The sequence below is a fragment of the Acanthochromis polyacanthus genome, chromosome 1 (genome assembly GCF_021347895.1).
Source record: "Acanthochromis polyacanthus isolate Apoly-LR-REF ecotype Palm Island chromosome 1, KAUST_Apoly_ChrSc, whole genome shotgun sequence".
Lineage (NCBI taxonomy): Eukaryota > Metazoa > Chordata > Actinopteri > Pomacentridae > Acanthochromis > Acanthochromis polyacanthus.
The window spans coordinates 54,046,053-54,118,141 of NC_067113.1; the positions used below are offsets into that span (position 1 = coordinate 54,046,053).

Here is a 72,089-nt window from a genome sequence, read left to right on the forward strand (position 1 = left end):
GCAGAGGTATTATTTACAGAATTCAGTTGTTATGTAAACATTCTTGCAAAGATGCATTTCCTATACTGAATATGGAACAGAACCACATGGTGTTTCTTGTAACCCAATATGAATTACAGTCCTTCCTTATTCTATATTAATCTTAGGTGAGGGTTATGTCTGCCAAGGTGACACAGAGGATCTGATTCCCTCTCTATATTTGTGTCCAGTTAAATGTGGGTCAATGACTCCTTTATGCACTGAAGCTATTCTGAGCACTTGATTCGGTCTTGTTTATCCTCCTTGCAGCATCAGAGAAGTGCCAGTCTGTACAATGGGCAGAAGGACCAGGTCAAGAATAGCACTGGCCAATTTAAGATAAGCCAATTTTCGTAGTGGTCACACCTGTTCGTAAACCACAAGTGACCTTCAAAGCATCAAAAAAATGAAGTGCGTCATTCAAGCAAAGAATTCGACCTCAGCATATTTGCAGACTGATCAGATGCCAGTATGTGTCCATCTGTAATCTTAGCCAACAGCATTAAATGAAGTAAACTGGCACAAAAGACACCTCTCCCTCCCTTTAGTTTCAGTTACACACCAGAAAGGTGCAAACAAAATAATTCAGCCACAACCATTAGCCCATGCTAGCATTGCCAAACGCACTCCATTTGTGTGTGTTTCACTCTTTATGTGTCTGCTTTCTCAGTCCATCGGACCAGAGAGGAGCTGTGTATGGAAACAGACACACAATGACCGGAGTGGAACAAACACAAGTGGAGAAAGGGACCTCAAGACAGCAACAGAGACTCTCATACTAAGCTGAAGTGAATCAAATGCACATAAATGAGGTAAATAATGTAAATAAAATGCTTCTTCAATGCATTATGGTTGCAGCAGATACTGTAAGCAGGGCTCCAGACAAAACACATCACTTGCTGACCATTTTTATATCGAAACACATGGCAATTCACCAATGTTCCCCAAATGCCCCACATTTCAGGTTGCAGTAGCTGCTGCTGGGTGGCTGTGGTGCTCAGACAGGTGTGTGACCAAAAGTGATTTTGAAAAAAGTTAAACTAGGGTGGTGTAATGCAGATTTGTTCCAGATGAAATCAAGTGATTTTTTTTCGACATGCAGTCTTTTCTATGAGCAGAGCATGTAGTTGCTCTCTGCATTTTACGAGAAGACCCCATTTTTCAATACCACAGTACACCGAAGTTATAAAAGTACTACTTTCCACCACTGTGATTAATGCAGTAGCTGTCTGTGCTGATTAGAGTGACACCGATACAGCTTAATGATCATCATGCCCCTGCACAGTGCAACCACTTGAAATTTTAACTTGCACACTCTAAAAAAAAGGTCACAAATGCAAGAATAGAACATTAAACTTCACATATCGGCTTGCATTATATGACAGAGCAACAATATTCTCAACTGCATCAACTGACACCGCAAGGAATATAGTCAATATTAAATGTTCCTGACATGCTGAAGGGTATCTAAAGACTTTGCAGTTAGAGTGAGGTGATTAGAAGCAATGCGAGTCGTGCAGACCAAGAGAGGCTGCTACAGAGTTAGCCTATGCTTCATATGTTGAGTTAGTTAAACCCCAAGCTAGTTTCTGAATTTTCCATGCATGTCTGCTCAGATTTTCCAGTTGCCATCATAATCTACTGCTTAGCTTAAAGCACAAATTTGCAATCTGCATATTTTTGCTCCTCAAGTACAAAAGAAAAAGACCATTCTAAAAAAAATGAAGTTGCTATCTGCCACCATTCTCCATAGGGCTAATAGAAAGACTCCACATTGGACACGCTCCAGCAAAGGAGCAACAGCTTCATATAGGGTATCAATGCGCATACTGCCAGTTAGACAGAAACAGGAGACCTTTAAAGTGCACATACAGAAACATACAGTCTTTACGCAGCAGTCAGTACATACACGTGCACATTCACATGACCTGACACTCTGTCACTATGCTGCCCTTGTCATCAAGCTGCTGGTGGCATAAATGCATGCAGACAAAAAATCCATGTTGCTTTCTCACAACTAAATATGGAACTGTCAGTATCTATTATCACCTTGTCTACAGCTTCATGGCTCAGAAAGGGAAGTCTTAAATCACAAGTTTAAACACCATACCTGAAATCACCACACCTAACTGCACTGTATAGCCTGTCATCTTGCAAGACATTGGAAAGGATATAACCTCACCTTTAGGCCTGCAAAGCATCACTTTAATGGACTTTCTAACTTTATGTAATTTTCAGCTTGTTAAGAATGTTGGTTATTGTTTTCAGTTTCTTTTATTTGCATTAGATTTACATGTCTACAGGGGCAGACAAACATTTTAAAAAGTAGGAGGTTTGCGAGAGGGAGTTGAGTAATCTCCCTGTGAAGCAAATATAAAATCAAAATTGATTCATTAGCACATCTAACTAGCAGGAAATGACTTCAGACATTTAATGTTTGTAAAGAAAAGTTTTCATATCATTTAACAAAACCAAACTCTCGTTAGTCCTGCATCTCTTTGAAAACAACACAAGTAGAGAGACCGTTTTGTGCAGTTTAAATGCAGCAAGTTATTTTACAAGAATTTCACAAAACTGGAATCCACATGCGTGGCATTACTGAGAAGTGCCCAGAGTTGTTACAAGTACTGGAAAAATACTTTACATACTATAGATACATACATTGTTAATTTGTTTCCATACTTGCTTCTTATCTGCTCTGTGTAAACACAACCTGCAGTTCAGACAAGTCAAGCTGAACAGCACTTGGTTTTTTGTCACAAAGCCTTTGATTGCAGAGGAGTTGTTTCTGGCTTTGTGCTTGAATGAAGGAACACGGAACTTTTTGTTTATAACAGAATCTGGTTAGAACAAACAATGCGATATTGGCAGATTTTAAAATGAGAATAAATGAATGTAGAATACAATGGTTTTGGATGACATATCAATATTTTAAGCATGGAATATGGTTAATTTTTTCTGCAAGTCAGATTATTAGTTCAAGGACGATCTGCAAAGTGAAAATCCAATAATTCTTCCTATTTATACAGTTTTACAATTACTATATTTAATATAATTATTTGCATTTTAGTCATAGTTTATAAAACACTGATGTTGATTCCATCCATAAAAACAGACACATCTTTGCACCAATCCAACCAAAGTATTGACAGACCTTCTAATAAAATGTGTGTTCAGTATCAGGCTGACTATCTGTTGTCTTATTATTCATATAAGTGATCAGTTCAGCTTCATATTAGCAGTTATGTCACTGATGCAAATATTATTGCAGTTAAGTAACAAAACTGTACTTCCTTCAAAACTCCCAGTCATAGCCCACTTAATATGCCAAAAAATTATTGTGATCCTCTCGAGGAAACTATATTTGGACTTTTATTAATAAAATGGATTCATCATGCATGACTGCTGTGTTCCCTGTCACAAACTGTGAATCTGTGAACAACAGCTCAGGTGTTTGCTGTGTAGAAGAGTATTTAGGTTGGCTGTGATCACAATGACAGATCAGAAGATGTATTTGAATTCATTTGAATTCATTTGTTGTCCCTTTCAACTGTGGCAGGCAGTATGGCAGCCACGAAAATGACAGAATAGCATGTTAATTTATTTTCCAACCAACAGGGTGTTGTTTACAGATCTAATATCTGAGTCATTTTTTATATTTTTATTATCAGCATTCTTGTAGATACATTTTCCAGATATTAAAGACAATAGAGTAACACCTGGTGTTCCCTGTAAGCTGATAAGAATCACAGTCCTCCTTTGTTCTATATTAACCTTAGGTAAGGGTTGCTAGATATGTCTGCCAAGGTGACTCAGGGGATCTGTTTCCCACTCTGTGGCTGCGTCCAGTTAAATGTGGGTCATTGTAGATATGGGTCAGTGATTCTTTTATGCACTTCAGCTATTCCGAGCACTTGGTTCAGTCTTGTTTACCTTCCTTTCAGTGTAGGTCTCACTGCTGCCTTGATGGTGCATCACAGAATTGTCAGGTTGTACAATGGGGAGAAGGGCCAGATTAAAAATAACACCTGTCAGCTTAAGACGAGACAACTTTAGTTGTGTCAGCACCTGCTTATAAGTCAAACGTATTATCAAGATAGCCTTCAAACTACCCAGAAAATTGATTTAACCTCAGGAGCATTGGCACATGGATTTCATGCTAGTGACTTTAAACTGACCCAGCATGAAGTTAATTTTCGTGTGTAACCTTAGAAAGCCACAGCCAGTGAAAACATGAGCCCACATCTTTTATTCTGACAATGAAAGTAATTATTCATAACAAGTAGGATATACAATCTTGTATTTTTCTGGATATACCGATAACACATTTTGGCTGACTGTTGATACCAATATATGTTCCTACTTTTCCGTCTAATTGCAAATAGCATTAAGTCTCTCCTTTCATGGAATTAACATGTCCTTATGTCTACTCTTATCATGATGGACACTGGCAGCTCCAGACATAAAATACTGAGTGTTTCAAATGTACATATTCAGTGAGAAAAGGAGAAACTTTTTCAGCTTTTTTTTTCAGCGTGTAAAGCACATTCTATAGATATTTTTTATGTAACATTTTCAAACAAAACTAACATTTTGTAGCCTGAAAGGTGTTATTTACTTGAGAATGTGATATTGATTTTGTAGCCTTCACTGGTTGAAGTAATGATGCTGATATCATGCATCCCGAGTGAAAAATCATTCAAATTTTGCTTTTGCACTTATTTTTTTAGAACAAATGCTAATAATTTATTTAAAATTCTAAAAAAAAAAAAAAGCTCTTAGAAGGCTATTGTTGCTGTTAAACAATTAATTCTGACATATTTGCAATAACAAACAACCACAAAAAGCTTTTATGTTGGGTTTTATGACAGCATTTTAAAGTGAAATTATATTTATTGTCACCATGTTGATGTTTAATTTACACGTATAAGTATTTCAATTCCCATACTCTTTCCCAGTAACTCACCTCTCTCGGCCTAGACCGGCCTGGATGAGTGTGGCGCTGTACCGCTGGGCTGCAGTTTCATGTCCGTGGCCGTGTGAGGTTTGCCGGACATAATGCTCTACTTCCCGGGATGAAACACTGCTGCGTGAGGGTTGAGCGTCCCCCACAAGTTTTCGATAGTCCACCTGCTGGCTCTGCCTCGCTCCTTCTCCAAAGTGCTCATACCCGAATCCCTCCATTATCTGTCCAAGGTCAGACTCTGAATGCTCTTTAGTTTGGTTGTGCAGCCAGTGACAGCAACAGTTTCACAAAGCCAGACAAGATATCCAGCAGTTGTGGGTTACATTTGGGCCAAAACAGGGTTAGCTGAATTCTTGAAAGCCTGCATTAAGATGAACGTCATCACCCCAGTTGAGTGAAAGCTATGGAGTTACAATTTGCAAAACAAATTCTTCATTTCTCGAGCCATGAAGCTGCATCGGTGTAGGAAAAAAAAACGAAAAACCGGTGTGTGGCTGCTCCGTCTGCCGGTGCACAGGATGCACCTGCCTACAAAAAGGCACCAGCCACCTCTGGGCGTGTCAACAGAGGGCGTCACCTAGGAGATTCTCCCACTGAGAGGGTGTCACCGTGGAAATGATGCCAGCAGCAGAGCGTTGTTGTGGAGAGGCTGGTGTCTCTTTGAAATCTTGCAGGTTTTCTGTCAGGGCCATGGAGAGGGTGGAGGAGCACAGCACAGCTCTGTACTTTACTTACATGTGGGATAAAGTGCTCATTGCCCTGAGCGTTGAATACAAGTTGAATGGAGTGAGCGGTACTGTCCCGCTGAGTGCTCCATGAAGCTCTCTTTATGCCCTGCTTGCTCTCTGTGTATGGTTAATCCTGCTTTCTATCAGTGGCACCACGTCACTTTCACAAAGAGGATTTCAGAATTAGAATGAACAGCACTAGAGAGATCGGCGAAGAGAGCAAGATCATCGCTGCGGTGTGTTATTTGTCTCAGAGGGCTCGACTGAAACCAAACACACGCAGAAAACATAATATTTATGCAAGCATGAGACACAGGGGAGTGTTTTTTTATGCTTAAATTTAGCTCCTCACTTCAGGGTTTCTGGGTGTGCTTTTTACTGCAGACCTCACACAAGATGTTGGTTTTCATTCCAGAGTATAAAAACAACTCTGGTGTAAGAGAGAGGCCGATGTCAGACCGACAATCTAACACAACATGTATTTGTAGCCAGACGCTGCTGAGTAAAGATTGCACCAAAGTGTGAGTGTTACATAATCGCTGTGAAACGCATTTTGTTTCCAGCTGAATGTCCCACATGGCCGCAAGTATGTTAGTCAAGTCATACTGGATCCCTCTGACATACTGAAACCCATACCTGCGATGGGATGTGCATTTAAAATGTAAATGTCAACTTGTTGGCATTTTGTGTGTGTGTGTTTGTGTGTGCAGTTCAAAGGATTCCCCTCCACAGACACACACTCAGGCAGTGTCTTGTCTCTCAGGGATCACCTCCAGGTGACTGACTGTTAGTGACAGTTGCTGAGACCTTAAGATGGAAAATCTTCTTAGCCTTTGAAGCTCCAGTAAGATCTCCACTTACAGCTCGCCTCCTTCTTTAACACATGCTAACAGCAGCCACAAAAACCCACATGAACACTAAAGTAGTGATGATGCTATCTTCTCTGTTGTAGTGCTTTAGACTCCTGCGATCTGTGGAATTAAAAGTTTAGTGTCACCTCCAGTAGAACCTAACTCTTAAGTTCACGTGTCCTCAGGTTGTCCCTCCTCATTCAGTTACATTTATCATAATGAACATCATGTGCACAGCGTGGACAGTCATTGGCTGGCTGAGACAAATCAGAGTCATAAGATTTAACACGAGTAACTATTCTCAACAAAAGAGTGCTCCTTGTGTGGGTAAGAATGTGTGAGTAAGAGAGAGACTGGCTACTGAGGACATCTTCTCTCAGAAGATCAGAATTAATTTCACATTACGCAGCTGTGATAGAGCATAGACCTACAGCCTTCTTTTTCATTATTTTCTGCTTTAAAAAACAGATCTGTCCTCCAAAATGTTATATTCTGTAAGTTATGTAGTTTACTATGCGGTTATCACTTGAAATAAACACAATGTCGCACTATTTTGAATTGCTGACCTCATTTGAATGAACAGATTTATTATTTATTTAGGCTAAAATGTGATTTTTGCCTCAGAGGAAAATATTATACAAAGTAAAAAGTGCATTTGCATTGTGGTTTAAATTATGCATTTTTAAAAAATTATTCTCATTTAGCTTTCAGGTTTGGTGATTTTTATGAATTCTGTCAACTTAAAATTTCACATTGGCCCTCTTCTTTAGCATTATGTGTCTGACGTCTATGTTCTTTCTTTTTTTTTTCTGCTGCAACTCAGCTGTTGTTTTCTTTTGCTACGATTACACAGTAAAGAACAGGAAGCAATGACAAGTCTAATGAAAAAGAACGCTTCACATGAAAATGCTTAAGCTGGACAAACTGGAATTACAGAAATGCGAACTGTTCATAAGAGCGTTGACCATTTATGGCCACATCCTCGATCCACAAATAATTCTACAGTAAATCTTTTAATGAGAAGAAAGAAACCACAGAAGGAAGTCAGCTAAGAAACACATGATGGGTGCTGGACAGAAGACAAAAGTAGAAGTTGTAGATTTGTGAAGAAACTGAATGATGATATTTAGGTTAAAAAGATTTTAAGCATCATTATCAGCTCAAAAATCCTGTGGAGAATAACACCCGCTGTGGGAACAGTTGCATAATGTATTCTGTGACTGTGGTGAGAGTTTTCTAAAGTGGATGATTGTTACAAACTAGGGGTGTGGCGTTGGATGTGGTTTGTTTAATCGGAGAGGAAGGTCTAATGAAAAAAACCCTGACAAAACGCAGTTGCATAATGTTTTTGAAGTTTGATTCACACCTGAGGCTAAAAGTCAGCATAATGCAACTTCTATCACTTTGTCAAATCTGTCCTTCTAAAGTCCCACTATGTTGCGGGCCTGCAATACAAAATTACTAAAGACCCATAAAAGCATATACTGTAAATAAACACTCAGGCTTTACATCTTCGTTTCAAGAGTTTACATGAGTAGCGTCAGTGCAGGGATTTGAATCACAGGCTTCAGCTGTCAAAAAAGGCTGAACATTTTTACACTGTTAAGAGAAATCGCAATGTAAATCGGAGTACTGACTTAATTGTGGACTAGAAGAAGCCAAGAAAACAGATCTAACTGAACTGCAATAAAAGTGACTTGACAGACTTCAACAAAGACAAAACAGGTCTAAATTAAATTCTAAACCTGGTAACTACACTCTCAGTCTGTTTGCCTGTTCATTTTAAAGGTATGCTACACTGAGCGCCATTCCAAACCAAAGGGCAGCACCTGGGTTGTGTTAGAGTAGTTAAAAAAACACTTTTTTATTGACCTCAATGGAAAACATCATGAGGCCAAGAAAAGATGTAAAAATGAGATAACAAGGGCTAAGACAAATTGTGGTGCCAGGAGAGTCCGACTGTACTTACACTTGGTTACGTAATCATACAATGATGGATGCTGTTGATGTGGATCTCCAGTGAATGGTGTCAATATGATTGTTGCTAAAGCAGGGAATTGTGGGAAGTCGTCATCTCCTGCCTTTCATAAAGAATGGACCGGTGCGCCCTATGCCAAAGAAGAAAAAAAGCAAGCATTACGTTACTTTATCTTAGCACTCAGAGAATTGAAGCAGCGCTTATCACAGCTGCCACTTAGATACTCCTCAGTTATTAATCTTCTTAAGCAAAAATCTATTCAACCGCAACCCAGTTCTGCATCGATGCTCCCCGACCACACTCCTCACATGTGCAGCCCCAGTTCGGTATCTGTAATGGAGGAAACTCCACACAACCACATTAATAATTTCCACGTGGTTGTTTCAGAAAGTCGGCCTCCCTAATAAATACAATGAAACTGCATCAGTGAAAATGAAAAAATGAAATGAAAAAAGATATTTAAAGTGGTACATATTTAAAGGCAGGATCTGCAGAGTAATGTCTTGTTGCAATGAGTGCAAATAACCATAAATATGTATGTTTGGGTACAACAACACCTCCAAAATAAAGAGCCTGCAAGTCTTTTTACGTGCTTAGCGCAGCAAACTTGACAGAAAAACATTTTATCAAATAATCAAATAATGTGTTTCTGAAAGTAAGATAATGCATGTAAATACAAGTTACTTGACAGCATATAATAAAATATTTTTTGTTTAGTGACCTCATTTCAATTTTATTGCACTGTACTGTTGTGTTTTAATGCTCCCCTAAAGCATTTTGTACCTCTGTTTTTGAAAAAGCCCGCCAAAAGGCAAAGCAAATTCAGTATCCCTGACAGAGATCCATGTGACCACAGGATCACAAACACTGCTATAAACACCGAGAATTATGCCAAAATAGACTAAACCAACTTCAAACTTCATATACAAAACAAAAAAGCTCCTAATTTTCCGAACCCCGTGTCAGACAACTACAAATATCTCAAAGTGAATGTAAACCTGAATGAGTGTTAATGGCAAAATTAAAATGAAAGAAAGAATGCATGAAAAAGATGCCAGCAAATAACTGAGAGTGTTGATATTGTTGTGGGTGCAGTGCATCATTTCCCACTGAGAAATAAACCTCTTTCAGACATGTTTTTACATCGCAGAAAGACTAAAAGTGGAGCCATTATAATAAATGTTGGGCTTGACTTGGACTCTCAAATTGACACGACTAAATGAAATGCGGCCATACTTGCCATGAAGGGCATACTTTTACTCTTTGTGCTGTCACATATTGTAATCTGTATTATAATGCAGCATAACAGACAAAAACTAAAACATGATGCTGGCAGAATTCCATTCAGCTGCTTCAGTTTCAGTATTATGTATTATGTTGCTGTGTTTCTAAGGCTTACTGGGACACTTGATAAATGGAAATATCATTAATGTTATTGATGAAACTGCTGCTTTTCTGTCTCTGACAAGTCTGCTGTGAAAAGCTATATTGTGTTACAGTATAATACTATCAGACTAAATATGATACAATATAAACACTCTTCTGAGGCCTCATTGTTTAAAAGTAACGTGTTGAATTTCACCTCTTACTAAAATGCTGTAATGCAAGAATCCTGAAGCTGAAGCGTGTGCTTTTATGTCCTAACTGTCAAGCACTGCCATCTAGTGAACATGATGTCTTATTGCATCACTAGAATCCTCAGACTGAGGGATTTCCTAATGTGCTCAGTAGTATTGATTCTTTCCTGGCAGAAATTAAATCTGAATCTGTTTCCAGTCTGTGGCTGCCATCTGACACAAATGACTTTTGACATAGTGTTATTTCAGTAATCTGAGTTCATTTAAGTCACCTTTTTTTCTTCTTTAATGATGACCTGACAACAGCTGCATGGATTCTGTGTCCAATAACTAATGAGTTTCCACTAGTTCCCAGTCTGTTGCTTTCTCTTTGAATGTTTTACTACCACTGTCAGCCTTTCAGCCTACATACAGTGGCTAAAGTAGTTAAACCGAGAGTCATCTGTTTCAAATCTGCACACTGACATGAAAAGAAAAAGGACGTATTATGATTATATAGATGAGTCATGTGAAATATTTGTCGCCTTACAGTTACTGCTGAGTAACAAGAAGATTGTGGGATCAACTTCGAGTCTCACACACACTGTGGTTAACCAGTTTGAATGTGACCCAGATCTGGTCCAGTATATTTGTTTGATTTGGTCTTTTTTCCACATTACCATGTTGTTCTCTGTCCCAAACTAAAAACTCACAGCTATCTGTGAGCTGATATCATCAACTATGGCTGACGTATCACAGCTTTCATGTAAATCAAGCACAGAAGTCACAGAATTTTGTGCATTCAAAGTCACACTTTAACTTGCTATGTGGTAAACTCTGTCATGATAAGCATATTTTAATGAGTCAGCAAACAGTAATATAGAGAATAATGCAAACACTGGGTCAGAACAACCATGGGGTAAAAAAACTGACTCGGTGCTAATTTGTCCCTGATGCGTCTTACTTCTATGCCATAAATTTTAGAGTGCAGACTCTCCAAGCTCATTGCGCAACTCGAGGCTTTTTTTTAACCACAGGAAATCATGCGACTTGATTCTGTGCTCAGGCACCATCAGAAACAATCGACTCGCAGAGAGAATGACTTGCAATGTCTTTTGCCCCTAGTGGTCTTAGTCATTTAGTATTTTATATTCACTATATTTTAGCATTTGATCTTACAAGTTGTTATCCTGTTTTCCCTTATTTTTGTTTTTTTGCTAATTGATTTTACACGTTTCTGTCTTGATTTTTTGCATATAAATAGTTCTGCTATATAAAGAAACTTGATCTGATTTCATAATTTATGGACCTTGGTTTGAAAGAGACCATACAAAATTTTGAGCAAAGAAACTGTTATTGAAGCAGTATGGATGGTTCACAGCCCCTATTTAACTGATTCAATTGTGCCTCAGGAGACTTGAAATCATAACTGTCACATGAAAATAAAAGAATACTGCTGATATTATGCTCTGCTTATTCTTCTGGATGGGGAATTTTCAAGTGAAAAGTCTGGAATCTCCACTCTGGCATGTGAATAAACTGGAAATCCCACAAACTAACCGGTGAATGTGCAGTAAAAAAAAGCAACATGAATACAGTATCACTTACACTTAATCACTACTTTGCTGTGTGTCATTGGGAACATACAGCAAACATGTTGCATAATTGATTCCTTTTGGTCTCTGAGTGTTGGCCTAACGGCTAAAACCTCACCATTTAATGACCAGTTTAAATAAACAAGGAAGCGAAACCCTGTATTTCCTGACATATCATCTTACTCTTTATCGCCCTTGTTCTCTGCAGGACATACTCTTGCTCACAGACTACTTGAGACAAATACCAAATGGGTGTAACCACAACTGATTGGTGAGTTGGCTACTTAGCCTGCAGGGTAATGACAACTACATCCTTTCAGCAGGAAGGCGAGCTACCCAACAAACACGATCAGACATGACTTTCAGAGCTGGATGATACAAACAACACATTCATCGTTTGACTCTTCTTCGATGCAAATCCAAGGAGAGATTGTCAGATGGGATTAACAGGTACTTTTAGAGCAATTTTAAGAACTCTCCCCACAAAGTTTCACCACCACTGACATATTAAGTCATTTGTAACTTGGCAGTTTCACAACCACTTGCACCTCGAGGAATGTGAGTTCTGGTTGACGATATACGTATATCTGGGAATTCTAAAGAAGCCTCTTGGGTGAGAAGTGAACCAAAAAAGAGAAGTCCAGTTTCATTCGACTGAAGCTTCTAGCTGTTACCATGACCTGGATAACTGAGATTCTATATGGATATGTCACTGAATTCAAATTGGCCACTAAAAATTGTTGGTTACCTTGTAAAAACTAATCAGTTGCTCAATTTCAAGCATGTCATAAAAAATGTAGAGGTCTGGATGACTTATGATTTTCTTATTCTAATTTCAGACAGAACTCAAATTATGCTATTTGCCCCTGAACACCTAAAAAACACAATAACCACATAATTACTCTGGATGGCACAGCTTTTGCCTCTAGCACTACTGAGAGAAATCATGGAGGGATTTTTGTGTAACATTGTCAAATTGAGACAAATGCTACCTCAGAGTGATACCAAATTACTAGTACATATATTTCTAACCTCTAGACTAGACTATTGTAACTCCTGATTACCAGAAAGTCCCAAAAACTCTACGAAAAACCTCCAGCTGAACTAAAATTCTACAGCCAGAGTTCTGATAGGAAAAGAGATCATGTTAGCTTCTCTTCATTTGCTCTGTGTAAAATCCAGAATTGTGTTTAAAATCCTTCTTCTAACATACAAAACCCTTAATGGCCAAGCTCCATCTGATCTTAAAGACCTTATTGTACCATACTATCCCAACAAAGCTCTTCCTTTTCTTGTGGTTCCTGAAGTTTCCAAAGGCAAAACGGGAGGCCGAGCATTCACCTATCACATTGTTGTGCTGTTGAATCAGCTCCCAGTTTGGGTTCAGATGGAACTTTTAAACTGCTTTTAACGGTTGGACTTAAAACGTTCCTTTTTGATAAAGTTTATCATTAGTGTCAGCACAGGTGATCCTGAATCATCCCTTAGTTGCTGCTTTAAACCTAGACAGCTGGACAACTTCCTGTGGTACAATGAACACCTTCCTCTACCACTCAACATTACAGTGACAAAGGATTTTCCTCTGTCATCAATTAACATGGTAATTGTTTCCTTGCTAAGCATTAGAATTTCAGAAATTGCTCTCACTAAGACTTAGCTCCAGTTTAGCCATCTTATTAGATAATGAGCTTGGAAAACATTCCTTGTTAACTCCAAATTGTTAGTAAAACTGTCATTGAGAGTCTTTTAACATGCTAAACTACAATTTAGCCACTTCATTAGATATTAAACATAGTAAGCATCCCTTGCTAAGCAAAGGAATGTTAGAAAATGCTGTCACTGAGAACATGTTAGCGTGCTAACAGGCAACACTATAGCCTAGCCAAACTATCAGCTAGTTAGACATGGTAGACATTGCTTAAGTCCCAGAATGTTAGCTACCATTGCTACCTAGCTGTTGGCTACCATTTAGAACATGTTAGCATACTAAAATGTTAAACTGTAGTGGGTTTTACATAATTCACCCACGGAACGTTGGGAGTGGTGGTTGTGTGTGGACACGGACTGTTTATGTTGTTACTCTTCATGTTGATAAGTTACGCTCCACAAGTGCTGAGTTGTATTATTCTGTCGACTGATGTCAGTAAAGAGGTTAGCACCTGCTTTTGACACTCCGCCTCAGACTCCTGTTCTTCGGCACTACATTGGTGACCCCGACGTCAGTCCCGCTGAACTTTCAGAGACTGTACTGACTTTCGAACATATCGGCATGGCTAACCCCGCCATCCTGAGACTGCCGGAGTTTTGGGAGATGTCTGTAGCCACATGGTTCGCGCAGGCGGAGGCTCAGTTTGCCCTCCGGGGGATTACTGACGACGACTCACGCTACTACCACGTCGTGTCAGCGCTCGGGAGCTCCACTGCAGCCAGGGCGGTGAGTTTCATTACGGCTCCCCCCGCCCTAGAGAAATATGCTGGGCTGAAAGCTTACCTCCTGAGGCTTTTTGAACTGTCACGCTCGGAACGAGCACGACGTCTCCTAGCTATCCAGGGCCTGGGGGACCGAAAGCCTTCTGAGCACATGGAGATGATGCTGAACCTACTGGGCGCGGAGGAGCCGAATTTCCTTTTTATCAAACTGTTTTTGAGACACTTACCGCCGCACGTCCAGACGGCGCTTGCTAACACGACTATCACGGAGCCTCGCGCGCTGGCCGAAGAGGCGGACCGATTCTTCTTGGCAACCCAGCGCTTCGCCCCGGAGGTTCTGGCCCCGACGCGCAGCCACGCGCCGCCGGGCGCCAGCGCGCCCGCTGGTAGGAGCCGTGCCGCCACTGACTGCCGTGCAGGCACAGGGCTGTGCTACTTCCACGCACGTTTCGGCGCAAAGGCTAAGAGATGCCGTTCCCCTTGCAGCTACGGCACGGGGGGAAACGACAAGACCTGCACTCAGTAGTGGCCGTGAGTGCAGGTCCAACGAACCGGCTGCTTTTCATCAGAGACACTCTCTCCGGGCGCAAATTCCTCTGTGACACGGGCGCCCAGAGGAGCGTGATTCCTGCTTCGGCGGATGACGCGGCTGGCGGAACACACGGCCCGCCGTTAACATCTGCCAATGACGCCCCCATATGGACGTATGGCTTAAGGACTGTGGACTTGTGCTTCAACGGTCAACGTTTTACATGGGACTTCGTTACAGCGGTTGTTTCTTTTCCCCTACTCGGCGCTGATTTTTTGTGTGCCCACGGGTTGCTCGTGCACGTCAAGAACGAGCGCCTGGTGGACGCACTGACTTTCTCCTCCCTGGAGTGCGTCCGAGACGTGGGGACATACAACGGCCTTTCCGGCGCGCTCTCTGTGGGGGACAGTTACCAACGGCTGCTGAGTGAGTTCCCCGGCCTTACTCGGCCCATCTTTTCTGCCACAGCGACTGGACACGGAGTGGAACACCACATCGTCACCGAGGGACCCCCTATCTACGCCAGACCCAGGCGGCTCGACCCGGTGAGGTTGGCAGCGGCTAAGTCAGAGTTCGCCAACATGGAGCGCCTCGGGATCATCCGTCGTTCAGACAGCCCGTGGGCTTCGCCGCTCCACATGGTCCCGAAGTTGGATGGCGGTTGGCGCCCATGCGGTGATTACCGCCGTCTCAACGACGCCACCACACCCGAGCGCTACCCTGTCCCCCACGTTCAAGACTTCTGTGGACACCTGGCAGGGAAACAGGTGTTTTCCAAGGTGGACCTGGTACGAGGGTATCACCAGGTTCCTGTTCGCCCCGCGGATGTCCCGAAGACGGCGGTTGTGACACCTTTCGGTTTGTTTGAGTTCCTGAGGATGCCTTTTGGACTTAAGAACGCGGCCCAGTCGTTCCAGCGGCTGATGGACTCTGTGTTGAGGGACATGCCTTTTGTTTTCGTTTCCTTGGACGATATCCTCATCGCCAGCTCTTCTGAGGAGGAGCACTTGGCACATCTACGGACCCTTTTTACGAGACTGGACCAGCACGGCCTCATTATTAACTCGGCGAAGTGTGTTTTTGGGGTGCCGGCTATTCAGTTCCTCGGTCACCTCATCAATAGAGAAGGGGCCGCCCCCTTCCGTCGAAGGTGGAGGCCGTGTCGGGATTTCCCCGCCCACGTTCGGCCCGGGGACTTCGAGAGTTCCTCGGGATGGTCACATTCTATCATCGGTTCATCCGACGGGCCGCACATATCCTACGCCCACTGTACGAAGCCCTCAGGCACAAGAGCCCGAACCAGGACATTGACTGGACGTCCGAGAGGTTGAGGGCGTTCGAGGACATTAAGACTGCGCTGTGTCGGGCCGCTTTGCTTGCCCACCCATCTCCCGGCGCCCCGATCGCTCTCACCACCGATGCATCAGACTTTGCCGTTGGCGCTGTGCTGGAGCAGCAGGTCGGGGGTGCCTGGCAGCCGCTCGCCTTTTTCAGCCGGCAGTTGGTCCCGAGAGAGCGCAAATACAGCGCGTTTGACAGGGAGCTGCTCGGTGTCTGGCTGGCTGTTCGACACTTCCGGTTCCTTCTGGAGGGACGCGAGTTTACGGTTTTCGTCGACCACAAGCCCCTCACGTTCTCTATGTCCAAGTCTGCCGAACCTTGGTCCGCCCGCCAGCAGCGCCAGCTGTCTTTCATTTCCGAATACACCACGGACATCCGCCACATCTCTGGCAAGTCCAACGTGGTCGCGGACTGCCTCTCCAGGGCGTTCGTCAGCACAGTCCATTTGGGGCTGGACTACGCCCGCATGGGGGCGGAGCAGGCCTCTGACCACGAGATTCGAAGCCTTAAAAGCCTCGGACTCGGGGTTGCGCCTGAAGGAGGTCGCGGTCGGCGACTCGGGTGCCCGGTTGTGGTGTGACCTTTCCACCGACCAGCCCAGGCCGTTGGTTCCTGTTGGTTGGCGACGGGCTGTTTTCGAGGCTGTGCACGGCCTGTCTCATCCTGGCAGGAAGGCGTCTGTGCGACTGGTGGCTCAGAAGTTCGTCTGGAGGGGGCTGAAGAAGGATGTGCGATCATGGGTCGATTCGTGCGTGGCTTGCCAACGTGCCAAGGTGCATCGCCACACCAAAGCCCCGTTGGAGCCGTTTACCGTCCCTGCCAGGAGGTTCGACCATGTTAATGTCGACCTTGTGGGCCCTCTTCCCCCCTCCCACGGTTTCACCTACCTCCTTACCATGGTGGATAGGACGACCCGTTGGCCTGAAGCCGTGCCCCTCACTTCGACCTTGTCCACTGACGTGGCCCGTGCGTTCGTCGGGACGTGGGTCGCGCGCTTTGGGACCCCCTCCGACCTCTCCTCGGACCGGAGCGCGCAGTTCACCTCGGAGATCTGGAACGCGGTAGCTGACGGCCTGGGGGTCAAGCTGCACCGCATGACGGCCTATCACCCGCAGGCTAACGGGTTGTGTGAGCGGTTCCACTGATCTGTGAAGGCTGCCCTGCGTGCCAGTCTGACGGACGGCGGTTGGGTTGACAAACTTCCCTGGGTCATGCTTGGTCTCAGGACTGCCCCCAAGGAGGACCTGCAGGCCTCGTCGGCCGAGCTCGTCTGTGGACAGGTGCTTCGGGTCCCTGGGGACTTCATTCCGGAGGCCACGACTGCTTGGTCGGCGGCCAGGCAGCGGTCCTCCTGCTGGAGGCCGCCGAGGCTTTCGCTCCTGTCCCCACTTCGCAGCACGGCACTCCTGCCTCCTGTGTGCCTCCCGCCCTGCGTTCGGCGGGTTTCGTGTTTGTTCGCCATGATGCCCATCGGGGGCCTCTGCGCCCCCCCTACGATGGCCCGTTCAAGGTCCTGCGACACGGGGATAAGACTCTGGTTGTGGACGTTGGTGGACAGGCTGAGACTGTGTCTGTCGACAGGGTTAAGCCCGCCCATGTGGACGTTTCTGGGCCGTTGGAGTTGGCTCGGGCTCCGCGCAGGGGCCACCCCCCTCTTCCCCGCCCCGACCCGGTCCCCGTTTCCTCTTCGGGATCGTTGCCTCCCGGACCGGTGGATTGTTTTGTTCCGCCCGCCTCCCCCCTTTTTCCCTCCCTCCCTGCCTCTGCTGTGTGTACCCGTCGGGGTCGGGCCGTTGTCCCTCCTCGGCGTGCGGACTTTGACTATGGGTGAATTCTGGGGGGCTTGTGTAGTGGGTTTTACATAATTCACCCACGGAACGTTGGGAGTGGTGGTTGTGTGTTGACACGGACTGTTTATGTTGTTACTCTTCATGTTGATAAGTTACGCTCCACAAGTGCTGAGTTGTATTATTCTGTCGACTGATGTCAGTAAAGAGGTTAGCACCTGCTTTTGACACTCCGCCTCAGACTCCTGTTCTTCGGTACTACAAAACTACAATTTAGCCACTTCATTAGATATTAAACATGGCAAACAATCCTTGTTAAGCATTAGAATGTTAGAAAAAGCTGTCATTGAGAATATGTTAGCATGCTAACATGGTACACTACAACCTAGCCAAACTATCAGATGTCTGACATGGTAAACATTACAGAATGTTAGCTACCTTTGCTAACTAGCTGTTGGCTACTATTTAGAACATGTTAGCATACTAACATGTCAACATCAGCATTTGTCCAAAACACTGTGTGCTTCTCCTCAGAGCTGCTATGTTTTTTTTGTTTTGTTTTTAGCATATTCCACTCTTAATGTAAATTAGGAGGGTTTCAGTGTAGTTCTTTATTTAAAACTAAAACTATGGGTATTTTACTGCTAGCCTGATCATACCAAACATTAACTTCTTGCTTTTTTTATTGTGAGTTAATGATTGGAAACAGACTATGGGAAGTAGTCCTTAGCATTTTGTTTGTTGAAATAGTGAATTCATTAATTGAATGTGCAGAAATAAAACATTCAAACCGAATTCAATGTCGTTTGAACATAAATTAGCCCGTGCCCTCAAAAAAACCCCGTGGAAAACCCAGAAGCTCCCTCAGGCGCTCTTGTTTGGAGAGACAGGAAAGTGCTGCTGCTGCTGCTTGAGTGATGTCAGTGTTTCACATCGGTCTGTTCTCATACAGCAGCTCAGAGAGAGGAGGACGGCAGCTGTGCGGTTTGGATGAACACTTTCTCAGCGGTAAAAACAAGAGAAAGGAGAAAACCGTCGACACTCACCGACACACAGGAACATAAACACTTTCTTTTTGAAGCTGTCGTGTCTGTCGTGGGAAAGTACTCCAGCCTCCACTGCTACGAAACGAGAAACAACCCACAGCCACAGAGCAGCCGAGCCTCCGGTACGTTTTCCTACCAACAAAACTCGTATTGTATTTTTTGTTCCCAGCCTGCCGAGAAAACACGGAAAACCAACGAGTTAGACTTCTTCTTTCTGTGTGGTCTCGTGTTTTACCGAAAGCCATGTGCTCGGTCACAGTGTCCTGCCGTCAGCGGCGTCTGTTAGCATTTTATTCTCGGTGGGCTTTAGCACATTAAAAAGAGGAACAAAATCAGATCATGTTACATGTGTTGATTGCATTTGTGAGTAAAAGCTGCAGGGCTTAACATTTCCAGTCACGTTTGATGTGTTTTAGATGAGTTCTTCGCCGTAAACTGCGCATTTCCAGCAGCCTAAACGCACCTCAAACCTGCTATTTCTTCCTGTTACTGCAGGCTGCCTCAAGTCGGGTCATTTAATCTTCTGTTACACATCGTGATAAATCATTCAGCAGGTCTGATGATGAGCTATAGATTTTAAAGCTTGACCAAAATGCTGACCTTTTATCTGATGACTAAGGCTGGGAAAAACGTACATTGCGAATATTTTGTCAGATAATTGTAATATGAGTAACGATTTTACTGCAAATTACAGCTTTTCCACTGAAAAACGTACAGTAATGATGATGTGGGTTTTGCTTAAGTTTGTGTGGAACAAGCATGGTCCTTTATGTCTGGAGAATAGGATTTTTAGCACCAAAGTCCCTCACTTATAATCACATCTTGAAGTTTATGTAGCAATTAATAGTTAAATGTATTTAGCTATTATTTAAATTTTGAATCGTCCGTCTGCCTGTCTAAATTTGAGAAAAAATATCTGTTTTTGTGATTTTCATAAATTGAGTGCAACTGTTCATTTAATTTGTTTTTTCACTGAAAAGAAAAACAAATTTAATAATGATGTGATTTTTTTTTTTGCCACATTTTGTGCAAAACAAGCATCTTTACTTGCGTATTTGTAGGCCGATGCATCTGTTTAGCACCACAGTGCTTCATTTATTATCTATTTAAACAGCTCCAAGCTACTTTAATTAATTACTTGAATCGTTTTGTTGATTCTTTCTGCTGCAGGATGCTGTACTTTTCCACTGGAACCATGGTGTCAGCAGTCATTAAGATGTATCTGTTTGGATCGATGATTTCTGTCCTGGCGGTGTTTTATGCGATAGTGGACTCCTTCGGCGGCCTCATGTACGTCCAAGATCATCACTACAGCCGACCGGTGGATGTGAACCTTCAAAGTGAAAGGCAGCTCTCCTCAACCAGACACCGGAGAGAAGCGTCCGTGACCAGAAACATCGGCTCATGAGGAAGTTGTACTGCCTAACTTGTTGGACAAGCTCTGCACTTTGAAAAGGCACGGACTGTTTGTTGATACGGACGCGCTGTCCCACAGGATGTCTCTGTTTGTTCTATTTTATACCATCAGCTGTCCAGAACTGCCGCAGATAATCTGTGTTGAATCAACTACAGATCTGACATTGTAACAGCACTACTGAACAATGACTTGCACTAAAACTTGAAAGTTTTGACTTTTTCTTTTTTCAATAAAATGAGTTAAACCATTTTTTAAAATTGATGTAATGATTACAAGTTGACTTCTGCCTCTTCTCAGGAACAGGAGTCATAGGTTGACTGTTCACTGGAAAAGTTGCATGTCTGTCTCAGTAAATACAATTTAAAAACACTGAAGACACTTTGGCAGTGATTCAGGCACTGAAAGTTGGCAAAATTGACAGGTTCTGACAAAGTCTGATTGCTCTGGAAGAAAAGAAAAGCCGATACATTACACAATATGTGGGAAAAGGAACATGAAAAACCTTTGGCAACTCAAAGAGATCCTTCCTTTGTTGGGTGTGTTTCGCAACAGCAGCCCCCAAAGTACAGACAGAGCCTCATTTGCCAATGTTCTGTGTGAAAGCATTCGCTCATAAGATAAACCCTCAGGGAAGATTTGGCTGTGTGCAGCTTTTTTTTTTAAATCTAATAACTTTGTTTTTAATGGTTTAGTGTCATTGCTGTTGTCAGGCATATGACTTTCTCATGAGCTTGAGGATATAAGTGGAGAAAATTAGAAAGGGAAATTGAAGCACTTTTTTATCAAACAGTACATGTATAAACAATTTTTTTTTTTACATCCGAGTCATCAATGTTACTGAAACCACTCAAAGGACTCGCTGACCTACTGAAGCAGCCATGATGTTGCAGCTTACGGGATGCTGTTTTATTACTCATACAGACAATGTAACTGGGGGCACAAGGGGGAATTTACACCCTTTAAATTGCAATTGCATTAAGTCAACGCTTGTCTCTTCATGTAGTGTATCATTCTGTGCTAAAAGTGTTTTCATTATCAGAGGGGATGGTAGTACGATTCCCAGATGCTTACACACCAGAAAAGACTGTGACTCGGCGTTAGGCAATTCTGCGATGTCAAGAGATGACAAGGAGGCGGATACAGAGACACTCTGGAGACTCATGGCTTACGTTGAGAATAAGGTTTACTGGCATGAGGAGAAGTGATACAACACGCAACACAGTGACGTGAGCACTGACAGCATCAGTTCTGAGGATTCTCCTTAACCTTGGGTATATATTGAGTTGGGAGGGATGTCATATTAGATTGCGGGCCCTCGTGGAGACAACTTGTCCATAATGTCAGATTAAACAATATCCAGCCTTAACCAAGATCTCATGTGTAGATTCATTCACAGGAGAGTCCGAATGAATGTTTAACACTGTTTATTAACATTAACATGGAGCTCACAGGGAGAACACGTTGATATATCCATTACTAGTGAATACACCGCGAGATCACATTATACCATCTCGTGAGATTTTACTCTTGAGTATTGCAACACCCAGTAACCAAAACAGTATCAGCTATGCAACTGTCCACATCATGTATCTTCTTTTGCAGCATCTGCCTTTCTCGGGGTCATATTAGGGACAGCGAGGTCCAGAAAAAGTTCCCAGCCTCAGTTTGGGAGAAATAAATGGGAACAGGGGTCAAAAGCTGTAGGAGAGCTAACAGTTGCGAGGAAGTACCTCAATAAGCAGAAAGAGAGTCATTTTTTTCCATCACTCAGTGTTTTTGATCATCAGCTGCTCACAAATTATCACTGTTCCACTTGATATGACCACTTCTTAGTTCTTAGTGGTTTCTCTTCCCTAAAATGGTAACACAAACACATGTTTTTATCTCTAATTGGAACCCATTATTCGAGCTTTTACACATGTTTGAGTCACACAAATAAATCCTAAGGTGAGGCTCTCCGGGGCTGTGGTGTCACCTTCATTCACTTCCTGAATATATAGCTCAAGTAGCAGAACAGAACAGTAAAAGTGAGTCATAAAACCAACCTCACAAGAAGTTTATCCATTTTTCTAGGTAGGAAAAAGAAAGCTCGTCACGGGTGGGTTATCATGTCAAAACAACTGCGACTGCAGCTCCACTCTATGAATAACAACCGTCATCTCTTGTGCGTAAAAGCGCAGGACCTCCTGAGGCACTTTGGCACCTGAGCTCGATCGTTATCTATCTGCATACGTGAATACACGTCGACCTCTTGCGTTGACTTGTTCCTTCTGCTCCTACAAATCCTCTCTGTTGCTGTTTTCACGTCTCCTCCTACTTTGAAAACTCTCCAGATCTTCTCCATTTCAGACATTACGCATTTTTTTTCCTTTATCATTTTGTCACAACCTTTTAGAATTAGAATTAGTCACTGAGTCCTACATTTTCCTTTGTGTATATGTTGAAAGTGGTCATGAGATGCGTCTCCATCACCTTTTATTCTTCACTGTAATAGGACAATTTAAAAAAGTTTGTCATAGGTGGGTTCCAATGCCAAAACAACTGCAATTGCAGCTCTACTGTGTGAAGAATAACTGTCATTTCTTGTGCGTTAAAGCGCAAAACCACCTGAGGCACTTTGGCACCTGAGTGAGATGCTCATCCATCTGCACACGTGGATACACGCCGACCTCTGCTGATTTCACGTCTCCTTCTACTCTCAAAACTCTCAAAAATTTCTCAATTTTCAGCCATTGCGCTTTTTTTCCTAAATGATTTTGACATAATTTCTCACAATTAGTCACCCTTATTTTCCTTTGTGTATTTGTTGCAAGATGCGTTTCCATCACCTTTACTCTGGAAATGTTAATCCTCCCTGCAGCTAGGTCACCTGGATGCGGGCAGAAGCACCTGCTGACGGTGGCCGCGCCACTTCACACAGCACTTTTTATGTTAATGACCCGTCCAGCCACTTCCCACCCTCACTTGGCTTCAGAGCGCAACACTATTAACTCAGGCAGTATTAGCAGGCATCTGGGTTACTCTTATCTGTTTTATTTTTTTCACTGGGGTCTAACTGTTGTGATGTGGAGACTCGTGGTCCTCGGTGGGCTGTGCGTCCTTCTTCTGGGTGCTGAGAGCAGAAATTCCGGGGGGAGGTCGGTGACTTTCCGCCGGACTCAGCAGGATGAGATCCGGAGCCAAGTGCGCGCAAGACACACGAGGGACACCAGCAGCTCCTCTGGCATCTCCAACCCTTCTCACGGTCCTCCCTTCACCTCCTGCCAGCTTCCCCTTACCCCAGCCGAACACAAGGTTCTGGATGACAACACACATGAGGTGAGATGTATTTGAGTTGCGTGACATTGCTCTGAAGCTGAATACAGGTTGGGGCAAAGTCCATCCAAAAAGGCATTCAGTCTTTTGAGTCTTTCATGAGTTTCACTGAACATGCAAAAAAAACCAAACAAAAATATTATGTGTTTTTGCTTTGTTTCAGGCTAATCAAAGTTTTTTAAATGAATGAATTGTTTAAAATCAAGTTTAATTAATGACAATAGAGCAAATTGATCATCTAATTGAACTGTTAACCACTGAGTTTCTGTTTTAGCCTTTTCCTGTTCCTGTCACACTCATTTTGCAAGCAATATGATATTTGATCATCACACCAAGTAGAAACTGCACCAATGCCCAGTTTGTGTCTTTGTTTTTTTAACTTAAGATTTGATATAATCATATGTGTGAGCCTTTCTCCTCCCTCTTTCTCCTAGACAGGGTTTAATGGCGATGATGGCTCCTATGTAATTCTCACATGGGTGGGCGATGGCACAGGAGTGAGTATCTGCATAAAGTGTGACAGATCGTCCTCATGAACACCACATGTTGCCTGTTTTTCATTTTAGGAATACAGTTTAACTCTGAAACATGCACAATCTGATTCTGTACCATAGTAATGTGCAGATACGCCACTTTAGGTTTGCATTATTATGTAAAATATTACTACTATTTTTTAATTTAGCAGTTTGCATTTGAAAAATTTGTCCCTGAAGCTTAAATACATAAACTGAAATGCTAACTCAAATTAAATGGGAATGGATCTTCTTAAATTTAAGAATTTTACTCATTTTTTCACTATCATCATAAAGTTTTAACCACATTGCCACATTTGCTAGGTGATCCTCGTGTTGTCAACAATCAGTGCTCCACTTGATTCTTTCCTAGAAGGAGGCTCCTCTCGACTTTACAGAAGGTGAGCCACCATCACATCGGCACATCCGTCCTATTCTGTGAAAATTCGGTCAAAACTATCTTTCCTCTCTCATCAGCACGGATTATGGCAAGTCCTTCCATGACATCTCCCACCGCATCAACCACACCTTCATAAGGGAGGAATTTGGAGTCAGTGTTGGACCAGGAAGCTCTGTAAGCTTACAGTTTAGCATTCCTTAATGAAATGAGGCGGCAGGCTCTTTTTTTATGACTTTGTGAAGTGAAAGAGAATGTCAGTTATTGTATTGTGGCCTTGGAGAATTGGATATTGCATCACAATAACATTGTCTGATATTAGATCAAGTCAAGCCACATTTTCACTGTCAAAGCACTTTTACTTCTGACCTCACAATGTTGTGGCTTTGGCTGACATGTTGAAGGAGACAACCACAGAAAAGCACTGACATGTCGAGTGAGTTTTTGAATTTCAGTATCTTCACCGTTGTGTATTTTCCAGCTTTATAATTTATTCCTCATTATGAAATCAAATGTGCTATATTTGAGTGTAGCTCGGGATTCAACACAAACCTTCCTAAACTTAAAAAGTGAAAAAAATGGAACAAGATCTAAGTTTAATTTAGATATTAGTGTGCTGTTAACTTCCTTTACTTTATACTTCAATGTCCTGCCAACAAACTGGCTAACTTTTCGTCTTGATCTGTTTTCGATTGATTTCGCCTGACAGGTGATTCTCACCGCAGACACAACGGTGGTCGACAATCCAGGAGGGATCATCTTCACCTCCACAGATGCCGGTGCCACTTTTATGTTCATCCAGTTGCCCTTTCACCTGGCCCAGCCGGTCACGTATCACTTCTTCAACCCTGACTACCTCGTAGCTCTCAGCATTGATGTGAGTCATCAAGTGATCCTGAAGGTGTCACAGTGGTTTCCTTTGCTTTATTTAGTCACACGCTCAGTCATCAAGAACACACCTTAAAGTAAAGATAAACATTCCTCTGGTTCCTGACTTGCAGGGCAGTCTTTGGCTCTCACTGGACTTTGGCACCAAGTGGACAAAAGTTCATGATGGAGTGCATTCTTTCTCATGGTGAGAATAAACAGGAAACACAATCAGTCTCTGTATCCAAGTGTAGATCGCTATATGGGAGAAACTCACAATATTCAACTCTTGGCTTCAAATAAATTGATATAATCTGCAGTTTTGGAGAGTTCTGGAGAGAGAAATGATCCATTAAAGCAGTTGGTTGTGACATTTCTGGTGTTTGTGTAATGCTTCCTCTTTTCTGCAGGGGGGCTGGCATCAATTTGTTCTTCAGCTGCACTCGAGTAGACACAGGTAAGAAACTGGAAGAAAAACACTTTAAAACGTCACTCAAACACCATTCGAAACACAAAACCTGCCTGAACATGATATTTATCAGCAGTCAGGATATTAATATGATTCATAAAGTTAATTTATGTCTTCTCTAGTATGCTATGGCTTTTTAAAGAACATAGTAAAGTTATAATACAAGTGTTTTTCTGTTGTGTGGTTTTTAGTTTATGTGAAACAGCATTCTCCTCATGATGCAACGCAATTTGCAAAGAATTTTCCCAGTACAGTTTAATCTAATATGGATCTCTGTGATTGTTTCCGCTTGAGTTTAGATCTTTATTATCCCATATGAGGAAATCCGTTTTATGACAAGGCAATAACAAGTAGCTCATCTGATAGAGCGCACACACACACACCACTCGCCAAGTCTGAGTCTCCCCTGCAGCACCTTCAGCTTAGGCTGCATGCCATCGCCTCCCTCCCCTCTCACCCCCACACCTCCCCCAAGCTGTCGTCATACAAGAACGGCAAAGGAACCGCAATGAAACCACAAACGAAACTGAAAACCGAGAAACCGTTCACATGACGTAAGAGAAGTAATAAGAACGCTACGTTGTGAAAGGAACTAAGATGTACTTTTTGCACCTGGAAATAAAAACAAAACTTATTGACAGATGTGAGCATCTTATGTTCTTTAAAGTAAGTTTATTCCAGATTTGCTGAGAATTTGACTAATGCCTTTAATGCTCATGTGCACAAACTTGTCCAGCCGATTTCTTTTTTAGTCACTTATTTTCTAGACAGCAAATCAATGAGAGGGTCAGGAGCCACTCTAAGACACCAGTTACTTTCCAGTTTACATGTTAAAACTCGTCCTCTTAAAAACAAGCTGAAAATAGATACTGATATTTGAAAAAGTAGAATTTTGTCAGACAAAGCATTCCAGAAAGCCTTGCATGTGAAGGAGTGTGCTGGCCATGAATAGTTGAGTTTATTGTTCTGCAATGAGATGAAGGAAAGTTCATGTTTCTTATTGTCACCAAGTCTTTTAACTTGTCTCCATAGTTGACACAGACGAACGAGGAGATTTAGTGCTGAAGAGGACGAAGGATCTGGGAGAAACCTTCACCACAATCCACGAGGACATCTACAGTTTTGGCTACATAGGAGCTTTTCTCTTCTTCTCTGTGATGGAAGAGCCGGTACGATACGTGGACACAAAGCCTCCTCTGATACCACACACATTAAATATCTCAGTATCTACCTCTATAGATTGTATTTCGTGTTGTATTTGCATTGTGATGCTGTTCTTGTTCCCAGAGATCCCCTCGTGTCATGTACTTCTCATCAGACCAAGGAGATACCTTCAGTCGAGCTCTGCTTCCCTCTGCATCCACTGAGCAGGTGAGAAAGAAGAAATGATCTCGTTTTTTGAAAACGTTATAGCAACAATAAGATTTTGCAGTAAAGTTGCAATAAATCAAAGATAGAAGTCCTTAAAATCTGTCACATCTATTACATGGCAGTAACATTTAGAAGCTTGTTTACTCAAAATTCAAATACAAACTCAGACAACCAGAATTCATGCTTAGCAGTTGAGACAGTATCTCAATTTCTGAGATCTTGTCATGTTTAGACCCAAATTTCAGTGATGCTCTTAAAACATCTGCCAAAAACAAGAGCCTGTCTGTTCATGCATTTTTAGATTACTTTAACATCTTCTCAGACTGCAGGCAGATCCAAGTATTTGCGTATCAAAGAGTTGTTCTATGAACTGACGTCAGACAGCCAAGGTAAATGATTTTTACCTTAGCCAGTCTTATCATTTCCTGTTTCACATGGTTGCACTGTATCTCCACCTTTTATTCTCAGAGTACACAAATGAAAGTATGTGTGACTCTCTCAACTTCATGCCCTAAGGATGAGCTCAGTGCCAGGCTGAAAGAAACCTTTTTTTTTTTTTTTGTCAGAGTAGTCTCGTTTCATCATAAGAGAAGGGTGATCATCAGAACATCCTTGTACTGATTAGCAGTGACTCAGCAGGAAGACATTTAAATGCCACATGACAAATTTCACTGGGTTTTCTCACTGTAAGGGTCAGGGGTGTGCGCGGTGACTATAATGCCACAAATTACAAAACAAGAATAAACCAAAGTGACATTTCTTTGAGCACTCCTGCAAGACAATACTGGAGGAAAGGTGGCTTTACGTGCTGTCGATACTTTACTCACCTCGGTTTTGTTTCCATACTTGTTCTCTATATGGACAGTGGAAACACAGCCTGCAGTTCAGCCCAGTTTAGCCAAAAAGTTCCTGAATTTTTGTCAAGATATATATATTTTTGCAGTTAAGTAAGTCATGACTTTTCAGTTGTGCCTAGGAGTGCAGAATTTTTAGTTTTTTACAGAATCTGGTCGGAGCAAATGATTTGTTTTTGTGTAAAATAAAGTGATTTTGCTGAAATATCACGATTTCAAGCTGAGATTTGGTTAATTTTCCTGGCTGATTAATTCAAGGAGCATTAGAAAGTTGAAAAACTGACAATTCTTTCTGTTTTCAGGGTCTGGTTTTTGGGTTTAGATGGTTAATTTGTCTCCTGTGCATATGTTACGAAACTTACAAAGCGGTTTAGTGGCAGCTTTCTTATGTTAAATGCAGACAAATGAAAAGAAATATGAGTAGAAGGCAACTAAAACAGCGATCGAACACCCTTTAAAAGTGAGTCTCAGTTAATAACTGGGAAGTAGAGCAGGTTAGTGCTTTAACAGATCAAGTGGCCTGCATTTGCAAAAAACACAACGGTTCTCATGCAGAAAACTGAGAGTTTTTGATGTCAGAAAAAGCACTTTGAGGAGAGTAAAGTGAAAATATTCCAACATTAAACATTGTGCCTTGATTTGGGTACCTCACTGTCACAATTCAAGAGAGGTCAGACTTCGCAGTTTGCATTAAGGCTGTAAACTAAAGCAACAACTGTGTCTCCAGGTGTGAGCATCAAAATTCAACATGACTCCACACATACCCAGGACTGAGCTTTTGCGCTCGGGATGTAGGTTCAGAGTCTGGCATGTGAAGAAAAACTGTTTTAAAAAATCTTTCATCCTGCTTGCCTTAAAGCATTAAAATACAATGAATACTACCTCACATACAACTCCACATTTCATATATTCATTTGCTGGTTACTGGTGGGTATTTATGCTCCTTAGAAGGATGCATTTCTCTTTTCATTTCTGTTTTATTTTGATGTTTTTGGGTGTTCTGTTCCTGATTTTCTTGCTTAATGTTTCCAGCACAAGCAAAGCCAAAAAAGGGCAAATTCTGCTTTTTGCCAGCAGACGACCATAAAATTGAATACATTTGGTACTTGCAATAAAACATTTGAAATGATATTCAACATCTGATGCGCAGATGTTGTCATAATTATTTCCTTTGTGGCAGGCTTCTCTCACACTTTGCGAGAGTTTCTTGGGAAACTCGGAAACTCCTCATGCTTCTATTGCAAACTCTCATGTGCTTTTATTCATGGCTGGGCTGTTTTTAGTAAAAAACACCAGTGGCAACACTTCCTGTTTCAACACCAGCTGAACACACACACACACACACACACACACACACACACACTTGTTGTGATGAAACACCAACACATCTTGTTGACAGCACAAACACACACTCTCTCTCACGACGATTAGACAAGGGGTGTGATGAGGATTAAATTCGTCATCAAAAACGGATTTAAAAAAAAAAAAACCCAAAGCCTGGTCCTCTCACCCACATGTGCCCCCTCCCTTTAATATGTGTGTGTTTGCAGTTTTACTCCATCCTGGACGGTGACGAGGATATGCTCTTCATGCATGTGGACAACCCAGGAGGTACAAACACACACAGGAACGGTTAATCTCTTTGTCCATATTTTCCATTCAGCGGAGCACACACACCTACTCCAACATGCCTGACACATATTTGCAAATATGCCCACACAACATGACAGAATTTATACCTCTCTCAGCCTCTTTTTCTTGTAATGGAAAAGTTCAAAAAGGCCAAACTGGTTTCACAAGTTCTTGGTGTTGCTGACAAATCATCCAAACATAATGAGTGTGTATTTGTGCAAGCAATTCTAGCCGCTCGGCCTCTTGTTCCTTTCTTTACTTCTCTTTCTCTCCCACTAACTTATTCTCTGATTAGTTTTTTTATTTTATTCCTGTTTCCTTTTGTATTATTATTAAAATTAAATACAGATTTTCTCTGGAGACCGCTCCAATTAGTGCCATAGAGGCAGGGTGATGGGACTTTTTGATAAAGCAGACATAAACAGGGGAGATATGGGGGTAAACTGGTTTTATGTTTTGTTGACTCAAGGGACAGAGATTTAGGTTACGCTGCAAAAGCTGACCAACATATCCTGGGATCAGGGTGTAACATAAGCACACACACACACCCACACACACACACACACACGCACACACAAACACACACCTGACCGGGTTTGTCCTTCACGCCTTTAGCTGACACGTGTGTGAGCTTCACACAGATAAAATATGATTGATGGTGACTCGGTGCTGATGTTGAAAGCTTTGTTCCCAGGTGCGGATTCTCTTTGAAGATGATGCTTTTGTCATTAAATTCGCCCTTTCTGGTCTTTCAAACTGCACATCTCTAGTTTTAATGCAGATTTCCAGTCCTACGTAGCCTCCTGATTATTACAAATGTAGCTCCTGATACAAACTTGAGACGCTACCATGAATTCTCCCTCATTTCTTCCCGTTTCATCTCAGACACCTTCTTTGGGACCATGTACACCTCAGATGACCGAGGGATCTTGTTCTCCAAATCGCTGGAGCGCCACCTGTTCGATGGGCAGAGGAAGAGCGATTTCACCAACATCACCTCACTAAGAGGAGTTTACCTCACTAATAAACTAGACCTTGGTAAGATTCTGCATATGGATGTTCCACCATCCAGATTTCAATTCATCTGTCTGCATTCTGCATCTACACTGAAGGATCTGGACCCAGTTTTGGTTAAAACTGAAAGCCCCTGTCTAGTGATGATCAGTTTTTACCTTGGTAACGTACCCATGTGGTGTTATTAATGCGCAGTAAGACACATCGTAAGCGAAAATATTAGTTTTCACAGTGGAGCTGCCTGTATCATTTTCTTTCCTCAGAATCAGTTTTGGCCTTGAGCACTTACAGCTCAATTACAACATTATTTCAGTTTGCCTTTGTGTAGCATACAGTAGTTTTACAGTTTTTTTAACAGAGTTGTAGATGAGCTGGTGTGCATTTACGCCATTTAAAGACATGAAGGAGGGATTATTTCATGAAAAAACTACAAATATGTAGCTTTGATACAGAGAAATGGGTTTGAGGTGTTAGATCAACAGCCACAGAGGATATTTTATCACTATGTCAAATAAACATATATTAGAAATGTCCAAATGTCCCTCCTTTTCAGCAAGCCGATCATATATTATATTGGGTGGTACTCATCACTCTGGTAACTCAAAAATCCGAGAAGAATTTTCATAAATGTTGTGAAAGGGTTATATTTTAACCCAGCACCTAAATATGTGGTTTCCAAACCTAACGAAAGAGATTGACTGACAACTTTGAAAGTGGAAACGATTCTTACCAGAACAAGATAAACCACGTCTTTCAAAGTGTAATTAAGAATACAGTTAAGTCGTATGGGAGTTTTCCCCTTGTACTGCATCTTGATCTTGACATAATACTGAATTCTAACCTGCGCACTGTGTTTTGTTGCAGATGGTCGTATAAGATCTGTCATTTCCTTCAACAGAGGAGGGACGTGGAGACAACTCAACAAACCTGACAATGTGGATTGTGGAGACCAAGTCAAGAGTGTATGTTGGATACAGAGAAATCTGATCCCAGTCTGCATGGACATAAAATAACTTTAGTTATTAGTTCACTAAAATAATTTTGAATGTGTGTGTGTGTTTTCCTTTACCAGTGCAACCTTCATATTCACGGAGAACACAGTCGCAATATCCGAATAGTCCCCATGTTAGCTCTGTCTGAGCCGACTGCCATCGGTCTGGTCATCGCCCATGGTAATTAAAGAGCAGTTTGCCTGCATTCATGTTCAATATAACTATTTTTTTATGAATTAATTCCATTGCGTGGTGGTTAGCACTTTGGCCTTGCAGCGAGAAGATCCCCGGTTTGCGTTTTGGCCTTTCTGGGTTCTTTCTGCATGGAGTTTGCTTGTTCTCCCTGTGAATGCGTGAGTACTCTGGCTTCCCCCCCACAGTCCAAAAATGTGTTCAGGGTAATTGCTAACTATAAATTGTTCATAGGTGTGAATGCAGTTTCTCATTGAGGACCACAGAAGTTGTCTTGAAGTCTGCTGAGATGCTAGCTCGATGCTCCTCCAGCAGGTTAGCTATGTTAGCGAAGCATGAGCTGTCACAGGTGTTCAGGGGCTCACCGTCGGCTTTCTTAACTTTTGCTGCTTTCGCCATTTTGCTTGTGGAAAAACTTTGTATAACGAACTATAATGAGATGTTTCCCAAAGGTTGGAAGGGGTTCTGGAAAAGTACTTGTAAATGTAAAACCACAGGAGAGCAAGACTAACACGTCCTCTACATCGACTATCCGGAAGTCGACCCCCATAGGTGTGGATGCGAGTGTGATTGTTTGTCTCGATGTGTAGCCCTGTGCTAGACTGGCAACTTGTCCAGGGTGTCCTCTGCCTTCACCCCATAGACTGTGTTTTCGCAGTCAGCTGGGATAGACTTCATTCCCCCGTAGCCCTAATGAGGATTAAGGGTTGTATAGATGATGGATGGATGGATGGATGGATGGATGGATGGATGATTCCATGTTTAGATCTTGTCTTAAATCCAGTGTAATAATCAAAAGATGTATCTTCTCCTCCCCAGGCACTGTGGGTGATTCTCTGTCATCGTCGCAGCATCCAGATGTGTTTGTGTCCTCTGATGGGGGCTATAACTGGAGGGGGACACTCAGGGGTCCTCACCACTACAGCATACTGGACTCTGGGGGTCTCATTGTGGCTGTGGAGGCTCAGCGCGAAGGACAAGTCAAGACTATCAAGTACTAAACACATACATTCCTCATGCCCAATTAAACAAGCTAATAGCACATTTCCTGACGTGATTTTGCACTCTCACATTTATTTCTTCTCCCCAGATTCTCCACAGATGAAGGTCAGTGCTGGAAATCGTACAACTTCACTGAGCAGCCCTTCTTCTTCGCAGGCCTGGCATGTGAACCAGGAACCAAGGCCATGAACGTCAGCGTTTGGGGCTTCCGTCCTGAGGAGGACGGACAGCCCATGTGGGTGGCGGTCACCATAGACTTCCAGAGCCTCATCACCAGAGAGTGTAAGTACGTCTACTCTGTATTCTCCTCACCACCCCTCCATAGTGCATGATGCCACCTGCTGGAAGGTGCAGCGAGGTTTGCCCTGCAAGGTGGAGCCTTATAGTGATTTCTCGTAACTTTACAACACATGATCCTGCAGCTTCCCATAAACTGTGAGATCCTGTGACGCTGTGTTAATCTTTTTTTTCAATCCAGCATGTTCTGAACAAGGGATGCCTTTTCAGTCAGCTGTCAACAAGACATCCTTTGTTTATTGTTCTGTTTGTGTTGTGGGTTTCGATTCCTCTGTAATCGTCTTTGCTTAATTTAGAAGTCCTGAAATGTATTTGGACAATCAGTGTCTTACATGAACACACATACTTTGTGGCAAGCAGTTTTTTCTTCGTATCTGGGCTCTTTTTTGCTGCTTTCTTGAAGCCAAGTTTTCCAGATGTCTGCACTGTGAGACAGACTTTGGGGTTAGTGAGGTAACTTTCGGTTTAATTTCCAGCTATTTTAGGACAACGATGGTGGTGCATTGCTATGGTAGCTTATGCCACACACCTCACCTGCTCTTACAATCCATGAGATAACAGATAAATGTGTATAAAAACAACACCTACTGACAAAATCTATTTTCTTGGAAAATGGCATCACCAGAAAATTCCATGGAGCTTGATGCACAGATAGTGAGAGAGTCTCTGAGGAGGGCAACTGTTTTTGGTTTTTTTTTTAGAGATTTTTCAAGCATTTGTATGTGGGCATAGTCCTTAAACAGAGACTGATAAAGCACTAAAGCCTCACACTTAAGTTGTCAGATTGGCAGTAAGCCTCGGTTTGAATAGTGTTTTTACCTTTGGTCCTTACTTGCTCCCAAAGGCATGTACCACCACCCAGGCTGCAGCTGAAACAATAAGATGTAAACCTGTCTTACACATTATAAGAATGAAACTGAATGTGAGCTTAGTGAACTCAGCCTCCACATGACTACAGAAATAGTTTTATCTTTAAATAATAATAGCATAAAGGGACTACATCTGTTACTTGTTGTACAATCTTGTGTTACATTATGATAATTAACCAAATCTTTAATAGGAAACTTACATCTAAGTATTTTTACATGATTGTAACATTCATCAGATTGTACCTTACATATCAAAGGTTCTTAACTCGTGTTGTGTTCAATGAGTCTGTGACTTTTATGCCAGTTTTCCACTATTACTAGCAGATGTGTTGCTTCTCATACTGGTTTAGAGTTACAGTCTGTGGTTCTTGTGAGAAATATGCAGCTCCAGACCTGTCCGTGTTTGCTATTTATTACTTGATGCCAAGAGCGGCAATTTTATGTGAACGCTCTTATTGCTGGATTCAGAAACCCTGGGCCGACTTTACGAGCCGATAACCAGCTACACATGACTACTTAGCCTCACTGCAGCTGTTAATTTACAATTTGGCATGTTGAAGATGCTTTGTAGCTCTGGCCCCAGGATTTTTACATTTGGTGGTGCTGTTTTGATTTGCTGTGGTGCTGTGACACACAACTGGATGTTGTTTTCTGGTGAAATAAAACTTTATTTTCCCATATTTCATCCATCAGGTAATGACCAGGACTATGAAGAGTGGTTGGCTCATTCTGCAGCAGGAGAGAACTCGAAGAGAAAAGGCTGCGTTCTGGGTGTTAAAGAGACTTACAGGAGGCTAAAGAGGCAGTCTGTGTGCAGAAATGGGCGAAGCTTTGTGGTGAGCAAGAAGCAAAGGTCCTGCTTGTGCACCAGAGAAGATTACTTATGGTATGTGCTTTTGGACCTGCAGACATATTTCACCATATTCATTAAGCTGTTAAGTACAGTAATTGAAAGAAGACATTTGCAGAAACTTATATTAACCGCTCTCTGTCCTTGACAACAGTGACTATGGTTACTATCGTCACGTGAACACCTCAGAGTGCGTGAGGCAACCGAATGCTGCAAACAAAACTTTGGAGATGTGTCTGAATGGAGAGGAGGACGAGCTTCTGACAGCAGGGTAATTCCCTTTCTAAATGAAGAGACACATCTTGTTTACATGCTCACACTCACACTCTGTTCTCTTTCTATGGTGTAGGTACCGCAAAGTCCCCAGTGATCGCTGTGAGGGGGGATACAATCCTCAGCTCACAGTGCAGACAGTCATCAGACCCTGTGGCGTTAAACCAAGCCCCGGTCCACCTGACAAGTCAACATCTTCAGTCACTCACTTTGACACACCGGTCAGTAGGTTCCCCACTTTGCGCTTCACCCTTCATGTTCAGCTATTTTTTTTAAAAAATATATAAACTTTTGCATATATTTTCCAGCGAGAAAGGCTGGTGCTGATCCTGGTGTGTGCAGGAGCAGGAGTCATAGTCCTGGTCGCTGTCGTTTCTGCAGTCATATCTGTCAAGAGAGTGGTTTATAGAAACAGGTGAGTTAGACACACACTGCTGCTGCATGGACACCTTTATGCACCCATTCGTTGACAATCTTGGTTTCTTGTCGCCCTCTGCAGGGCACCTGTGTATCGTTTCTCCAACCTCCGGATCCAGGATGACGAAAACGGTGTCACAGTCGATCATGAAAGTGGCACCAGCAGCAACGGCACCGCCTGCCAACAGGATTCAGATGATGTAATAGTCATTTTAGATATTTATGACTTCATAAAACCTCCACTGGTGTGCATTTTCTTACATGTACTAAAACGTCTGTGTTCTTGTTTTGCCAGGATCTTATCGAATGACATTTTACACATTTAAATGGATTAAGAAATGTCCATGATTGTCACCAGCTGTGCTGAAATGACTTCCAGCAGCATTTTGTTGGACTTTTACTCAACATTTTGATGGGATCACGCCTCGTGCCAAGTTCTGCGGTTTTGAATGGCAAATATGAAAAATGTTAAATTTCTTAATTTATTAAATTGTGTTACTTTGCTTTCTTTTTGATTTGTGCAGTATTTTCTATTTTATTTTAATGATTTACCTTATTTTGCACCAACTTTTTGTTGTTGTTTTTTGTTTAATGTGAAACTAAACCTGAAACGATCCTGAAAATGTGCATTTATGGCAAAACGAAATTCTGCCTGTTGTCATGTTCATTCTACTGAGTGTCTTACAGTTTTAAATATAAGATTTGTTTAAATTCACAATAAATTTCTGCTTTAAATCTGTCCACCAGATGACGCTACTGGGGCTGCATGGTCTCTGATCTGCTTCAAAATGTAGCAGAGAAGAAGAAAGAACAGGAAGTTGATGTAAACAAAGATTGTATTGACAGCTGTGTCACTCATACCAAAAACCAATGACGTATACGTCATTGCCAAAAACTCCCAACCATTGGAAGTCTGTGCTGTAAGTGACACTGCAAAAGGTGAAAGCTCTTTATTGGAATTTACACATTAGCGTGAACAATTTATCATATCTCATAATGATTAACTTTAAAGAAATACACGAAATCCACCAATCACCAATGCAATACTTTCTGCTCAGATTTATTTTGGACATAGGACACTGACTTCTGCTAATATAGTATGTAGTACAAATACCATGCATGTTTGTTAAGATAATGTCCTGGCATCATTTTAAAAACATAAGTCAGAATGTAATTTGTGCACATAGGGATATTTAAACTGTGTAAATATTTGTCATGTATTACTTTTCATAATGTTTGAAAAGTATTAACAGAGCCTGTTCTTGGGAAGTTGCTGCTTTACTAAACAATGACAATGTAAACACCTTTGTATTTTTAATTTTAAGTAACTTATAAATGTGATATGTTGCGCTGAGAATGGAATAATTGCTTGTCGGATATTGGTCAATGTTTCGTAAGCTTTCAAAAACGAGAGAGAGAGAGAAAGAAACGTGTATTTTATCTTTTATTCTGACTTTGCTTATGTTAAGTTTGGCTTACACTGAAAAAATCTACAAAACAATAAAAATACTTTTCTGAGATGGTGAGTTCCTTTCTTCTGCCCATGCTCGTCTTTGTTTTTTCCGATAGAGTGGAGCCTCTTACCTTTCGCTCCTCCTCCACATCTCAGCTGTCATGACACGAATCAGCGCTATCATTTTACCGATCAAGTCTTAAAACACATTTGAGAGCTGCTGGCACCGAGCTAACCTAACAGGTAAGACGAAAGTGAACTATTATCCAAATGTTACTTCCCCATATTACTATTTCCGAACGTCCGCTGCTGTTATTTTGGCATGGGTTAGCAAAACTGTCGGCTGAGACGAGGAAGTAGCTGTGGCGGACTAACCCACGTTAGTTAGCGTCACTTTTAACAGTAACACTTGACGCTAGTTTGCTTTACGAAACGTAGCTTATGATATTACAGTCTGCTAATGCTGTTTGAGTGTATTCCCATGTACTAACTAGTTATTTTTGTTGAAAAAAAAAAGCTATTGTGGTGTTACCTTTTAACAACCAACTTTCTATATATTGCTTCATATCAGGCTACATTACATGAAATATTAGCAACCAGCTAAAGTTGACGTCTCCAAATTAGCTCCAATCCCTACTAAATAAATAATTGAGTAACACTGAGTGTGTGTTTTCTTACTACAGGGTGTTAGCTGTCAGGAAGAAGAGGCTGGAGACTCGCTAAGATGTTGAGGGCTGGCGGTAAGTCAAGTGGGTCTCCTCAAAGCTGCACAGGAAAATATATCAAGTGTAGATTCTCAGTTTCTGTAACTCGACTGAACTTTTGACCTGAAGAAGCTTCTTGATGAGAGATGAAACCTCTGCAAGAACCAAAAAGAGAAGTCCAGCTGCCTCCTGCCAAAGCAGCAAAATATACTGAGCATAACTACAAATGCAGCATGTCATTTTTAGCATTGTTGCTCCAACACACAGCATCCATACAACCAAAATAGGCCCTGTATCGGACATGATCATGGGAAAATGGACACTGGGATGATAGATCATAGGTCACATCTGCAACACAGAGTTATTGGGCTTGTGGATGCCTGAAGGGCTCAGTGAAGTTGAAGGACAGTTTAGTGGACAGGATCACATTGTCAGACGCATTGATCCACAGAGCATCACATGGCAAGTTGTCTGTACTACCATGCTGTCTTAAACTGTTTATTGGACATTTATGGACATTCAGCCTACAGTCTTAACTGACACACTAGCATCCATCTGCCAACAACTACTTTTCATCTCTTTCTTGTCATCCAGAGCATTGTGTCATTTGAATAAAGCTGCATTTTTATATTTTATAGTCACTGGTCGAAGTAGCATCATTGTTCTTAAAAGCCACGCCTTACCAGGGTGTGTAATAATTTGAGATTTGCCACCAGGTGGACAGTTTAAGCATGTTTCATGCACTTCTGGACCATTTACTAACTGTAAAAATAGAAGAGAGATTTTAAACTTTTTCTCTAGGTGAGAACAGAAGACCATTTACATGCCTTCCTATTTTTGTTCAGTGTAGATAATATCGTGTAGTAAGCTAAGACCATGTAACATCTGATAACCGGTGTTTTTATGTCCGTCTCTCTCTTTCTTTTTCAGGTATTTTGAAGTTAGCAGCGCTTGTCTTTGCATTCCTCCTGGCTGTCTTTCTGGCTTTTCAACTGCTGGAGATTAACTTGGATTTTATACTTAGCATCCTGTCTTGTGAGTAGAAGGAAGCCTGACACTTTGTTTGTTCAGCCATTATGAGGAAGTCTCTTTAAATATAAAAACCAAAGTCGACACTGTGTTAACTGATCACTGACAATCTCTTTAAACATATGCTTTTTTTGCTTTTCAGCAAAATCTCTGCCAGGGAATGAAGGCCGTAAGTATCCCTAAATTCTCAATCCATATTTTTGATTTGTTGACTTTCTCTATACCTGTCAGCACAAAAATGGTAATGATGAGCTTGTCTCAGAGTGTGCATGGGGGAAAAACAACTCTGTATGCATCCAGATGACAGTAAGGCATGACAAAGTATCATTGCATGTCACGCCTGACACTTCACATTGAATTTCAAGCGTTAAGTGTAAATAGATACCTTTATGTAGAGGTCCGGTTTAACCACTGCTGTTTGTTCTGCATGTGAATAGGCTCAAATGATCAGACAGCCTGTAACCTGATGTTGTTCTACCTGTTACTCGACGTGTAAGTGGAGTTTTGCATTTACAGCAACAAAGCCAGTCAGGTACAAGTGTGGGCTGTCCAAGGCATGTCCATTTGGACACTTTGCCTTCAAGATGGCGAGCGGTGCAGCCAGTGTGGTGGGGCCCCGAGTCTGCCTGGAGGACAAGTTGTAAGTAAAAGGATATCTTGACACTTTCAGAAAAACAGAAGGAAGCTACTTTATATAGTATCTGTGTTTTAGCTACTCAATCATGAGGAGGAACAATGACTTATTTCAAAGTGTAGTTTAAGTTAAAATTTTATTTAACTACATATAGAATTAGATGTGAATAGAAATCCCAAAAACATTCACTTTTATAGCTCGTAAGTGTATGATTACCATAGTAACTAATCACTTTCCCTTGAAGCCTTACAGTGTAAATATGTGGATGGGTATTTTCCTGGAGCTGTAATTCATCGCAGCAGCAGCTTCCTTCTGTGGTTCAAAGCACTGACTGTAATGCTGAAATCCATTAAATGGTCCTTGGACATAAAAGTTAATCATCCATTTCAGTAACTGATCCGTAATTCAGTTCAGCATTGCAAAAGAAGTCCTGGCTGTCAGAATGTTCGATAAAGTGGCAAAGTACACAATTGACTTTTATGGCCTGCTGTTAAACATTTATGAGCAGTAGAAATGTCATGAAACTGACAATTTAACATTTAATCTGCTCTGTTCTCACCACCAAAAACATATCAAGGCTATGTTTTTTTTAAAAACACATACTTATTTTATAAACTGCTGGTCCCACAGTGTACTTAAACACAAACCCATCTTTATATTTTGACATCCTGAGCAGTACTGATACTAGCTTACTAACGCCTTGAGCCGTGCATAAGCCGATGCATGACCCTGCATAATTTATCAGTTCATCAGCTACTGCTGCATCGGCCTCATCTGTAGCATCGTGCCAGTGGAATAAAGCTGCATTTAAGAGGCCTTTTGTAGTCACTGGTCAACGTAGTGGGATTTTAGAATGCGAACATTTTGACAGCTGCTCACTTTGAAGTCTGTGTACTGATCTGAATGTGTGTTTTTGAGCTGCGTAAATAAGTTTGAGGCATTTCCTCCCTGTGTTCCAAATTCCCTTTGATCATTCTGGCTCATCTTCAGGATTTTTGAATCGACTTGGCAAGAAAATATTGTTTCTCATGATATGCCCAGACCAGTGAGTTTAATAACTTAATTTAAGCACACTGTTTGTTGCTTGTACACAGCTGTAAGTGTTCACTTTGTAGTATTTCTATTCAGTTTTGTTTATAGCTCATCAAATCACAGTATAAGTCATCTCAGTGCACTTTGCATAGTATGGTGAAGGTCTTACAATGTTCTGTTACAGGAAGGCTGGGGTGAGGGTAAAGAGGAGAGAGAAAAGGATAGCTTCAGGATGTATATTTAACATTATTATAAAAATGTTTTACAATATCCTCATTTGATATAATAATAATAACAAAATGATGTATTTCATTTGTACAGCACTTCTCAAAAATACTCAGACACTTTTCATAGTTACATTATAAAATCAGCTAACTTTAAAACAGAGGAACATCATAAAACAAGTCATACAAATAAGCAATTAAAAAGGGGTTTATCTGTATAAACACCAGCCGCCACTCATGGCTGCCCACAGGAGGAACTATATTTGATGACAAATACAGGAAACACAAATGCGTCGACTCTATAGCGTGTTATAAGTCACGCTGCATTTATGAACGGTAAATAGAAATAAGGCGTTTATCGCAGTGTCCATACGAATTCATTAGGGAGTGTCATGCCCTGAATTCTGTGTGCTGTATGTTTGAAAGTATCTTTATTGGGTCTCCATTTATTGTCTTTCTGTTGCTGTTTGTAGACTCATGAGCGGTGTGAAGAACAACGTGGGGAGAGGAATCAACATCGCCCTGGTTAATGGTAATGTTATCAGCAGTTCCATACGTCACAGTCAAATAGCTACAGATAAGCTACCGATATATACAGTTCTTTTTGGTAATCATGGTGCACATAGCATGACCCATATTTTGTACTGAATGCAGGAAAAAATGAGTCTGCTGTCACTAATTACCTATTTGATTTATGTGGAATAAAGCTGAATCTTTATTTCCTCTATAGGGAAAACAGGCGAACTGGCCAAGACAGGTTTTTTTGATATGTGGGCAGGAGGTGAGTACACTTATAAACTGTTTTGGTTTCTACACTAAAAGCACTTCTACAATGTTTTAACCTCATGTAACCCCGCACAGATGTGGCTCCCCTAATTAAATTCCTGAAGGAAATTGAAGATGGGACAGTCGTAATGATGGCATCTTTTGATGATCCTTCAACAAAGTAAGAAACGTTTGCACAGTTCGAGCTACAGTTTAGTTATCTGTAATATTGGCTGTGGAGTAATAAACGGCTTTTTTGTCGTGCAGACTGAACGATGAAGCCAGGAAGCTCATTTCAGATCTGGGCAGCTCCGCTGTCAGTAATCTGGGCTTCCGAGATAACTGGGTCTTTGTAGGAGGGAAAGGCATCAAGACCAAGAGTCCATTTGAGCAGGTAACATGATGCCTGATATCCTGTTTACATCTACTCACTTTCACTCACTTTCTACTGAGGAGTGGTAAACAACAACAACAGCAGCAGTTTCCTTTTTGTTATCTAGCTCCAAGTTTTTAAATTTTAACAAACAAAATCAGTTGAAGTTAAATGTGTACTGCCAGCAAATATAAACCGCATTAGACATAAAATCTAGTCTTGGTGCTATGCCCACCAGTATATCTAAAATATTTCCATCAGATGTGCATCAATAGTTCTGAAATTTTAGTCTCTGTTCTTTATAAAGATGAATTTACATTTCAACCATTTTATGAAGAAGTTGCATGGGTGTAGCAGGGATATGCTGGCGAGAATCTTACCGACCGAACTCAGTGCAAGATGATTTATTAGTTTGTATAGACACAACACATTTACATTTGTAATCTGGAGAGCCTTCCATTCAACCCCGATGCACTGAGTTAAGGAGGCTTTATTTACAATGTAGTTGAGTAAGAAAATAAAAGATGTTGGCACAGAATTAAGAAACTCGAATGTAATTCATAAAACTATTACTATAAAAACAAGAATAATCAGAGCATTTAAGCTCTGAAAACGAATAAATGAACTCAAACAAGAAAAGCTGGAAGCAAATAAGTCAGAATGACAAAAAGAATAAAGGCATCACAGGATGACGTGTTAAAGAAGAGAATCATCTGAGCACCAAACAGTTTCTGGGTTGTTTTTTTTTTTTTTGCCCCCGTCACATTTTTACTGACTTTGGATGCATTTTTTTACTGATATATAGTATAAAGCCTCACACTTTCACTCAAAAACAGCACAATCAGAAAAAGAAATAAGGAAAGCTGAATTTCTTTAATTTTACAAAAAGTGGTTGAAATCAACATGAGCAATTTTTCATCAGGTGACTGTTAGTCATATTTAAGCCACTCATTGCTTATTAGTTGTGCACAATTATAGTTTTTTTGCAAAGTAAAGGGATGTTGGCGAATACGATTTTGTGTTTAGATTTGGCCTTAATATACTGAAACTGTATATATAAAAGCCTCCTGTTTCTGGCTCTGATAAATGGTTAAGACAACATTCCTTTCAGATGCCGCAGAGTAACTGTGTGACCTCCGCTTTTCTTTTTCGTGTTCTTGAGTGTAAACACATACATTGTCCGTGCAAACAGAAACTGACTGTGTGGGAGGCTGGGATGAGCACACAGACCTCGCACGACGTTAATGAAGCCTTTCTGCTCAGAGGCTTTTGTTGACTTTTAGTTGTAGAAGTGAACTGAACACTCCAGTGCTGTTCGTGCCGCCAGTCGTTGGGCAGCATAACGTGCTCTTTCTGTCACAACCTTTTACACACATCCTTTTGAGCTTGTGTAACCACTGGATTATAATGACAATACAGGCTTGTCTCTGGTTTCTTGTTAAGGACACCGTGTCTTGTGTTTACCTCGGCAGCATATAAAGAACAGTGCAGAGACCAACAAGTTCGAGGGCTGGCCCGAGGTGCTGGAGATGGAGGGCTGCATACCACAGAGGCAGGACTGATCCGGGTCCTCTTTAACCGTCGGTCACCCTTTTCTCGCCCAGTCTGCCATTTCTGTTCTCTAGAGACTTTTTTTTTTAGAGGTCGCACTTATTTGGGCAGTGAAAAGTCATTTCACACCTCTCATTCCAAAGCCTTATCTACCAGAAAAACAATTCACCAGAAGATATTAGCAGGAAAGAGGAGCACTTCAACCAGAACTGGAATGTAAAGCTCGGACCTTCTTGCACTTCTCCTCATATCTGCATAACATTTCATACAGTAGATGCTTATCGGGGGCTTCTAATTGGAGCTAGTTAGTAGAGTTCACGGTTTAGAAGGGATTTTTTTTTTAATTACGGGCTTTCTATCGCACTCCTTACCTTTAAGGCCCCACAACTTAGTGAGATAGTGTTGCATTATTGCACTGTTGTTGATGGAAATAGATGTCACAGCCCAGATTTTTTTGGGAAGGGGGCAAAATGATTTCCATTACTTGTTTCCTGCCTTAACTATCCTAGTCATAGCCTTTTTTTTTAAAGTCTTTGTGATTCCTTTTTTTCTTTCAGAGTTGTTTATTTTGGGAAAGTTAATATTAACAGGATTTAAAGATACTTCTTGTCATGTTATTATAACCAAATACACCAAATTCACTGTGAAATTTGTATATATTTGTTTAGAGAAGGGTCCAAAATTGAAAGGTCCTAAGTTGATGAATACTGTAATATTAATATAATTTGTTAAAATAAATGATATTGTGAGAAATCTGTGTGCGTGGGTGGATTTAAAGTGTCTTGTTACAGGAAGAGGGGTTTCATTCACTGACCTCATTCTGTGTTTGTTAGTCAAAGCTCATCATCAGTATCAACCTGAGTGTTAATCGTTACTGTTATTTTACCACCGCTCAAATAAGTTGTCGCCTCTTAACTTCTTCATTTTTACCAGGTGTAGTTCAACTGGTTGACTGAAGGACTAATATACACATACACTGTTATTACCTTGTCAGTTTTTGTTAATGTTAACCACCCGGCATCATGTGTTAGTGTTTTTTTATTGTACAGTCTCTATTGAAGCCTTTTATAAACTTTATCTACTGTACATTGCATTAAAGAATAAAGGTGTTCTTAATAGTGCAACAAAAGTGTGAAAATACTGCAGATGTATGATTATAGAAAACATGCAACCACTTGTTTTTGCTTAAAAAGCTGAGTTCGAAAATTTGCATGAAAATAGAAACTCTCGCGCTGCTTGCAACCTCCTCGATGTGACACAAGGTGCTAACTGGAGGTTGGTGTGAGATGAGACGCATGTTCTTGTTGGTGTGACTTTGTTGATACAGTTCAGCTCTGTTCCCACATCAGTTTCTGTTTCTGCTGATCTGCTCATCCTCCAAGAGCTCCTGAACCACCGATTAATATATGTAGCCACTACAGATAACGTTCATTTGGTTGATACTGCACTGATACAGTTGCGGCCTTCTTCTGTGTTTATAGGTGATGAACAAATCAGCACAATCTGGTGTTAATTACCGCCCGGCAAAACTCCGTTTTCCGGAAGGTATTGTTTTCCAGCCCGATCTCACGAGGATTCGTGAAACTGTTACGTAAATTTTTGTTTCGGTTTCGTGCGCACCAACACGATTTCGTCATGTTTTTCGTGCCGCTCACCACGAAATGCGCACCAATGTATTTTAAACGGCGGACTTTTCGTGCCACCCAGAACGTATTTCAAACGAATGTGTGTATTATATTTTTAATGTAAAACCATGGCGAATCCAACGCTATATTTTGCGTGACATCGTCCCTAACCATAACCATAACCTAACCATAACCCGGTGGTACACTTACCAATTTGCATAGGAATTTAAAGAATGTCCGGCGGCCGGCGGCCGCAAACGCAATCACACAAGCAGTATACGCCGATGGACAGCTTAGATCGTCATGAATCCGCTGGTATAAACCACTTTCAGCTGTGATTACCACAGCGGGTTTCGTTGTGAGCAACACGAAAAACATGACGAAATCGAGTTGGTGCGCACGAAAAAGAAACAAAAAATTTACGTAACAGTTTCACGAATCCCCGTTGTGTTTTCAGCTGCATGGTCTTGCTTGCTTGCTTGTAACAATTTGGTTTCCGTGTGATAACTTGACAAAATATTGATCTAGCCTCACCATATTTGGTACACAGGTGTAAAATAATAAGAAACAGGTCAAGTTCGCATTTGGTGACCGTGACCTCATTTTCAAGGTCACAGGGGTCATCTTTGTCGCTGGGCGGTCCAAGTTTGGTAAAACGTCTTGTTTATATTTGATCTAATTAAAAATGAAAGAAGCATTTGCAAAGGCTGTAGTGCATAGGTCGGCAATTAGCGGCCCGCAGGCCACATGTGGCCCCTGAGATTGTTTGAACTAGAGAATGAAAATAACAAAATAAATCATACTTTTTAAAAATCGGACTGACAGTCTCAAAAAGCTCTTTATTTGGAAATTTCATTTTTCAGAACAGAAACATTTCAGTCTATCTAAATTCTTATTTGTGATACGCGGGTGAATAAGCGTATCAGCAGGTGCAGCGTGGACGCTCAACATGCAAAAACAAATGACGTCAGCGGACAGCGCCTGGTGCTGGAATTCCAATAGTCTCTAGAACACAAGTTGTCACTCAAACAACGGACATAGGCGTCATATTATTATGAAAATTAAAACACTTCTATCAAACATGGGTGTAGGAACAGAAATGTGAGTAACACGAGTTTTTAAACATAACGTGCGTGTTATTTATTTAGGCCTTGTGGCTCGCCATGTAATGGCTTGGAAAAAATCTGGCCCGAAGCCAAACTTAATTGCCGACCCCTGCTGTAGTGTCTGGAGGAGATTTGTATTGTGTCCATCCCTTGTACCCTTGCACAAGAAATTGTGAATAGGTGGGAAAAAAATTGTATTCTTCCATTTATTTTTAAGGGTTATTGTGTAACATCTATCCAAGGATGACAGATGTAAAGGGTGCTTCTTGCAAACTCTTGCATTTAGAGGAAAAGAAAAGTGTTTGTAACTAATTAATAGAAAACAATAATAATGTCCCATCAATGACAGGCAGCACACTAGTTCATTTTTCTTTCTCCTCTGTGGACATCTGAAGCCCTAAATACAGAAACGCAGAAAGCTCAGAACATGGACAACATTGTGATAATTTCCCTTTTTTTTTGGTACGGTGTGAATTTTACCTTTCTCAACACGTACAAAACACTGATCTGCAGATGCTCTTTGGATCTTAACACTGTCGTAGGATTGCATTTTGTCAAGAAAAATTGTTTCGGATGATTTATTTTGTTGATTTCTACATGAACAGTGAATCAGAGAACTCATTTCTGTTTATAGCTATAAATTGTAGCTTACAAATATTTTTCTTTGATGTTCCTTGTATTTTATGTTATGTTGGCAGACATTCTTGAATGAATGGCATTTGCTAGATCATATACATTTCTACATATACATATTTCTACATATTCTTTCATATACAGATCTGCACATTTTACTGCCTTCAGAGTGGCCTGCAGGGGGCACCATGGCCTCATTTACTCAGCCTGCGTGTCCTGTGATTTGCAGCATCCTCACTGTATGTTGTGTTTGTTATTGTCCTGTAGTTGTACAGTAGAGTAGAAATGTCTCAGTATAAGATTGGCCTGCTTTGAGGAAAAGGAACATCTGATTTCTTGCCATTGCATAATTAACACATCCACACGTGAAAAATGATCAGAAATTCTATTCTTTACTTATTATGTTTATCATGACAGAGAATATGTGAGATTTCTAGCTTCTGCTGAGGCCTCTGTGGTTTTCATACCATGAGTCGCTATGATGTGTTAGTCAGGAGCAGGATGCTGAGTGTATTATCGCTCTCTGTCTGCCAGCAGTTGTGGCAGGTACATTCACTTTTATTTCCTCAGTTAGTGGCCTGTAAACTTGTGTTTCACATTTTCACCCTCTGAGTTCCCGCTCAGCTCAGCACTCAGCTCATCCTGATCCCCAGAGATTGAAAAAAAAAAAAACCTCACAGTGGAGCTTTTTTTCCCTCTGATCTCATCCAAGCTTCACACACGACATCCCTCTGACATTTTATATCCCCATGTGGGTTATATGGGGGATATAAGGGACAGCGTTTGTCTGGCAGCTGTTCCGCTGCCTATAGCGTAGTGTTTGTGCTACACATGGCGGCCCTGTTATGTGGGCACATCAATAAGTTATCGTTTGTCTCCGTGCAGTTGGAGATGTATGGTGCGTGATGCCTTCTAAAGTGTTCGCTCGTCGGTGTTCGTGTGGGCTGAACCTCCTCTGAGCTCCACGTTTCTTCTCTGAGAGAAGAGGTGTAGGAGTGAATCCTCTCCAACCCGCCTTATATAAAACACGCCATATGATGCATTATGTATGAACACAGAATATCTGCCATCGCATAAATGTCTAATGATGAGACATGGTATGGCAGCCTGAGGGCAAAGCTGTGTGAACGCACGAGGACACAAAAGATTTATTTTCTTGTATAGAGCAACAGCCATAGTCTCTATTTTCACTGGAGTTCTTTTCATTCGTCTCCTCTGCATACTCCCAGAATAAATCTGTCCAGTAAACAAAAGGTGCTTGCATCTCAAAGAACCTCTGAGGAGCTCAACTTTCTCACCGGGACCCCTGACCTTTGACCCCTGACCCTCCTGACCAAGACACTCAGGCTTCTGTTTTCTTCAAAACAAGCTTTAAAACGGCCCCTCTCCTCTGTTTACGACAAACCTTGTGACAAAAATGCATTTCTCTAGATTTGCGACTTAAACACACTCGTGGCCGTAATTACACACCACAGCTAACTGCTTTTCTAACTGTAAAGCTCCGTTGCACAGCCAGAATGCAGCCATTTATATCCAACACCTGTCTCAGTCTGCTGTAACCAAGTCTGCTGACCGAAAATCCCTCTTTGACCTCAACATCTGAGCCCTGGCATTTGAGAAATACACCTTTAATTCTACAGGACAAAATGCACATGATTCAGACATCTAAAAGCATCAAAAATTAGACATATTTGGTGTTTGGTTGCCTTTTTTTATAAAGCGATGAATTATTTTTCCCCTACACATATCGCAAGCAGTATTTTGGGGTTTACAGCATCTTGCTCAAGGTCACTTTGGGTTGGAGGACCTGAGGATCAAACCATCAACTGCTGTGATTAATGGACAACCACTTAAGCTATGGTCAGCCTTTAAATAACCATAGTGACGACATCTGGGTTGAACCTGCTGCTCACTGATGATGTGTAGCTAGAAATAATGCATATTGGGGTTTATACAGGCACATCCTGACAAAAGACCCCATCAAGCTGCATTATAAGAATCCTAGAAATTGTATTTTTCTTGACTACTGAATAGATTCACTAGTGTCTGTCTTTATTGCAATTTTAAATATCTAGAACCTTTATTCATTTGTACTTCGCTTTGTTTTCTGTCTGCTGGTGTTGTTTTCCTTCATGCGTTGGTATGTCCAGCTTCACACTGTTTCTGAATCTATCTATTGAGGCATCAACCTGTGAAAAAAAAGTTTTTTTCTGTGTGTGAAAAGACTACCTCATCATAATAATATTAGCAACATTAGCCACAAAACATGCTAACACTAAGGATTTTCCTACTGTTGTGGTGACATTGCCATAAAAACAATCCATTGGTTCTTCAGTTCCACAGACACTGGGAGTGCATGAAAACGCTTGTGTTCAGTCTTGCAGCCCACAGCAGCACATTTGGTGTGCTTTGCTAATGGCTGAGACATTTTAGAGTTAGCGGAAACAATTCTAGAAAGTAAATAAACTTGGTGGACTGTGAGGCAGCTGCTCTTTCTGAAGGGCTCACCTGGAGGCAACGGCCAGCGAGAGGGCAGAATTATGACAATTTTGAGGGAATGTCTACTGGCTCGTCTATTCAGTAAAATTCTTACTGTGTTATCAAGCTGTGAGGCTGTCTAGTTGTGGGTGGGCCTGACTAACAGAAATATATGCCTTCATATCTTAACAATTTTCACTCAGTCAAAATTACTTTTCACCACATGGGCTCTTTAAAAGTTTGATATACACCATTGACAAGTAAAGACCCAAGATAACTAAAATCCACTGTGCTGCACTGATTTCGACATGTTTGCTTTTAATCTATTCCTTGTCCTTCAATATCAACGAGGTGAAATACTAAATCACTTCATAAAAATCACTCCCATTCCATCAATGTAAGTCAGATGTTTTTGTTACTTTGCTCCCACCTGACACTGACTTTCATTCCGCCAGTAAGTTCCTCAGAAGATGTTTTCTTTCTCATGAGTTTTATCAGAGTGTTTCAGTTGTCTTTCATAGTTTCCCAGACCATAATATGCAGTCCGAAGGTCCTGGATAAGGGCTGCTGCTATCCTAATACAAACAGTTATTTGTGTGTTCCTACATTGTCTGTAGGCTCTCCTCACGCCTTATCTGATACCGAGCCCCTAACAGAGCCCAGCCCTCTTGTTTACCTCCAGCTCTGCATATCAACCCCTGAACACCCTCAAGCTTCTTTTTTTCCACAACTGGTTCATTCAGGATCTTTAAGCCCCCTCACTCATCCCCTCTCCCCCTCCTCAGTCTCTGCAGCGACCTCGTTGCCCTTGCTTTTGACCCTTCCTCCAATCCTATGATTGCCCTCCCAACACACACATGCACGCTGATCCAGACAGCTGTGTTTACTCTGTGTGTTTCTGTGGGAACTTCCTGCTGACCTCAGCACCGGCAGACAAACACTCCGCCAGCCTACAGACGCCCAACCAGATCGATAGCTGATCATATGGATCTTTTCACACAATCTGTACATTCATGTGTCGACCCGGGTCAAATGCATACAGACGATCAGATATATGAATGATCTGCACTCAGAAGCAGACTAGACACTGTTTTGCATGGCAGGACACGTCTGAAGAGTGCATTCTTCTTATTACTGTTCAAGTGGAAGTGCTGTTTTCTTTTCATGGACATAAAGAATCCCACTACAACGATTTCAGGGCAACCTGGGAACTTGACCAAGTTTTTATGCTAATTCCATGCTAAGAACTGAAATAGCTCCAACCTTTTCACCGTCACTAATGGCCAACACGGCTCATACTGAACCACACACATGCTCTCTTTGGTTTCATCGATCAAACAAAGGTCTCATTCATGGCTGTCATTTGGACTTTCTGCTACTTCTAACTCGGGGTCAAGAAGTCGATGTGGATCAGATCACAGCTGGAGAAAAACAGAAACATTTTGACAAACCACAAACCAGCATGAACAGACTTCTTCCTTTAAATGCAATGATGCCCAACTACCTTAAACTAGTGTTTTGTAAAGATGCACACTGTGCTCAACAAAATTTGTTTTTAGAGCATTGTTTGAGCTTTAACAGCAGCTGCTTTGCCAGAGGCCAGTGTCAAATATGTGAATAGTATCTTTTAAAGCAGCTGTATAAGGTGTACGACTCTGCATATGCTTTTAGGATACACAACACTGACACTATCCGTATTTCTTTTTAGCAGTGCCTAAGAGATTCTGTGGGTGTTTCAGCAGAGGAACTGCTCTGCATTTACCTTTTTTCGATTCTAGTCCCTTCAAGGTATAAACAAATAAACACAAAAATTCCAAATTACAGCATCAACAATGCTGATTTGTCAGACTTTATTGGATTCATATAGAGTTTGACTTCAGATTTCGTGAAGAGACACCTGTTTTTTTTTTTTTTTTTTTTTTGACTGATAATAATTACAGGCTGTCAGGCAGTGTTCAATCCCCAAGGGAATGTTTTTCTTTTAATGCTACATCTGTTTATGACTATATTAAAGACATACAGAGCCACAAAATGCATACAGTAAACACATAATCAAGTGTGCATACGTACCATGCATTAACCCTCTGAACCCTAAAACCTGTTTGTGGGTTTCAGAGGCATACTTTATTTTTTGGAGAAAAAAAAATATCCTGACAAGAAGCTGTAGAAACAGACAACTTTTTTAGAGCGCGTAACTAATTTAATGTGTATTTAATTGTTCCCTGCTCTTGTTTCATTCACAAGTAACACAAAGATGCCGTTATGTGTGTGTTTCAAAGACGCCGTTTACATTTGGATCACGTCATGTGTTGCAGTGGTCACATCTTTTCAGAGTTGCACTCTCTGACTTTTCATCTCTTTCAAAGCGAGTTCATGCAGGCCATCTGGAAGAATATTGTTAACGTGGCCCCTGGACTTCCACTCCTGTGACCACAAAGTCTGCCTCATTCATTATGCAGCAGTCTAGACAACACTCTCCTCTACTTTCCCTGATTGAGCACCATCTTTCCTGAAGCCGTGATTCCTTTCCACAGTAATGCACAGTACTTCAGGGACTCAGAATGCTCGCTTCTCTATTTATTATTCGCTTTGCATTTCCAGTATTAACTGACTGAACGCATGATGCACATTTCACTTGAACTGTTTATTCTAGAAGCTACGATAAAAGCAGGTGAAAAATTTGCTTTCTGAAAACTGCTGGAAAAGCCTGATGTTCTTTTCGTCGATATATGCGGCGAATGTGCCGACCGAATCAGTGACTTTGACAAGCGTTATTATGCTGTTATATATATGTGACATAACACGTATCAGGGTGATTACAGGTTTAGAGCCATAGCGCAGCTGTAACTATGCCAGCTGGTACTGAGAAAGCAATGAGAGCAGAAAATCACACTGGCAGCCGAGTGCAGCCTTTTTCCCATAAATACAGCCACCTCATGAAACTCGCTGCATCACTTAGAGTCTTGCATGCCCTTCGCATCACAACATACACTTAAGAAGAGCATAGCGTAAAAATACTGACTGAATGTCATTCCAATGAATTTGTGTCATCGCAACGCATCTTTGATGTGTTTGGAGCCAAGAAATGTATTTCTCATGCACAGGAGAGGGGCCTTTTTAGGGCCTCTTGTCTATGTAAATTAGTGTTTGAAATAGTTTATGATGCAGGCCAAGTGTTAATGAATGGAGAATGCAAAACCTTAGAAGCTAAGAATTTATTTATATATAACAGGTACAGCATCTGTAATATAGTCTAATTTGCATGAGCCTTATAGAAAATGAATTCAAAACAGCATTGAACACCAACAGTATGTATATCTATGTATCTATACAACAAAATGAAAATAAATGTTGAATACATTTTTCCACATGTATTAGATTATCTACTGATTCCTTTGGCTTTAACTGTAGCAGGTTTTGGGTCCTTTGAGTCACATTCCTCTTGTCTAAAACTATATATAAATTCTAAACTCAATTAAAAATGTGTGATTTCTCCCAACTCATCACTTCATTGTACACATATTTACTGTGTGTTTTTGGCATTAAAAAAATGACCACAATCCAAACCTACACAAGTCCAGATACAGCTAGTTGACTAACTGAGTCTCCATCCCATAAAGCATAAATTTTGTCGCACGCCGAGATGCATTTTGTTAATCTTTGTACCAGTTTCTGCATCAGCAGCCTTGCATGCAGTTCCAGAAACATAATCATAGCAGCTATGAAGAAAATGTGTGCAGGGGAGGCCCCAGACGAGGGTGGGCTCTTATGCCAGGGCTTGGCTCTGCTTTGTGGTTTTCCTGAGTGTCGAACACAGGCTGCACACCCACTTTGATTCTTTTTTTCCCCCATTTAAAGTTTTTTTTGGGTGGAGTTTTTCCTTATCCATCTAAGGACATATGTTGTATAGATCAGAAAACCCATTGAGATTTGTCATATTAGGCTGCCTAAGTGAAATTACTCGACTTGACAATATCAACACCCATGGACAGGTCTGCAGTTGTTTCTTTTCTTGGGTAAATAAGAACTGTTTTGGGTTATTTCCTCACACTCTTGTATCTGCAGATTTTCTCCTTGTGATACCGATACTACAAGAACCTTACAAGAAAAACTATTGTGTAGCCTGATATCTATGTGTGAATAGATACAGAGCTACACATTTCTGAGCAACAGTTACTGCCTTCAGTGTCCTCCAAAGTGTTTATTGTTCTCTTATGTGTCTGTTTTCTATCCATATCCTCTCTCTCCTCTTTACCTTCACCCCGACAGGTCGAGGCAGACATCTGTCCTAACCAGGTCTGGTTCTGCCGGAGGGTTCTTCCTGTTAAAGCGAGATTTTTGTCCTCCTACAAGGAGCTTTCTCAAAGGAAATCTTTGGATATGTTGGGTTTCTCAAAGAATTTGAGCCTCTTATGCAGTAAAGTGTAGATTGCCATCCTAAGCATGGGAAATCCCTCTGGTTTCACTTTTGCAAATGCTTATAAAATTGTGTGGTTTCACTCTAGTGTAATTCTTTCAGCATGGGATTCTTTTACAATGTAGCTTCTGGAAGAAGTTTAAATCACATCTTGTGACCATCTTGACTTCTATATCTGGGGTCAGCAACAAGCTGTTTTAATTTTGAATCAGAGATAATGTTTATTTGACGTTATAAAAGCTGCATAATGCACATAGTGTAAGATCCAGGGAATCAAAGCCTTCAGTCAAAGGAACATGAGCATCATTGATCAGTACATCTGTCTGGAGGATTTCCTCTTTCTATCATGTCTTCTCAGAAAGACAATGATGTTGTGTTTGTCTCTTCTGGGTGAAGGTACAAAACCAAATTGTCACTCAGGGAATTTAATAGAACACCACATGGGTATCACTATGAAGAGGCTTTAAGATCTTTTTGTTCCCTAAATATTCCCAGATGTTTAGTGTGATTAATACTGCATACTGTAGTATATTGTGTGTGCTATATACAGCACAGTATATATGTGATGTGGTGCTACTTCTATGGCGGTTTTACTTTGTGAAAAACAATTTAACACGTCCAATTAAATGGCTGTTTTGACTGGACGAACCTCAGAGCTGGGAGCAAACAGAGTCCACTAATGGCAGCCATGTTGCTTTACCATTTGTGCATGTATACTTTGAGAGACTGCCAAGCCAACTGTATACGCTGGAGGTGACGGTATTTCACAGTTTCTCCTCCTGTACAAACGGAGGACTGTCTGCTGTATGTTTTTGCTTCCATAAAAAGGATGCAGGTGTGTAGTTTTAACCTACACTTTCACCTCGTAGTGTGCCTCAACACACACTCACACACACTTCTATTGATCCTATGAGAGCTGTGTTGCTTCTCGCTCCCAGGTGAATCTCGGTACAAATGAATTCTGGCTGTCTCCAACCTAAGGGTGCCAACAGAACATCACACCTTTATATTCTACACTTGTTTTCATTAAATAAGTTCATGCAATATATAGCCATTTACACACAGCCCTTCTTTGAGCTTTGTTGTGGACAGAGCAGAAAGTTGGCCAGCAGAACGTGCAACTTTTCCACGATCAGTGCATGAAAACAGGAAGACTTGCATCACACCAGACACTTGCACAGTGTTGTGTGAATTTCTGCACGTTCCCCTGAAGCACTGCTAAAAAGCAGCTTTTAGAAAAACACTATTAGTCACAACGGCTGACTTCCCTCTGAGTCATATGTCAGATGTTGATGTTTCATAGTAACACAGGGAAGGGAGGTCACTGAACCCGACAGGAGGTGTTGCAATCTCTCTCCACAGGTGACCAATGAGGATTCAGAAATACCTGGTGATAGGAGAAGAGGGGAGTGGCCATATGGCCTGCTGTGGAAAAACAACTTCTTGTTGATGAGTGTTTACCAGAGAGTGCAGAAGAGGATAGAGGAGGTGGTGTTTAGGAAGATTGATAAGGTGATTGAGGAAAGCACACTCTAAAAAGTGATTGGACAAATGATGGAGACGTTGTGGCATCAACTGAGGAGCCACAGAAGTGTGCGTTTGTGTGTTTGACCTGCATCTGTCTGTCTGTGTTTGGTTTTCATTCTCTGCACAATTGCTTTGTGTATCTGAACCATATGTGTTTCATTTCAGTCCTTCCCAGATCCTTTTTCACAACATCCTTTATCCCCGTCCCTCGCAGCAAATGGCCTCCCATGTTACATGAGCCATAAAGAAACACAACACCATTTGGCCCAAAGCTGTCCAAATATGGCCCGTAGCCCGTTTGGTCACGCCCGCCCACGCCTTAAAGGCCAGAGCAAGAAATCATCCATCATACTGCTAATTCAATCAACAGCAATTTCATTACTGGAGCACAACAGAAAGTGATAACGATGCTTCTCATTCTCTCTGCTTGGTCCGTTCAAACTATTCAAGTGTTTTTCAATAGCAAATGCAATTACCTGCAGCACATCTTGTACAAAATGCTAATAGGACGAAGGACAAAAACCCCCTCTGTCTCCACTGGGTGGGCGCGCGGAATGTCTCGTGAACCATAGAATCAACTCATTTAGGCTCTATTTGCCTTTATTATGTGACCTCAATATCAAGCCTATCATTTTCTCCGCCATTGTTCAAAACCCTCACAGCTGCTTCTCCCACTCTCTCCCTCCTCCAGTAATCTGCGTCAGTTTGGTGATAATTATAGCTTCCTGGAAGAGATGTGGCTGGCTGTGAGCGCTGCCTCCTGGGTAGGAAAACAGCAGGAAAAACAAGGAGACTTCCATTTTCCGCTTTCTCCTTTGGGAGACAGAATGTAGGGGCTGTGTGGGTGACATTGGGGGGAAGCGGGATTGTTGCTGCTGCTGCTGCTCTCCTCGTCTCGGTTCCTGCCAAGAAAGTGGGCTGCAGGGGTGGATGCTTGCTGCTGGATTTTGATCCTCCTTTTCTTCTTTCTCAACTCAGACAGTCAGGAATTCTCTCTCACGTGCTCATATCCACTTAAGTGCTGCGAATGGGAGCAGTGGTAAATGTTCCTGGTATGTCTGAGCAGGAGCATCGAGCCTCTTGATACTGAGTGAACGTCTGCAGCACATATATGCATGTGTGTAGTCTGTTTGTGAGGCCCTCAGTGGTCTGATCCTGTTACACTAATGGCTGCAGTCTTGCCATCCTTTAATGGCATACAGAGTTCGCTAGGGAGGGATGGATGGCACAAGAACGAATAAGACACCCACTGTTCCCGACTGACAGTGCAGCTTATTAGATGCTTGTTCCTCTAATTTAATTCTAAAATATGATTAACTACACTCTTGTTATTATTATTTGGTGCAGTGAAAGATGTGTGTGTTGCTTTTCTGGTTAAACGAAGTAGTAAGTCCAAATAATATAATCAAATTAAGTTGATTCAACTTAAAAATCTCTTGTTGAGCAGAAGAAATGTTGATTACTTTTGTTTGCATACTGCTAACTTATTTCGTAACAAAAGCTTAACAGTTGTGCGCTTAGCACAAAATGCAACTGTAAAAAACACGCCCTTATCCGAAAATTCATTGACTGTTTTCTTGGTTTATTCTCACTTTTCTGGTCAAAATGGCACCACCCTGAGCAACATTAAATGACTGTTGATGTGGAAGTAAATAAATAATAAAAATGTGTCGGAGAATTTATTCAGAAGTAATTGGAAAAATGAAGTTGCAGAAAAATATAATATTTCAGTTAAATTAAGTTACATTTTAGTTGTCGCAGTGACATCATTAGTTTATGTTGAGTGAACAAATGTAAATTATATTGGCTGAAGCTATCATCTTTTAAGTCCAACTAAATAAAGACTCAAAAATATCTTGTTGGTCAGAAAGAAATGTGAATACTTGCATTAACTACCAAGTATGGTGTTTGTGTAATAAAAATAAGAAAATTAAATAATAAATGAATAAATAAATAAATGCTAAAATAAAGATTTTGTTGCTAAATTATCTCTATTATTAACATCTTTGCAAAATACAATAACATAGAACACGTTGACAGGAAAAATGATTTAAAGTCAGCGTTTCATTTTTTTGAGTGCTCTTACAGAGCGGCAGGCTTGTACACATTGTTTACACACATATATTGTATGAAGCATGAAAGGAACACATCCCATTACAGAAGACTGCTCCATAGAGGGCCATTTAATCATCAAGAGAAACAATCTTTGACCTAACAAGGGCTGGCAGTTTAAAATCCCACCCAGTTCATATCTTCCTGCCCTCCTCCCCTTGTCTTTGAAGCCCACTTTATCAATCTAAGACAACTTACATGTGCTTTCTACTTATGGCGTTTTCACTAATGCCTGCTGATTTTACAATACCGAGAGCTGCAGCTTTTATCACTGGAAACAGATTAGAGCAGGATGATCTCCAATTCTTTCCAGCCCTAAACTTCATTTCCATCGCAGAGGGAGAAGCAGATGATGTGCAGGACATGCAAGTGTTTTGTGTTTTGTACAGTGAGCTCCTTCGGCTGCGATTTGCATACCTCCCATTATATTCCTATTTATAACTTCCTCGCTAGCTTCCCGTAGAGGAAGTTGCATTGTTGTTGTTTATTTGCACAAGGCTGAAAATCCTTACATACAGTATTTCTGTGTCATATGGGAGCGGCAGTAGCCTGGAGGTTTAGGAAGGAGGATTATGGTTGAAAAATATTGGCCGGTGTCCCAGGATGGGCTGGGAAGATGTGGGGGCAGAGAATCTAGTGCTCTTATGTCCTTTAGTGAGTCATTTTAAGATCTACTTGACACTTAATCACTGATTGCTTCATTGCAAATGTTTGCTTATTGGGATTTAATGAGTGGACTTAACCCTCTGATCCCCGAGCAGCTTCTGAGAGTGTTTTGCTCCTGTCACATTTGTACTTATTTTTCAGTGCAATATTAAGTCCTGTTTGTCTTATATGGAAATAGCAGAGCCATAGAGTGATCAGAGATAACTCAAAAATGTTTTCCATGCAATATGACAGATAAAATGCTGAAATCATAAAAAAGAAACAAAAAAGACAAAAATAATAATAGTGTTACTACTCATGAAAAAATAGTGGAATGATACTATACTACAGATATTTTACTCTTTACATTTTGAATTTGTTTCCATATTTCTATCTGCTCTTCATAAGCACAGCCTGCAGTTCAACGCAGTTCCGCCAAAAGTTTACTGAATTTCTATCATGTGACCAATAGTTTGATGATTGCACCAAGGAAGTTTTTCGAGTGTGACGTAGAATAAAATTTATGTCAATTTGAATTTAAAATCATGATTTTAAGCTTTGATTTGATTTAAATTCAGTTTTGAGATGGAACAGCGTGGCACACATAAAACATTCACACACCATCAGAAAGCTGAAAATAAAACATTTTCTGCTTTTACAGTTTTCTGATCACAAAAGTTAAACTATTTACCAGTGATAAAATGGGTTGATGTCAAAGCTTGGGATTCAGTTTGTGTAAAGAGTCTCTTTTCTAACATCCCACTACATTTTGTGATCCAGTGCCTTGCTCTTGCGCTTATTCATCCACCCTTTCTCTCTCATCCCGCACTGAGAAACTAGTGAGCAGTGTTGTTACCTCTCGGATTGTGTCCATATTAACTGTTGTGTACTGACTGTTGCGACAGTGAACCCTGACCCTTGACCGGGACTGTTAGACAGAAGGTGCTCCTTCCTTGGTGATACAGAAACGGTTGACTTGTGTTTTGCAAATGTTGACACAGTGAACAGTTTTACCACAGACCCTGCAGAGATGGGAAAGGCTCCACTGGTCATAAAACATAGCTTAGATTGAAGGGAGGCCTACCAGAACTTGGTCTAATAAATGTGGGTGTTTGGTTTTGGTTTTGCATGTGTTCCAGGCTGCGAGTGTGAGTTTCTCCATTTATTATTCGCTTTACAAGCCGTGTAGTAGCAGTTCATAGCAGTCGTACGTACAGATGAATGTGCAGGGCTGCATGTCCAGAGGAGCAGCTCCCGTCTCATATCATGTCCACACCTTCATCTCTTTGGGAGTCGAGTTTATCAGGTGTCAGCGAGCCAGAACTGCATCATTACAGACCATATAAAAAGCCCAGACTCAGGCTCCCCAGCAGGAACTCAGTGCTACTACCCTCAGATCCTGGCTCTCAGCAATACAACAGAATCACAGTAACAAGTCAGGAGCAAAACGCAAAATGCAAAAAACTCATTTATAAGCCAATTTAATTAATATTTTTTGTTTGAGGTGTGAAGTTTTCCTTTGAGACATGGCCAGAATGGACAAACTTAAGATTTTGACATTGCAGACTGACGTTTACTTTCAAAATCCCACTTGTGACTGGTTTAAACAACAAAAGCACGACAGTTTTGGTTAAATATTCATAATGACAACGCATCCCTTCTTGAACTTCAGCTCACTTTTGATTTTTCAATCCTTAAAGAGAAACTCCAGCAGTTTCTCTCATCAAAGTCTGTTTATACAACTTGAGGAGTCCTGTACAGCTGCATGTGCAAAGTGGGAAAAAAAAGTCATGTAAAGCCCCCTGTGGCTCCAGAGGTCGCTCTGTGAAATCTGACAAATTCTCTCAAGTGAGCTGATTGGAGTCACGGTCGGCTGCGGCTGAAGATCACAAGTTTGGAAACGAAAAAAAAAGTGTGGAGGAGCTTGAAAGAGGAAAAACTGCTCCTCATCTCTTCTAGCTCTGAGCTATAGCTGCTTAAAGTGATGTAAGCCTCTACGATCACAACACACCTGAATCTCCAACCAAACTCTCATCAGTACAGTACGATTCTGGCTCATATAGCACAGAAAAATACATGAAGCAAACAGAATCTCAACTAAATGTTGTCAGATACACAAACATAATTTTAAAAATGCATCCATGATTAAGTTGCCATGACTGGATAATAGACATTGTGGGAGAAAAAACAAATTAAGCATGTCAGTGATCAATTCGCTGAAACATTTTTTTCAACTCTCCCAAAGCCAGAGATGTTAATTAAAAACATTTCCTTATTATGTAGATAGAAATCGTAATGTACAGGACATTATGCTTCCTACGAAATGCATTTGCTGTTGCAAATCAGCACTACATAAACAGAATTTCCACTGTTGCAAAAAAAAAAAAAATCCGCCTGTTTTCATTTATTTTGTATACTTCTGGAATGCTATCCCCTTAAATTGAAGCTGTTCTTTTCTTGTAAACTTCCCTCCTGTTCAGTAAATGTCAGCACCTGTATGTGAACTGCAAAGAGGATTTCTGGGTAGCAGTGAGTCACAAGACACTGAGCACATAAAAAGTGCTATTTATTCTGAAGAAGGTGACTGTTTGAAGGTAAACCGGCGATGCATGCATGGAAAAATCACAGCGGTTAAACAGCTGTGGTGCTCACTTCAGCGACCATTACATTTGGCCGGAGTGACTTTCTAATTCTGTCCTCTAATGACCGCAAAAGGCCTCGCTTGTTTATCAGCTCTTTCCAACCATTTTTTCCATTTCCTGAGAGATACGTTGCCACTATCAGGACACTTAGGATCATCCAGGGCCCTCTCCGTCACTCAGACACTTCATTTAAAGCCTGCCATCACAGCTGTGTGTGCGCGTCAGACCTCTTTCTGCTGATTACCGATCATCTCTCTTCGCCCATGTTGCTAGGTGTTTCTGCAGAGCGACACCCCTTTTCCACTTCATACATTGTGTAACAGGTGTGGTCGGTTCCCAGTGATTATGTCGGCAGAACAAACAATGCGTCTAATTTGCTTAGGGAAAATTGCCTGACCTACTGGAAAGTAGATGATGTTTGCACTGTGTGAGATGTGGAAAGAAAAAAGAGAAAAAAAGAAACTCCAGGTGGTTTATTCTCACTGTTTGATCTGAGTCTAGACATAGGTGGTCACACTTGATTGCACACGCGAGAGAGGATAGAAAATTTGCAACACGCTGACGCTGTTGCTTTATATGTTTGCAGGCATTCTATCATGCAAAACCAGAAGACTTTCAGCTTGAAATAATAGCTTTTGGCATTTTTAAAAAAAAATCTTCTTCTACACTTCTCCATCCAGCTTCCATTCCCTCTCACTGCCTGTAATGAGATCTTTCATTCATCAGCTCCACCGTCACCAAGAGTAATGGTAATGAAGTAATGGCTGATGTCTGCGTCTCCTTCCGTTGCCTTTCCCAACACTCCCCCGTTATCCGTCTTCCTCCTCTCTGCCTTCTATTACACACCAGTCACTGTGTCTTTAATAGAGTGAATCTCAGTGTTGTTAATTACCTTTTCTTCTTCTTTCTCTGGCTCTGTGTAGATTTTGACAGATGAAGATGATAATATGGATTTTGGTGCCATTTTTTCTGAGTCCACGTTTGCCAACAGCGCTGTGGGTGAAAGTTTGTGATTTAAGTCCAGCTGAGGGGACCTTCCAAAGTTCACAGCAGGATCTATAAACTAGTGCCCTTTAACCTCTCAGAAATACTGTCCTGAGCTGCACAGGTCATTACTATAGAAAATCATTTTGCTATGAGAGACTCAAGGTGCTTGTCAGAAAGCTCTGACTGAAGATACCTTACCGATAACAAAGAGATCAATAACTAACCTTGCATTGAACTGCTGCTCTCCTTGTTGCTGTTGCGACCCGTCAAGCTCTAGTTGACATTTTAATGTTTTCATTAATGTTTCCCTGCTAAATTTATCTGCATAACATTCAGAAAACTCTTGTTACTAATAAAACTGATGGTTGTTAATTCAGCTGAGGTCAGCATCCTGTTGCCCAGCTTCATGATTGACCAACATCATATGAATTGATGAGGTAACTAAAATTTGACTATAGATTGTATTTCAGAGTGTATTTGACCAGCCAGTGTCACAATAGTACGACAAAGTGTGTCACAATCAATTATAGTCTTGCACAGCTGGATCAGATGTTAAGTTTTGTTCCTGTTTTGTCCATCCATTAATCGAATGCCCTTCTGATGTTCCTCCATTGCTGGCTGCATTTGCGTTTGGTTGGACTGGCTTCCCAAGATTAGGCTTCGTTTGTATGTGTGCTCATTGGAGTTTGTGTTGTGCTACAAATAAGTCATTTCTTGACATTTGTAGACTCCATTTCTCGGCTAAGTTTAGCTGTGATGATTTGATGATTTATGGTATATGACACGCTTTTTAAAGCACCTGTACGTTATTTTAGAGCAGACAAACCCATTTGAAAATGTTTTAAAAATACTTTTATCCTCCATTTTAATGTTCTCACAAGTTGCATGTAATGTCCAAGTGCAAGAATTCAATGGCTAGGACATGAGTAGAAATAAAGAAAAGGAGCTTTGTTAGGCTTTTGGATGCTTCTGCATTGAGTTAACAGTTCTAACATTTAAATGAAGGCAGCGTGGCAGTTTTTATGAAACACTGGTGAATGCGGCCTGGATGTTTTCCTTGGCGTAGATGGAAAAGAGAACAACTGCTACTGGCTGCAAACAGTACATAGAACACAAGCATCTCTCAGCCAAAACACAGACTCTAGCAGAAAGTCTGGCTCAGAGGTTATTAAAGTTGTCAGTCATTGCTCAGTATACTAAATTTTATATGCCCACAGCAACCAGAAAAACACAAAAGGCTATTGTGGTCTTTCCATGCTTTCAGTTTTTGGTTGGCTGCAGGTGATTTTTTTTGTTTTTTTCTGTGATCAAGAAGACATAAAGAGAATGAATCAATACAAAAGCAAACACACCAAAATGATTTTTTCTGCTCTAAAGTTTCACAGCTCATTCCACACCTATTCTGTTCGAAGTATGTTGTGTATTTGTTGTTGTTTTTTTAAGAGTGTCTGCTGGGAGCAAGTAGGAGCCATAAAACAATGTTTTATCAGACATAAATCAGTTGTAATCATTCAATGCACCATTACTTTTTTAAAAACACCTATAAGCTACATTTCTAAAATAGTATTTCCCATCTGACTGAAAAGCATCCAGGATTTTTCTCTTTGTTCTGGCTGCGAATCAGATCTCTAGGGGACAAATGCAAATATAATCCGTATGGCATTGTGTAGCAAAGAGAGGCACAGTTCACCCAATCACAGAAAATACACTTGACTGACACCGTTTTCCTTGAATCATTTCCGCTGCGTTCATAGCCAAAGATGTTAAGCTACGAGGCGTCTTGTATTCTAATGTATGTTAAACCTTCCTGGTTCTTACAGAGAGCGTCCTTGCAGCAAGGTGAAGATATGTATGAAATCAGGTTATTATTGAGCTTGGAGGGAGGTTGAGTTATGCAGCTGATTGCCGAGTGCGAGTGAAGAGGAGCGCAGACTGATTCAAATGTCATTTTCGACACATGTGACACAAGAGCTGATCTGAATATCTCACATCTGGTTGTGGTGACCCATGGCTTTCATTTCTGTGTGATTTTAGGAGGTGTGAAGGGGTTTTTTTGTTTAAGTTCAGCCATTCTCGGATGTGTGAGTTTCATTTCCTGCTTTTACATGTCTTTATTATGGCATGAAAAATAATGTCACAACATACACTGAGAAGAAAATCACTATTTTTTTTGAAGAAACAACCAATAATTACAGGACAGCAGGTGGACCACTTCTAGATGAATGTTAATCAGCAAATTCTGCCAAAGTCTGGCAATAATTAGCTAATGCAGATTTAAAGGTAAGATGCCCTCACAACTATAAATACTCACAGAAACATTGTTTTCTCAGTTCTTCTGATGGATATTTTCAGCAAATGTCATTTATTTAAACTTTTATGTCGCTGTGCAGATGAATCCATAATCTTGGTATAAGAGATTTATATAATTACTTTAAAATACTTTGTTAAAAGTTACAATCTGACAGCAAAAACAAATGTTTTCTGACTAAAATGCACCATACAATGTCATATCAATGCTTTGCCCTTCAATGGATAGAATACTTTTTAAAATAAAGTTTCTATTTAACCATCCCTGCATCATGCATAAAATGTTCAGTAACAGGTAAGAAAACATAAAAGTAAGTCAACCAACAAGGAAAAACATTTTTAGAAAGTGTAAAAACTTGTAGATACAACGCTAACAGGATAGCATATTATCACCATGAAGATAGAAGGACATCTGACTTGCCTTTATACTGATAATTAGCCTTTGCAAACAGAGAATCTAAGAAGCCAGTGTCATTATAATTAACTATTCATGAGATATGGAATTTGAAACTTTCTAGAAAATGATCAGCAGAGCTTTAGGGTGTGGTTTGCAATCTAGTCCCTCCAAAAGACCACAAGCGAGGGCCTCAAGGGAGTCACGGATATCTGCTCACAACCATAGACGACACTATACACCGATCAGGCATAGCATTATAGCCACTGACAGGTGAAATGAATAATACTGATTAGCTTCTCATCATGGCACCTGTTAGTAGGCTGGATATAACAGGCCATTAGTGAACATTTTGTCCTCAAAGTTGATGTGTTAGAAGCAGGAAAAATGGGCAAGCATAAGGATTTCAGCGAGTTTGACACGGGCCAGATTGTGAAGGCTAGACTACTGGGTCAGATGTCAAAAGTGGTCCAAGGAAGGAACAGTGGTGAACTGGCGACAGGGTCATGTGCTGCCACGTCTCACTGATGTATGTGGGAAGCAAAGGCCCTGTGGTTGGATCCAGATGAGCTAATGTTGCTCAAATTGCTGAAGAAGTTAATGCTGCTTCTGACAGAAATGTGTCAGAATACACAGCGTATCAGTTTGCTGTGTATGAGGCTGCATAGCTGCAGACCAACCGCTTACCCGGGAACACAGGGTACCAGGATGCATTATGGGAAGGAGGCAAGCTAGTGGAGGCAGTGTGATGTTTGGGCAATGTTCTGCTGGGAAACCTTGGGTCCTGCCATCGATGTGGACATTACTTTGACACGTACCACCTACCTAAACATTGTTGTTGTTGATGGCTCCTCTTTCAGTAGGATAATGTGTCATGCCACAAAGTAAAAATGGTTCAGGAATGGTTTGAAGAGCACAACAACCAGTTTGAGGTGTTGACTTGGCCTCCAAATTCCCCAGATCTGTCTGTGGGATGTACTAGACAAACAAGTCCGATCCATGGAGGCCCCACCTCACAACTTCACCACTTATAGGATCTCTTGTAAAGATTTTGGTGCCAGATACCACAGCAAACTTTCAGGGGTCAAGTGGAGTCCATGCCTTGACGTGTCAAGACTGGTTTGGCAGCAAAAGGGGACCAACACAATATTAGGCAGGTGGTCATAATGTTATGCCTGATTGTTGTATATACAAAACTGATGAAGCCTCCATGGCTAGAAAGCCAGCAGGGGGCGACTCCTCTGGCTGTGAAAAGAAATGTGATAATTTAGCAGCCTATGAGAAAATGAGACTACTTTCCACTCAATTTGTTACTCAAGTAAGCATTTTCCTAATGAGTTTATGACCTCAATCACTAGTTTGAAGTGTCCTTCAATACAACACTATGTTCATTTAGTAAATTAGGGCCCCATTCTGAATATCTAATGCTTGCTAGTGCTGTCCAGTATCAAAATAAGACCAAACTCAAAACTTAAAAATGAATGATGTCCTGTTGGCTACATTCTTCTTGTATACAGTCTATGCTCAGAACTAGCTGGCATATGCAACATCTAAGGATGGATTGCAAGTAGATGTTTCTTCATTTTAAAGGCCATGAACTGAGAAGAACGGGAACCACTGCTTTAAGGCTCCCTGCAGACACACCTTTTCATGCTTTTAAAAGCTCTGTCATTCTGTCTTTATAATCCTTTTCTCTTTTGTCCCGCTGCCTCTGCCTCGGACTGTACATTAACCCCGTCTCTCCCAGGCATTGTCTAATTAGCGGTCCGATTGATAGAGTGGCTAACGGACGTAGCATAGTCCCATCTAAGGGACCCATTTACCAAACGACTGCCCCTGTACATATCTGACTGTAAGGCAAATTCCAAGGACCCCTGTGTGTCTGAGTCCAGATAATGGCACTTCACAAGCTTCTTTAAGTATAAGAGGATGGCTACATACTATATCAAAGTACACACTTTTGCCTTTCTTGAGCATTAAAAAAAACGTTCCTTGGCATACCGGTAGTTGTTTTCATTTTCAGGACAACAGAAGTTTTCTCTATCTGGTGACAAACATGCACTAACAGTTTCCTCTTTTGGGAAGCATGGGGAGTTTTATGTCAGTTTTTCTGCTATGGTTTGTGGTTCAAAAACATTTACAACAAGAAGAGGGGAGTTTGAGAGACTGACAGTGAAAGAAGAAAGGGGAAACAGTTAAAACAACAAGGGATTTGTGCAGGCTTAAACGTATCATGTTGCTCAAAAAAGAGGAAATAAAGCTTTATTTGTGAACATAATGCTTTTTTGACATTTTCTGTTTCATACATTCACATTATTGTCTGCCTCCTTAGATGTTTTCTCTCTCACTGTAACCCAGTGGAATGGAAAAAGGGTTCTGGCAGTCACACAGTAACAAACAACATTCTGCAGATCTCTGGTAGCAGTACAAAGGTCACTCAGTCTAAAACAGATGTTAAAAGGCCAAATCACAAGCCACTGCAAGCTTCCTGGTGGTGAATAAGCTCCTGTGTTGCTTCTCCACATCTGTTGTCTGTCTCAGTGAGTCAGCTGGGATCTGACACGGGAGACTGATGAACCAGCGGCCTGTCTAAACATCACAAATACAACTTTTATCACTTTAAGGGCCTAAAGTTTGGTTGCAGTTGTGAAAGGAGAATCAGTTCTGGACAGCATGGCTTTCAGGCTAACGGGGCTCGTCACCAGCAGCTCGGCCACCACAAGACACTTAGTCACATGGTTTCATAAACAATGATGGCATCACATGGGAAAAAATAGTCAGCAGCTGTGTTTGACATGCTCTGAATGAAATCTGGCAGAGGTGCAGTGTTCCGTTCTGCATAGCCGCCTTATAATTTGTACGGAACACCACGATGCCAAACTTGCAGACCTTTAGTTGTTCTTGGAAGGTATGTAGCATCTACGGTTTCACTGATACGGTTCCAGAGAAGCAATAACTAAAACAACGCCCTGCAGGACTGAGGCCAAGTTCAAATCTGCTCAGTCCTATACTGTAAGAATTACAGATCATAACTTGTAAAATCGCAGGAAAAAACAGATTTATTTTAATTTAATGTTAATCAGAATAGAACAGTCCAAAGCTGTAAATGTCTACATTATCAATATTTTTAGAATAAATTTGTTCTTTTAGAATGTTTGACCATAAAATGACACTATTTTTACTGTATGTGAATAAGAGAAAAGTATTACTTTACAGATAATTGCTCATTTTTGAGAGAAAATTTGGATTTATTAAAGGTTGAAAAATGGGAAATAACTGTTTTAGCTGTCGTTTGCAGATTTTCTGTTTTGTTAAATTACAGAAAATATCTAGTTAAAACACTGAAAAAGCACTATTTTACATGTTTTACGTGTGTACAAAATAAGAACAAATTGAATAAAAAACAGGCCAAAACTGTAGATAATTTCCAAAACAAAAATGTCCATATTTTTATGTGGTAGTTTGTTATTTTACACTCTTCAACATTAGAATTACATTATTTTACTGTAGGACGTATTTTTTGAAAGAAAATCAAATAAATTAAGGACTAAAAAAAAAAGCTGCTTAACAGTTATTTTACAGATTTTCCTTGTTTTGTTAAATTATAGATAATATCTAGTAAAAGCACGGGAAACAATATTATTTTACATTCTGACTGCTAAAAAACAAAACAACAACAAAAGGGGGAAAATGGTCGAAACTGATAAAGTCCACATCAAAAATCTGAACTCTGACAAACAGTAATCCATCATTTTACTGTAACATTACACCATTTTGCTGTATTTAAATCTGCTATTTGTCATCATTTACACAGCTTTTGCAGTTTTTCCAATGTTAAAGGATGTGATTCTAGCACTGTTGCTTCTGTTTTCTTTAACATTGTAGTCAACACGTTTCTCTCTCAACATTCTTAATATGTTGGTTGCATTGACCAATTGCATCTAGTTATTTTCATTTTATATTTTTTACTGTCTAATCAAACAGTCACCCTGCAGACCTCGGGTTATTTTGAACACGACCTCGTCATGTTGTAACCCACACACACCAACTCTGTCTGACAGCGTCTCTTAAACTGATGTAAAAACCAGCTTGAGAATGTGAACAGACTTGATAATGCTCAAATTAGCACGTATCTACACACACCATCTCGCACACACACTGACTGTAGATCCACAGGAAACATTTAGCCTGTAGCTCTCCGGTCAGAGGACCTACCAGGCTGCACGGCTCATTACGGCTCCTCAGCCCTCCTCCACAGCCCCGTAATTATAAATCCCCTGACAACCCATCCACATAAAGCCTTTCATTAGCATACAGGAGCACAGGAAAGTATGACTTCATCACTGTCCGAGATTTCCGTCTAGCTACCTCTGGGGCTTTAAATTTGCATGCTGGCAAAATGGCCTGTTTGTTGACAGTGCAGCTGAAATTTTAGAAAAGGGGAAGTTTGGTTCAGATGTGCTGCTGCTTTTTGAAGCGTTTACATATCACATGCCTGTGCAGGGGCTGATTGAGTGTTTAATCTGTGTGTTTGCGTGTGCACGCTGTGTGAGTGTGTGTGATGCAGAAGGCGAGGCAGGCAGAGATGTAATCAGTGTAGGCAAATGCTACAGTCTGAGAGGACTGTTTACGCTTATCAGCCACACACACAAATGCGCAATTCATTTTGTATACACCCATATGGACACTCCAACCCAACGTATAAACTCGGTCGGTCTTCGGGGCTGCACAGATTATCAGAGCAGCTTGTTGTGGTACACGGAGAGCAGTTTGACAGATAGGCCATCCGTGTTGATTCACAGACGAGTCCTTGGCTGATACGATCACCTGTGTATGTTTTTCCCAACAGACTTGCCATCCCTTTGGCTGTTTTTGTGCCACTTCGAACCCTAAGGACATGCAAACACAGCAGACACTGCACGTCACTCACGGCATCTCTGGATTCTCGTGAGACTCACAGATTTGCATCCCCAGTCGGACATTTTGCGATGCCGGTTGGATTAGAGCCTTGAAACAGTTGATACTGGTGCCATTTTTCGAGCCACTGTCAGGATAGTAGCTCAGGACCTTAAGGAGGGGAAGAAGCAGCTCATTCCACAACTCATCCACACCAATCCCCCCAAATACAATGTCCCAGTTCATGTGCAATATGGCTCTGGTCATTTTGCTTGTGTCCTCTACTAAGGACTTTCTACGACACTGTGGTAGCCTCTGCTTTCCTCTACGCTGTCGTCTGCTGGGCCCCGGGCAGCACAGAGCGGGACATGAAGAGACTGAACAAGCTGACCAAGAGGGCCAGCTCTGTCCTGGGCTGCCCACTGGACTCTGTGATGGATGTGGGTGAGAGGAGGATGTTGACCAAGCTCTCATCCATCATGGACAACAGCTCCCACCCACTGCACCGGACTGTAGTGGAGCTCAGCAGCTCCTTTAGCACGAGACTCAGACACCCTCAGTGCAAGAAGGAGCGCTACCGCAGGTCCTTCATCCCCACTGCCATCAGACTGTATAACACTACTGTGTAGTTGTTATTATGTGCAATATTTATTATCTTGTTCTTGCACTTTTGTGACTTTTGCACTCCTGTTTTTTGTTTTTGTTTCTAAGAGCCCTGTAATGTTAAATTTCTCCTTTGTGAGATTAATAAAGTCTATCTTATCTTATCTTACTGACAACATGTGCAATATTACGCCTGTACACTGCATAACATGTGCAATACCTACTCAGGGTATTTGATTTATTTATTTTTTTAATACAAAGTGCTTTATATAATGATTGCTTCTTTTATTCTTAAAATGTATGTTGGATTTTTTTGTTTTGTTTGTTTGTTTTGCTGATGATCTTGCTTTAATTCTTTCACTTTTCCATTAATATATAAAGCTGACTGCCAAAAACTTCCAATCTACCTTCATTCTATTCTTTCGTAGTTTCATGTGCAATATCCAGTGATGTATTTAATGACTTCCAAGGTTTCAAATAGGTTGTATTTTTCCATCATGATGTTTTTTCCTAATCCTTTTTAATAGCGTACAGTGACACCGGTCTAACAATTTGGTAATTTAATATCCAAAAACTGCTGCTATGAGGGGGAGAAAACGTTGGATTTTGCAAATAACACGATCGCCTTCTTTCTAGCTGGTAATTTGTAATTTGTCTGCTGTAAAATGAGCACCATGTCACAAGGGATGACTCTATAGACTCTCATTCATCTATTTTGCGTTCTGTCTGCCAGCTTCCCCATTTAAAACTTATTGTATTGGATCACGAGATGAGCCACGGAGCACCCATGCTTTTCCCACGTGCCCACGCCGTTCCCTCTCTGTGCCAGCCTTGTTTGGCTGCGTCTCTCTGCAGATATAAGAGGCCCATTGAAGCGGTGAGGCCCCTGCAGACAGATCTGCGGGGGTTGGCGGAGATGCCTAATAACAAGCCGCCTATTATGAATTAGAGACAGATGCAGGTTGTGGCGTAGTATGTTTGCTGGAAAGCGATAGTAGGCATGTGTGGAAAAGTTGTTGTGTCGACGCATCAAGTGACCATTGTTGATTATGTCCCTCATGTAGGTCAATGGAGCCCTCCTCCCGCCTCCCTGCTCACCGGACTTTTTGACCTCTTGCTTTGTGAGGCTCCTTTTTGGAGTCACTATGCTGCAGAAAGGGCGGCGCAGGATGGGTTTGTGTGCGTATTGCCTTGCAGAGAGACTGAATGATGTCACCATTCCCCGTAGTACAATCGGCCCTGTTGATGTCTCCTGGCAGACTGAAAAGAAAGCCAGTGTTCATTGTCTCGCCTTGTGGCCACACTACACTGTTATTGACCGCTCTGGTCAGCACCCAGGATTAAGATACACTACAAACTGTACTTATCTCTTTATAGAAGCAGACAATGAAGAATTAACCTCAACGAAATATCCTCCCTTAAACCATAATGGGGTGGTAGAGCAGGTCATGAAGTGACTCAGACGGATAAATTAGCTGCTGTTGGCCAGAAGTGAAAAAAACGGGTCGAAACCAGCAAACTGGAAACACAGTGCTTGAGAGGATTTCTAAAATAACTGTTCCTCAGTCCTCATCACGATCTGTGCTTCATCTTGTAGCGTTTTAAACATCTACTTATGTGAGTTATGGTAAGAACAGGTAATCATATCTGATACACAACAAATGTTTAGACTCAGCAAAAAAACAAAGAACAGCTTGCATCAGTTTTTTCAATTATGACAACTTCTAATAAAATTATGTTCAACCAAAGAACTATATTGAGTTTGATGGAATTGCTCCTCTCTACAGTTTAATGGTGTTTTTTAATTACCAATTACTGAAGCATTGGTAGCAAGGAACTTAAACTTAAGTTGGAGAAAATTTCAGTCACCAATCCAATTTACTTAGTTTACAACAGCATGAATTGTGTTTAAAATGTTACTAATGAGGAAATTTCAGTTCAAGTTACCTATAATATTAACTTGGTGTAATTACCAATAATATTATGTCAACACAACTCATCAAAAATAATGCTTGCAACTTAAAATGTTTACCTAAATCAATAAATTAGATTTTTTGTAAAATATTCCAACCATTCGTCTAGTCAAACCGGTGTAACAGGTCCACAGAAATGCTTTAGTGTATAATTGTTTTGTTCTTAAGGGAAAATACTATTTAATGATCTTTATGTTGTAAGGATTCACTTTGAAATTTTAATGAATAACATGCTGTGTGAACACAAGAGATATTTTCAGGATTCAAATTTTTTGGAGAGATGAAAGCACACATTATTTTTACACGCAAAAAAGGCGAACATTTAAGAGAAGACAAAAATAGATATTATGCTGAGTAAAATACTTTCTTTTCCTATCCAGTTTACTATTCTTGTGACCACTCAGCTGCTGTTTT

The 72,089-nt window shown here is 41.1% G+C and overlaps 2 protein-coding genes and 1 long non-coding RNA gene across 3 annotated transcripts; all 3 read left to right on the plus strand.

The window, feature by feature from the left end:
• Positions 1-18,651: 18,651 nt before the first annotated feature.
• LOC110948561 (uncharacterized) lies at positions 18,652-20,611 on the plus strand. Its single transcript, XR_002595541.2, has 2 exons — positions 18,652-18,947; positions 19,996-20,611. It is a non-coding gene; the product is annotated as an uncharacterized LOC110948561 (long non-coding RNA).
• A 2,687-nt stretch (positions 20,612-23,298) lies between these two features.
• si:dkey-159a18.1 (sortilin) lies at positions 23,299-36,986 on the plus strand. The gene is made up of 21 exons (XM_022190161.2): positions 23,299-23,560; positions 23,992-24,054; positions 24,394-24,470; positions 24,547-24,643; positions 25,176-25,343; positions 25,468-25,541; positions 25,744-25,790; positions 26,835-26,971; positions 27,090-27,173; positions 29,578-29,638; positions 30,545-30,697; positions 31,538-31,635; positions 31,746-31,845; positions 32,677-32,851; positions 32,948-33,141; positions 34,719-34,911; positions 35,030-35,146; positions 35,225-35,369; positions 35,457-35,563; positions 35,648-35,765; positions 35,861-36,986. Exons 1-21 carry the CDS (start codon positions 23,306-23,308, stop codon positions 35,873-35,875), a joined length of 2,478 nt encoding a protein of 825 aa, XP_022045853.1. The 5' UTR covers positions 23,299-23,305; the 3' UTR covers positions 35,876-36,986.
• Positions 36,987-37,156: 170 nt separating this feature from the next.
• fam3c (FAM3 metabolism regulating signaling molecule C) lies at positions 37,157-44,083 on the plus strand. The gene is made up of 10 exons (XM_022190144.2): positions 37,157-37,261; positions 37,702-37,758; positions 38,653-38,757; positions 38,894-38,920; positions 39,268-39,391; positions 41,115-41,173; positions 41,372-41,422; positions 41,503-41,587; positions 41,674-41,800; positions 43,252-44,083. The coding sequence occupies exons 2-10, from the start codon at positions 37,743-37,745 to the stop codon at positions 43,339-43,341; spliced, it is 684 nt and encodes a 227-aa protein (XP_022045836.1). The 5' UTR covers positions 37,157-37,261; positions 37,702-37,742; the 3' UTR covers positions 43,342-44,083.
• The last annotated feature ends 28,006 nt before the right edge of the window (positions 44,084-72,089 follow it).

Excerpts from the sequence above, each read along its gene's own strand:
- si:dkey-159a18.1 (XM_022190161.2), top strand. The coding sequence starts at position 23,306 with ATGTGGAGACTCGTGGTCCTCGGTGGGCTGTGCGTCCTTCTTCTGGGT. Across the intron at positions 25,542-25,743 it reads GGAGTGCATTCTTTCTCATG|GGGGGCTGGCATCAATTTGT; the intron begins GTGAGAATAAAC and ends TCTTTTCTGCAG. Across the intron at positions 26,972-27,089 it reads TCTCTGTGATGGAAGAGCCG|AGATCCCCTCGTGTCATGTA; the intron begins GTACGATACGTG and ends TCTTGTTCCCAG.
- fam3c (XM_022190144.2), top strand. Across the intron at positions 38,758-38,893 it reads TATACTTAGCATCCTGTCTT|CAAAATCTCTGCCAGGGAAT; the intron begins GTGAGTAGAAGG and ends TTTGCTTTTCAG. Across the intron at positions 41,588-41,673 it reads TTTGATGATCCTTCAACAAA|ACTGAACGATGAAGCCAGGA; the intron begins GTAAGAAACGTT and ends TTTGTCGTGCAG.